This window comes from Cibotium barometz, chromosome 11 (assembly GCF_041138505.1).
Source record: "Cibotium barometz isolate CiBa-2024 chromosome 11, ASM4113850v1, whole genome shotgun sequence".
NCBI classification, from domain to species: Eukaryota; Viridiplantae; Streptophyta; class Polypodiopsida; order Cyatheales; family Cibotiaceae; genus Cibotium; species Cibotium barometz.
In genome coordinates this window covers 29,994,166-30,066,254 of record NC_141056.1, presented here as the reverse complement: position 1 = coordinate 30,066,254, position 72,089 = coordinate 29,994,166, and the positions used below count along the sequence as shown (strand labels likewise).

The 72,089-nt window shown below is 42.0% G+C and overlaps 1 protein-coding gene across 8 annotated transcripts; it reads left to right on the top strand.

Moving 5' to 3' along the window:
* The first annotated feature begins 38,044 nt into the window (after positions 1 to 38,044).
* Positions 38,045 to 63,295, top strand: LOC147634033 (uncharacterized). Of its 8 annotated transcripts, XR_015266966.1 has the most exons (4): positions 38,470 to 40,918; positions 62,574 to 62,697; positions 62,780 to 62,796; positions 62,868 to 63,295. XR_015266966.1 is itself a non-coding variant. In XM_086805135.1 (3 exons), exons 1-3 carry the CDS (start codon positions 38,366 to 38,368, stop codon positions 62,658 to 62,660), a joined length of 1,557 nt encoding a protein of 518 aa, XP_086661261.1. In that variant the 5' UTR covers positions 38,045 to 38,365; the 3' UTR covers positions 62,661 to 63,295. The 8 variants fall into 8 exon arrangements, 6 of the variants coding, with proteins under 6 accessions (XP_086661261.1, XP_086661259.1, XP_086661257.1 ...); XM_086805135.1 differs by adding an exon at positions 38,045 to 38,400 and having other exon boundaries at positions 39,484 to 40,918; positions 62,574 to 63,295; XR_015266967.1 differs by lacking the exon at positions 62,574 to 62,697 and having other exon boundaries at positions 62,728 to 62,796.
* The last annotated feature ends 8,794 nt before the right edge of the window (positions 63,296 to 72,089 follow it).

Here is a 72,089-nt window from a genome sequence, read left to right as displayed (position 1 = left end):
TTATTGTATGTTAACAAAGCTTATCTAAGGGCATATTTGCAAACCCACAGTGGGCACGCCCATCCCACCACGTATTTTATAGAGACACCATTACTTGATAGCTTGATCATTATACATCCTTTTGGTTTTGTCACGGGACCCTTTAATCTTCTTGAAGAAATAATTAAATACTCATAAAGTACATCAAAAAAATTAAAACAAAACACTTGAATTAAATTGAAATTAATTAACGTAGCATAACACAAAATCAACTTTAGGAAAGAAAATAACATCACCATCAAGACAAGATTGGGTGCAATCTCCCCCCGCCCCCCCCCCGCCCCATGCCGTGTAGCTCTACTTCCATGACATGAGTATTTAGAGAATTTTATTTCATAAAAATAGCCCAAGGAGCTAAGAATAGATGAGCGTACAAATTGGGCTTCCTTTTCCCACTTTTGGGGTATTGCTTTACACATTTTCAACCATATGAAATCTCCTAAGGTTTGTACATATAAAAACCTTTGCCCTAAATAAAATTGCTAGTGGGCCTTGTTACATAAAATGACTATGTGCACATTTACACCTATACATTAATCTTGTGCCCACTTGCATACTTCATTAAGCTGAATCCTGCATAAATTAAATTAAACATATTTTGTATAATTATTAATTCATAAAAATATAATAAATATATACCTATAACAGTCCTCTCGTTTGAGGAAGCAATTATCCTCAATTGCGTAAGAAAAATGTCAAGAGAACAAGATTGTTGATGTGTCATAACTTGTAAGGTAAACTCAGAGGTCCGAACATGGCTCACAGGTACAAAGGCATGGCTTAGAGGTTCTCATGGACATGGAATACCAATCAAGAAAAACTTGTGCGACACCAAAATTGGTGATCGTCACATTGATTATCAAATCAAGATAACATGTACAAAAAGTTTACTACAAAAGAAAAATGATCATCATCTTCACACCACCGCACAATCCACCAACCATACAACACCTCAATTGGCACCCTCGCACATCTCATGTAGTGCGACACCTCATTCAGTATCGTCGCACTTCTCGTTTTACTATACTCAGACAGTATCCACGTCGTCCAGAGATATAGACAACCCATAAAGAATCAAATAACAGCTATACACATGTTTGCCAAAGGTGTAAGTACCTAGGGAATCACCCCTCCATACAAACCAACTGAAACAAACAGTGAAGGCAGCCACACACATGTTTGCCAGGCGTAAGTACCCAGGGAATCACCCCTCCATACGAACCAACTGAAACAAACAGTGAGGGCACAAAAACATGCCATATACGGGCGTCCCCGATATATGGTAGCATAAACACATGAGTGGATGGCTTTATAATTGGTGTGGAAGACTAGATCTACACTAAATGCATATGCAGTGAACCAATCAAATGATTGGATGTAAGACGAGTCTATGTGTCCCATACCACATAGGCACATTATACATACACACATAGGATGGTAGAAAGATAGAAGACATAAATGCGTATGGAGTAAGTATATGAAACCAATTTGATGTCCCATACCACCAGATTAATTTCATACATTACTTTTTCAGAATAAAAGTTTGAGGCAGAGTGGCCAACTCCCTCTGAAACTTAAATTCCAATGTAATTTTTCTCTATCTAAAAATTTTACTTTTTTTATTGAACTTGAACTAATCTTAATGTAAGGTTTATTAATTAGATTATTAGGTTGAAAAGAGATTATAGAAAAACTTATAAAAAAGTTGTATAAAAGAAGGTGAATATGTATACATACCTCCAGATGGAGATTGATTATCCAATGGTTAAAAACAAGTCTTCTTTCAACCATTCATAAACATAAATCCATTAAAAAAAATTAAATTAAAAAAAACCAAAATCACCTTTGTTTTTATCTCTTTCACCTCAAGTTTTTGACCGCCTTCCTTCAAGAAGATTAAATTAAACCAAAGCTCTGATCCCACTGTCACACGGGACCCTTTAATCTTCTTGAAGAAATAATCAAATACTCACAAAATGGATTAAAAAAATAAAACAAAACACTTGAATTAAATTGAAATTAATTAACATAGCATAACACAAAAGCAAAGGAAAGAAAATAACATCACCATCAAGACAAGATTGGGTGCATACAAATTGAGCTTCCTTTTCCCACTTTTGGGGTATTGCTTTACACATTTTTAACCTTATGAAATCTCCTATAAGGTTTGTACATATAAAAACCTTTGCCCCCAATAAAATTGCTAGTGGGCCTTGTTACATAAAATGACTATGTGCACATTTACACCTATACATTAATCTTATGCCCACTTGTATATTCCATTAAACTGAATCCTGCACAAATTAAATTAAATATATTTTGTATAATTATTAATTCATAAAAAAATATGATAAATATATACCTATAATAGGTTTGACTTTCTTTTCCCTTTGGTGTGGAGTATTAGTGTCATCATCCTACTAGTCCTAGAAATGTGCTAACACAAGCTAGGGTTTCTCTTAGTGATAAGAGTAATTCATTATTGCTAGTTATTCTTCTCACAACATAAAGCTGAAACCTTGGTGGTGTCACTCTGCTAAAGTTGTAGGTTTGACTGTGGATAGGGGATGGGCGATCCAATTCTTTTTTAGTACTTTAATCGTGGGAATCAACAAGTTAAATTGAGTTCTTGTGCCATGGCTTTGGTAGGGACGAAGGCTATTAACCTTCGAAGTGTGCAGATAATCTTGAAGGCCAACTCTTTTGTGTGAGATTATTATGTTTGAGTATTCGGACGTGTTTCCAAAGCTGCATGGTTCACCTCTAAAGGAATTAGTGCATGGTTTACCTCCAAAGGAATTAGAGCACGGTTTACCTCCAAAGGAATTAGTGCACGGTTTACCTCCAAAGGAATTAGTGCACGGTTTACCTCCAAAGGAAGCATGGTTCACCTTCAAAGAGGGGTGTAGAACATAAGATTGAGGTTATACTTAGGGAACAAGTTCGGGTAAGCCTATAGGTTGAGTTAATCTAAGGATGATGAAGTCACTAGAAAGCTTCATGAGTACTTTAGATGGGACATGTAAGGCCTAGCAAACCACCTTAGGGAGCATCAGTTTTGTTGGTGGCAAGAAGAATAAGACAAAGAGAATGTGTGTAGATTAAAAGGGTTTTAACAAGTTAACAAGTTAACAATTAACACCTTGCCTATGATGGATGACCTTATTGATCGGCCTTATGGAGCATGATATAACGGGTTATTAGGATATTTGAGGGTGATGACTACGAAACTAGTTAGCTCTATTTTTTGCAGCATGACTAGATTCTTCCTTGGTCTTTAGAGTACCATTCTTGGCATTTGCTTGATTTTTCTTGCATTCTTTGGCTATGTTCCCTTTCTTATTATAGTAAAAGCATTTAACCTTTTTCTTTTAGTTTGCAGATTTAGAATCCTTACCCTTCTTTTTTATGTTAGTGAAGAAAGCCTGGTCCCCCACCATTGCAACTCTGTATCCTCATCTCCTCATCCCAAAGAAATGAGTTAAACTCCTCAAATGTGAGAGAAGTAAGCATGCCACCAACATTCAAAGATGTACAAAACTATCATACTTAGGAGTAGGCCTTCCACCAACATTCAAAGATATACAAAACTATCATACTTAGACAGAAATACCCTTAGACAATGATGAGCGAGATTTGGGGAGAGCACACTCATGCCAATTACAGCTATCTAAACGGTCATGGAGATCTTTGATTCTGGTGAGAATCACCTCCACCATTTAACCTTCATTCAACTTCTCTTATTGAACCTAATTTTTGAGATTCTGAATCCATGAGGGATTTTTGGTGTTGTTTTGGCTCTATAGCAAGGTCCATAATTCTGTAAATGTGGGGACATGTTGAACCATGGTCTGCACACTATCTTCCACACTTGTGACCATGGCACAGAGAGCATCTTAATCCCTTTATCTCCAAGATTAGATAAGGTTGACAATAGGTGGTATAGGGTTGCCATCTACATCCCTTCTTGATGGCGGGTGAACCTCAATGATGGTATCCCAAAGATCGTCTCAGAACAAAGAATAATCTTAAGCTTGAACTTCCAAAGAGGGGGTAATTTGGTGCCGATCAACACCGAATGGTGGTGGGCAGGGTCTTGTAGAAGATGCCATTTCTCTAAGAGAGACTGCTAGATAACACTTAGAAAAGAAGTTTTGTATGGAGTCAAAGCTCTGATATAATGTAAGAGAATACAACATGTAGTGTATACAAGAGATCTCTCACAAGAAATAGGATCTTTCACAACACAAAACTTTAAAACTCAAATTGCATAATAACAGAAATAAAGAAGAATAATGTATTACTGAAGTGATACAATAGATGGAAAATCCCCACACTTATGTGCTCCTATGAAGGGAGCTGATGTGGAACTGCTAATGTTGAAGAATACAAGCTTAAGTAGGCATAGAGAATGTGAACAAGGCTTAAAGCCTTAGGTCAATGGTTTTTTGTGAAAAGCACGTTGTAGCGTTTTGATGAAAAGAACACTTCAGTGTCATGTTTTCTTTTATAAAAGTGTATATATAGGCAAGATGCCTATGGGAAAAGCATGTTTGCTTTTGTAAAAGTGTATATATAAAAAGCGTGTTTGCTTTTACAAAAGTGTATATATAGGCAAGATACCTATATACTAACATAATCAATAAGTAAATTTCTAGGCTCAAGTATTGTTAACATTTGTATCAGAGTAGGGGCAGGACCAAAGGTGCAATAGCAAAAATAAGAGGCCGATGGTGTGCAATGTGAAGAGCACAGAGAGGGTGCACATAAGCCTAGGTATAATAGGCCTTTATAGCCTTTTTCTCGCTCCATTGACATGCAAAAGAGTGTGGGTTATCTTGGCTACGCTCGCCATCTGTTGCAAAATGCGAGTTTGAGTCTCGCTGCTCACTCGCGCCTTTGGAAGAATACACAGTAGCAAAAGTTGGACTAACACAATACAAAAGCATTGAATTGCAGAAAGAAGAGAGTAAACAATATTACTGCTTGCAAAAAACTTGATTACAAACTGATGGCGATTTAGATAGACTCTGGGGATGGATGATGTTTTGCTTACAAGAGTGCTTAAACACAATGAAATCGATGATTATGGAGTTCCACAAATCCTCCCATATATATTACCCCATATGGTAGGTCGGTGACCCTACCACGACCACATGTAGCCACTACTCCATAAGGTAGGTTGATGACCCTACTATGACCACATGCAACCACTACCCCTTATGGTAGGTCGATGACCCTACTATGACCACATGTAGCCACTACCCCTTATGGTAGGTCGATGACCCTACCATGACCACATGTAGCCATCCGAGGGGAGATATGAAGTATGAACTATAAACTCCCTGCAACCCGAGAATGGTGTGTCCTTGGTTTTTTGTCCAATGCCAATATAATGCAGTCACTTAATCCGTCCAAGCATGCATCCTACCTGGCACATAATCCATACAAGCATGCATCCTACTTGGTAGAGTGCCAAGTCTACATAAACCATTTGGTTATACTTGGCCACCACCTAGTGTCTAAATTGGGAATTGTCTAGTGCCAGGTGCTCACCCCTTAATGGCTACTCCTCATAAAGGGGGCCTTACAAAAGAGAGCACATCCATCACCCACCACAAAAATATCACAAGGGTGGAGCATTGAGAACATGCCTTTTTTTTTTCACCCCCCTCAATGTCAACTCGTAGTAGGTGAACTATCTCTTCGGTCCATAACGCCGAGTTAATGAAGATGGTGCTCTAGTAAGTCTCTCCCCAAGAGCCTTTATGAAGATATCCGCACAATTGTCTATCATTGGGTAGTAAACCAACTCCACTTCTCCATCTATCTATGATAAGCTCACACACATAATGATATTGAATCTCAATGTGCTTCATGTGAGCATGAAACACCATGTTCTTGGCGATAGCCATGCAACTATGATTATCGCACAACAACACTATTGCTCCCTTTTGAGCAACACCCATGTCTCCTAATACCCTCCTCAACTAGACTACTTCACATGAAGCAAAGTGTGATGCCTCGTACTCAGCCTTTGTAGAAGAAAGTGGGACTATAGGCTACTTCTTTGTTGATCTAGGATGTAATTCTAGATCCAATAAAAAAACAATAACCAAAAACTAATTTCCTACTACCATAATCTCCTGCCTAATCTGAGTCACAAAATCCAGTCAAGGAATTGCCCGATTTGTAAGTGATCCCATACCCAATGGTACCTTTGATGTATTTCAACACCTACATCCCTACTTTTCAGTAGTTCTCTCGCGGCTAATTTTAGAACCTCCTAAGGACACCAACTGCAAAGCTAATGTCAGGTCATGTATTACATAGGAAGATCAAACTCTCCACCAACTTCCTGTACTCCTTCATATCCACTAGCGGAGAAGCATCTTGAGAGCTTTGCATCAACCTCCATGGGTGTAACCAGTGACTTGCATTTAGCCATGCCTAATACCTTTAGGATTTCTCTTATATACTTTTATACTGAGACTAAGAAATGAAGATTCCATCTAACTCTTGCCAGAACTATATCCCCAAATAGAAATCCATTAGCCTAAGGTTGGTCATATTGAACACTAAACTCAACAACTTCTATGTCTATCGGATCTTCTCTTCATGGTTTCCTTATCATGAGGTTATCCATATATAGAACAATGTGATCATGTACCAACCTCGCTTAGAGAAAATATATAAATTTTCATCTGATGGAAATTTCCCACTAAATGTAACCAAAATGTCTTCTTCTTCACATAACAAAAGAGGTCTACCAAGAAGATAAAGTGACTAACACACATAATAGAGTATATACAAGCGGTCCATAATGTGAACACGCTAAGAGGAGTGGATAGATGTGGACTAGTCGGTGTAGTCTAGCTATAGAATCTCTGGCGTGAAGATATGTCAGTGCTAGCTACCAAACCCGCCAGTGATGTAAATGTTGAACGGTCATGTAGGTGCCTCGTGAGTGTCAGCTCATGTTGAGCTTGACATCTCAACACCCCCCCTCAATCTCAACTTTAGCTTATGAACTCCAAGCATATCTCAAAATCTACGGAGCTTCTGAGCTCCCAAGCCTTCGTGAAGATGTCAGCGAGACTTGATCTTGTGTGCTGACGTAGGCCAAGTCGATGTCACCTGCCAAGACTCTCTCCCTGATAAAGTGGTAATGTATCTCAATGTGTTTTGTCCACGCATGAAAAAATGGGTTCTTGGCCAACTGTATACTGCTAAGATTGTCACAATATATGACAACCTTTCTCTCCACATGCAACCCCAAATCAGCAGTAGCTTGCATAACCAAGCTACCTCACATGCTACCGCAGCTCCTCTGTACTTTGCCTCTATACTTGACAAGGCAACTGTGGATTGCTTCTTGCTGCTCCATGCTACAGCAGCACTCCCCAATGAAAACATAAATCCACTAGTAGATCTCATGTCTGAGATGCTACCTGCCCAATCTGCATCTGTGTACCCATATAGCTCCAATGGTACACCTTCTGCATAAAACAATGCATAATCAACAATGGCCCTCAAATACTGAAGTGTGCATCGCACAATATCAAGGTGTGGTTTGCGTGGAACTTGCATAAACTGGCTCTCTAAGCCAAAACTCAAATCTGGCTTGTTGATCGGGACATAGATCAAACTCCCCACAATCTTCCTGTACATAGTGGGATCCTCTAGCACATAACCTGCATCCACATTAAGCTTGCCATTTTGATCTAATGGCATTGAGATTGGCTTATAATCAGCTATCCCATACTTGGACAAAATGTCCAATAGATATTATCTCTATTGACAGCTAAATACCCTCAAGTGTGCGAATGACCTTAATTCCCAAAAAGTAGCGCAAATCTCCCAAATCCTTCATCTCAAACTTCCTTTTGAGAAGACTTTTCACATGCTCAATCTCATCCAAGTTGTCACCCCCAACGCTAAGATCATCTACATATATGGTGATTATCATAATACCCTTATCACTCTTGCGTACATATAAAGAGTGATTTGCATCTGCCATATGAAAACCAATAGTGACAAGATACTCAGCAATCTTGTCATGCCATGCTCGTGGAGCTTGCTTCAGCCCATACAAGGCCTTATGAATCTTACATACATACTTTGGGTGACATGTATCCTCAAAACCAGGTGGCTGATCTATATACACTTCTTCTACAAGTCACCATGCAAGAACGCATTTTTTACATCCATCTGATGTAAAAACCAGCCACCGTAAGCACAACTCTCACAGTTGCCATCTTTGCAACTAGGGCAAATGTCTCCTCATAATCAATCCCATGTGTCTACGCATATCCTTTGGCTACCAATCTAGCCTTGTACCTGCTTATGCTACCATCACTATTATGTTTCACCTTATACACCCACTTATAGCAGCCAATAGCTTTCTTATCTTCAAGCAATGGCACCAAATCCCAAGTCCCATTTCCATACAATGCATCCATCTTCTCATGCATAGCTTTCTCCCAACACACATTTCTAATAGCCTCATCAAAACATGTGGGTTCTACAACCTACACAACTTCTGCCATATAAGCATAGTGATGTGGCGCCACTCTTCCAGATCTTCATGCTTTGCATTCATGGCTTTCATAGCCTTCTTCACACCAGGTGTCCTCATTGTTGGAATCCCAAGCTCCTCATCAAGGCTCATCTCCGAGCCACTAGAATCTCCATCAACAAGAGAATGCTCTACAGAAATATCAGGCATACTAAGGGGCTTAACCACTTTCTCTTTGCCTTTATGTGATGTATCAACTACATTTTCAGGACTGGTATTATGACGTGGCCTGGCACTCTGTGGTCTATCAACATAACTGTTGGATGAGGACTTTCTTGGTCCACTCAATGACTGTGATTGCTGACTTGCATTCTGTGCAACCACATTTCCACTTACATCAGCCCCAACAATATCTTTTTCAGCAGCATACTAGCTACTCATCTCATGAAATACAACATCCTTGCTTACCCTCAACTCATGTGTAGCAAGATTATAACATCTATATCCCTTTTGCTCAAGAGAATACCCAATAAACACACATTTTTCTGCTTTTGGATCCACCTTAGTATGCAACTCATCTGGCACATGCACATATGCAATACATCTAAAAACTTTCAAGTGAGACAAATCAGGTTTCTTGCCAGTAAACTTCTCCTATGGTGTTACATCATGTATGGCTGCGGTAGGAGTCCTATTCATGATATAAACTGCTGTAGACACAACCTCAGCCCAATAGCTATATGCAACATATTCTTCTCTGCCATCAATGCTCGTGCTATCTCTGTAATGTGCCTGTTTTTCTGCTCTCAGCAACTCCATTTTGTTGTGGAGTGTATCTACATGTAAATTGTCTCTGAATGCCATTCTTTCGCAAGAATTCAGAGAACTCATTAAAGAAGTATTCTCCCCCTCCATCTAATCTTTGGCACTTCACATACTTTCCTGTCTGTTTTTTAGCCCATTAATTTGAAATTTTACAAATGAGTGAACACTTCACTCTTCTCCTTCATGAAATACACCCACACTTTCCTCGTGTGGTCATCAATGAATGTTACATAGTACCTGTAACCACCCATAGACATAGTCTTCGCAGGACCCCATGAATGCATATCTAGTACATTCCTGCTCACATTTTTATCATGTGGAAATACATGTTTTGTTTGCTTTCCAAATTGACATGCTTCACAAACTTTCTACATATATTTAACTTTAAACCTAGGCAACCCTGTCATAATTTCTTTAGTCTGCATAGACTTCATTCTTTCAGATTTACATGCCCAATTCTCTTATGCCAAATGTTTGTATCTACAACAATTCCTGAATCATTTGCAAACATTGCAGCACTCACTTCTTCAGGCATATTTACATTAAATGTAAACATTCTGTCCACTCTATTACCTTTTACAACCAAACTGCACTTTTCTTTAAAGTCTTCTACATAGTTGCCATCAGGGTTAAACCGGACTTTCAAACCCTGCTCAATCATCTGGCCAACAGAAACCAGATTCTCTGTAATATTCAAAACATGAAGTACATCTGCAAGGTACTTCACCTTACAATCCTGCATGGATAATGGCACATCCTCAACATGGAAAATTGAATGAGCAGTGTCATCCCTTGTTTCAACAAAACCTGGTTTTTCAAGACTCTTCATTTCCTTGAACAACTCACCATGACTTGTCATGTGGTTCGAAGCACCTCAATCAACATACCATACATCATTCTTGCATATCATCCTTGCATGCTACTACATCATTTCTAGACACATCATTAACTACATGTTGCATAACAAACAACCTCTCATTATCCTCATTATTTTTGCTAGAGGATGCATAGTTATTTTGCTGCACTTTTCCATTTCGCATGTCACTCTGCTTCTTATAGCAATCTGCCTGCACATGTCCAAGCTTACCCCATAGTAAAAACACCCTCGTGTATCATTATGTTGCCTTTGCTAATTACCACATTTTCTTTGACTCCCCCTACCTCTAAACTGGCCTCTTCATCCTGTGTGTTGTTGTTGTGAATCTTGGGATTGTTGCTGCTTGTGCTGACCATAATTTTGATGTCCTGTTTGGCCACCACCTTGGCCACGTCCATGACCTCTACCTTGTCCTCTACCTGCACTGTTGTAGTAGAAGGCCTGCTAATCTGAACTGTTTTTCTTTTGTGAAGACTGTTGATATTCACCCAAGTTATTCTCTTCAATGATCACCATTGACACCAAATCTGTGAAGTTGGGAATGTTCTCCTCCGAGTCTGAATAGATGTCTTGAATGCCTTGTATTGTGGCCCGAGACCACATAGACACACTTCCACCTTATCATCATCATCAACATAAACACCAATTGACCTGCACAAATTGTTGTATTCTCTGCAGAGCGGTACTATACTGCACCCAAACTATCACAACAACCAATGACCTTACTTTGCATACATATACACCTAATGGAAAATTTAAGACCTCTTTGCAGTACACACAGTGTGTGCACAACCAATCGTCCTTCCTGCAGTCTTGAAAAATAGAGTTCTACAGAGAATCGAAACTTACCTACAGTGCTCGCCCACGAACGTATGCGAACTGAAAAACGGAGGTCTAAACGCGCTTAAAACGTGTTTTGGGCCCAAAAAATATGCATCTATATGGAGAGGGACTTGAAGAGTGATTTGATATTCTTAGTGATCTTTGTAACCTCATATATTAAACTCTTTTGTAAAGTCCTCGAGCTATAAAGGAATTCTTCATTGAGTGTGAGCTTCCAAAGGGTCACGTGTTGGGTTTTTGTGGGTGATATTTTTTGTGATATTCTACTTTGTGTAAAAATAATAATTAGTCCTTTGTAACATTTGTAATGTCCTCATTCAATAAAGGACATCCCAATGTGTGTGAGCTTCCAAAGGGTCATGTGTTGGGTTTTTGTGGGTGATATTTTTGTGATATTCTACTTTGTGTAAAAATAATAATTAGTCCTTTGTAACATTTGTAATGTCCTCATTCAATAAAGGGCATCCCAATGTGTGTGGAATCGTCAAGTGTGGACATGATAACTTTCATGGAGTCCTTTTTGGACAAGTTAGACGATTTGAAGGTACCATACATGGTGCATTAAAATGAAGATCGGTCTTATTGATAGAGACCTCTAGAATATTGTGGATATGATTGACAAAAGGCCATTTGTAAGAAATCCGGATCTAGTATCCAAGTGGGATTCAATAAAGTCAAGATCATCGTCCTTTATTATTCATGGTATTAATGATAGCCAAATACATCCAAGTGGAATTCAATAGACTCAAGAGCATTGTCCTTTATTATTCATGGTATTAATGATAACCAAATACATCAATTGAGTTCTACCATGTTGAGATGTCAAGCTCAACATGAGCTGACACACATGAGGCGCCTACATGACCGTTCGACATTTACATTACTGACAGGTTTGGTAGCTGGCACTGACATATCTTTGCCAGAGACTCTACAACTGGCCTACACTGACTAGTCCACATCTACCCACTCCTCTTAGTGTGTTCACATTATGGACTGCTTGTATATACTCTATTATGTGTGTTAGCCACTTTATCTTCTTTGTAGACCTCTTTTGCTGTGTGAAGAAGAAGAAGAATTTTCAGCCTCTCACCTTGTGTGTTCTCCTCTAGGGTTTGTGTGAGTGTGTGTGTGCTTACAAGAGCTCAAGCTCTCTTCCTCCCCTGCATCTTTTCATGGTATTAGAGCCTTGTTCATGCTAAGGGCTGAGCGGCAAGCAAGAGAAGCACAGGAAGTGGTACAAGGGTAAGAGCTTCATCTACTCTTCTCCCTTTGTGTTAGCTCTACTACACCCTTGTCGGGAGCTTTTCGAGAGGCACCGGCAAACAAACTCTAATTGAGGAGATTTCTTGATGGGAGAAAAGCTACAGGGCAACTATAACTTCATTTATTCCATAGTTCGCTACATAGTTTGCCACAGACTACAATCTCTCATGACTCCCTACATCTACAAAATGGACTCGCCTCTAGTGAAAGAATACTTGGAGTCAAGATGGTGGTAGATGAAAACAGACCACTAAGAACATAAGAGGTCTAGATATCACATATGTTGCTGTCTGATCAAGACCTGACACTTCAGTTGTTCCAGACCCCCTAGTCGGCTCTTGAAGAGTAAAGACTATCTCTACTGTGCCCAATGCAATAAGTTAACACCAATAATTATGCTCACGGTCTGCCCATGCATAGGACAGTTAACTAAGATTTTGAGCACGTTAGTTTCCAAATCATTCATGACTCATGATGGTGGTTAACACAATGATGGACACATAAGTAACACAAAGTAGAACAAAAAGGATAGAATTATGGAACACAAAATAGCGACAAGAGAGATGACCAACCCTAAAGACATTCTTCTTTCCACATTAGTTCATACGCACATTCGTACATATGTATACTAGCATACACTACCCATATCTAAAAGAGTTTCCCTTTTGCTCCTTACATCCATTTGGGTACTACCTATTTCCAAGAAAACTATTTTACAAAGTTGTTATAGAACAAGAAGACCTGACTCATGATGAGTCCGTTACTCAAGGGAGGAACCTTAGCAATGGCCAGATGGGCTGATTGATCGTCAACACCTGGTGATCACAGTGGATGCTACATCAATAGTGAAGCCTACCCTTTCTTGTAAGGCATTCTGAAAATTTTCGGGATCCATACTGTGTCTCCGTCTCCGGACTGTGTTGTCTAGACGATTCATGATCGGTCCCACCCTGCTTCCTCTAGGTCAGGAGATGAGCAATGGTGCCCTCGAATACAAACTGAATGGTCCTTTGTTAACTGTACCTAGGCTCATAGGCTCTTTTTTGAAGCATGTCCTAACCCAATTCTGTCATTAGCCCTCTTGAACTACACCTCAATAGGCCATGCATTCGGGTACTTGACATTTGCTCTTACCATTGCGACCATTGCCATGTCAGTTGCAAAATCATGGGGTTCTATATGTTCCAGAAAGATCGCATCATCTAAGGTCATTAATGACCGTCTAGCTCTCATAGAGCAATGAAACATCTTAATTGACATGCTGTAATACACCTAATTAGAGGCTCGACTAGTTATCGAGATCCTATGTTAAGGAATATAGCGCTTAAGAGTCCTCATATACATAAGCCTATGAACCTTAAGATCTATCCGAAGAGGTCTATAAAGAACTATGCCTCTTAGGGTACTAGAATAAGGATCATCTCGTAAGGGTAATGTTCTTTGATCCGTTTATCTTGGTTATAGGTAGCCATGATCCACAATCATGAGTACCACTTGTACCTTTAATTAGCCAGTAGGGCGGGCGGCGGTTGAAAAATAAAGTCTCTCAAAATGTTGAGCCATAGTGACTTAATTAGCACAATGAGTTGGAGAGAGGAGATGCTCAAATGCAAAATCTATCATGTCATTCTCCTGAGATAGCTCAGAGACTCTAGATAAATAAGGTCTGGAAAATTGTTGCTCCCTATGTAAGAGAAACCTAGTAAAATACTGTAAGTTTTGGCTTCAAACATTGCATCCATACAATGAAAATGCATCTAAATGTTGTAATTTTACATCTAAACCTAGCTCGGCTCTGATACCAATTGTGAGACCCCTACCTCTCATCAATGGTAGAGCGAAATCATACTAAGGGTAGAACAACTCACTTAGGGCCTCATATTACAATGTCCTAATGTTTAGCTATCCCATCAGATCATCTTAGTTAGACTAGATAACCCTCATGCAAGATAGGTGAATAATTCTTGCAGGTGTAATCCCTTCATAATTCTCACAAGAAGTTCACATCGAGTGACTCCTTCTCAACAAGATGTCTTGACTCCTTGATATAAAGGCAATGCATCTATCCTTGCTCATGATTTGCTAACTAAACTACTCGTCCTCCCAGGGTTTTCTCACCCTAAAAGACACATATTTGTTTCATTTTTGGAAAGAACTTGCTTCTTGGGTCTACTAAGCGGCCTTTTTTTTAGTGTTTAATCCTTTTTCTACTTCAACCAAATCCATAGACTCAGCCTAGACTTGTCCAATCGTATGGGTTCAGCCTTCTACCCTCCAACTAGACCTATGGAGACGGTGTGAACTCACACACCCATAATTGAAATTGTCACTTTACTCACATACACCACTTACAAAAAACAAGAGTTCATACACACACATTATATATATATATATATATATATAAAGTCCCTCTAAAAGAAAACATATATCACGTTGCTCCATGCATATATCATATGTCCACCTCACATAACAAATATCCAAGTAACACATCAGTGTCACCTTAATCAAGATAAATCTCCTCACCCCATGACTGTAATCATTGATGCATACCATCCTTAGTCTAGGTTGGTATGCGCCAACAAGCTCGAACACTCCTGGACCACCATGATAATTGGAGGAGCTATAATATCTCACATCCACCTCAACGCAAATGCCAGTAAATCCAAGAAGTCACTTCTATAGGTCATCACCTATCCTAAAAGCATGAACAATCTAGGTCCCGAAATCAGGAGCCCTACGATGTCTAGACCAACATGCATACTCAATCACCAAGCACTACCCTGCCCATTTCACTTTGGAGTTGCTTTAAGTCCTCACACTATAATTGTGCCATGAGCACACCCACATCTGGCCCAAAGGGGTCAAGGTCTCAAATGATCGCCTTCGTGTGATGTACCTCTCAGCAGGTGACACCTAGGTAATCCATAAGCCAATGTGGTACCTTCATTAGCTACACACAACAAATGTATGCAACATGTGAAAACAATATTCCAAACAAATAAGAAGTATTGCAATAAAAAACACATTATAATCTCATTCTGAATCAGAGTAAACCATCACAAGCTTGACACAAGGCATCTTAATTTGATTTCAAATTAGAGTAAATCATCATAATCCTGACAAGACATCTTAACTCTCCAATTGATTTGTAACATATCCTAGTGAGGTCTACTCAAGAATGCACAAGTTGAATTCCTCCAATTGTAACATATCATAGCGAGGTCTACTCAAGAATACACAAGAATATTCCCATTAGGGAGGATATTTTCAAATCCAATTCAACCAGCCTTATTTAAGGTTATTCATGTACAACGATGGCCATTTCTATTTCTAGGGTTTAAGCTTCAAAATAAATATCCTAACTCTTGAACTTGCACTTTATCTCACATCAATATTTCTTCCAAGAATCCTTAAGCAATTCTTGAGGATCTTAAGGCTACCTCTCCTTGAGAGTTCCTTATCATAATTCCAAAAAATTAGGTCTTCTTGAATCTAGCACAACAATATTTGTTCATCTAGATCCTTAATTTTTTAATCAAAGTTCACTTAATTTTAACCTTTTTTAAGGCTTCCTATACTTTGCTTTATCTCACATCGAGATTTCTTCCAAGAATCCTTAGGCAATTCTTAAGGATCGTATGGCTACCTCTCCTTGATAGTTCCTTATCATACTTTCTAAAGATTAGGTCATCTTAAATCTAGCACAATAATCTTTGTTTATCTAGATCCTTAATTTTGATCAAAGTTCACTTAATCTAACCTTTTTCAAGGCTTCCTACACTTTGCTTTTAGGATTACCCTTTTTCAAGGCTTCCTACACTTTGCTTCTAGGATTACCCTTTTCTTGATTAGAGTGCTCTCAACCTTTAAGTCGGGGGGTTGTCTAAGGCTTTCTCTCTCTATAAATCTTTTTTTCCTAAGAGAAATGAACTTAATCTAAATGTCTTTGAGGTCAACTATACTTGTTTGAGCTAATCCTTATTTTTTTAATTAATCTTAGACTTAATCCTACTTGCTCAAGGAGTCTTTTGACTTTCTCTTTCAAAGTTTCTCTCCTCTCTCTAGAATTCTACTTGAGGAAAATTGTTATTGTTCTAGAATTCTGTACGTTAGTGTTCAAAAATAATTTAAGGTTTCTACCTAAATCAATTAAAATTATTTTAAATTAATTAGAGTAATTTTAATTGATTTAAGGTTTCTACCTAAAGTTGTTCTCTCTCTAAAACCCTAATCCTGATTTTGTCTCTCTAGACCTAGGGGGTTTTCCCTAAAAAATAACTCTTGTTCTAACACATTGATTCTCTCTTGATTAAAATCCTTTTAAACAAATTTCCTTTAAGGGAGGGAGGATCATTTGTACACATTATGTGCACCATGTGCACATTTATGTACATCCACAAAATACACACTTATGCACATATTTTAATGTACTTCATTAATTCAACCCTAATTAAATTTCAAAGAATTAAACCATTTACTCTACCCTGCCTAAGGTTCAACCTCATAATTTTTAAAGTATCAATTCCTCTAATTATTAAGCTTTATACTTAGACTGGGTTTTTATCTTAAGGTGAATAAATTAATCCTATGGTTCTAAGAATTAAACTCTACCCTACCTAAGGTTCAACCTCATGTATCAATTCCTCTAATTATTGAGTTTTGTCACTAGGTTTTTATCTTAAGGTCAATGAATTAATCATATGTTAGCTCCTATGGTCAAGTAAGATTTTTTTTTCTAAGGGTAAAATAAAAGAATATTCCTTTCTCAAAGGTTTAAATTAATCATTTTTTCAAGTTGTATTCCAAGCTTTAGAATTAACATGGTGCTCATCTAATTGAATTAATTGAAACTGGACACACAGTCATATGAAAACCATTGAATTAATTGAAACTGGACACACAGTCATATGAAAACCATTGATATTAATAAAATTCTAAGGTTCTTAATATTTATTTATGTAGAGAACATTTAATTTAAATTAATTCAAATTAGAACAATAAAAAATTCTAAGAAAGGTCAAATTTGAAAAATAAATATGAGTTGTACCTTTTGGGGCTTGAATTTGACTTGGTGTAGATGAAAAATTTGATGAAGATGACTTCCATATAGTAACCTGGAATGCCATGATTTTTTTTTGCTTGTAATAATCAAAATGACAAGATTTTGGTATTTTTGAAGAGGTTTAATTATTAGAAATGGGAGTATGCTAGATTAGGAAGAGTACTTAGCATAGAAAGCAATAAAATGGAGTCACCCACAAACATTAAGAACAAAATCATGGCTTTCTCTTGAGGGAAGGGGACATTTATACAAGAAACTGGTGTGGTTGGGAGCCTCCACATGCTACTAGTCCTTTAGAGTTAATGTCATGCCATACCTACCATGTAACTCATGCACACCATAGAAATTAGACTAACATGCATGCACTTTATCTAAAGTGAACTAATAGAAGGTGAACGACTCTCATTTTGCATAAACCATTTATCATCAACCCCACCCCAAGAACTACCATGGGTAGATAAACCACCACCCACCAACCCATCCTACCTTGGTTTTTCCCAAACCATAGTTTCCTAAGCCTTAGAAAAATTGCCCTTAGTCCAACTACTTAAATTAATATGCACACACATGGGTATGCATATTAATTTAATTTATCTAAGGGGGAACTCTAATATTTATATTAATCATTGGAACTTGATTCAATTATTTAGTTTCTTTTTTATTTATTTTTTATCATTTTTCTTTTTGATCTAATTTAATTTATGGGTGTGTGTACATGTGCACCATAGACCTTAAAATTCATCTGAAAAAGGCTTTAATTTATTTACACATTTTTCACAAAATAATGAACACAAATAGTTTTCCAAAAGTAGGGATCTTACAAAAATCCACAGGCTCCTTGTATTTGTCTTGATGTCTTTTTCTTCCTCACTAAGTCTCTCACCCACATTTATACACACTTATTGAGGAGATTTCACCAACCTTTAACAAAGAGAAAGATGACAATTTGCACAAAGATTCCTCACAAAGAACAAGGTCTCTCTCTAATCTCTAATTTACCACTTCAATTTGTGAGGAATATTTGCACATTGATTCCTCACAAAGAACAAGGTCTCTCTCTACTCTCCAAAGTACCACTTCTTTGCACAAAGATTCCTCACAAAGAACAAGGTTTCTCTACTCTCCAATGTAACACTTCATTGAAAGATGAGAAATGATGAATAATTTCCCTCTCTTAATCAAGGCACCTAATCATTAAGATAGAGAAACCTTAATACAAACATATAGCTTTAATACCAATTGTTGGAATTAAGAGAGGATATTAGTCAAGGGCACAAGGATTAAGCACTAAGCAAATTGTATTCACTAAGAGATAAACACACAAAGTGTTATTTAGCATTAGGCAAATGAGTTTAGCTATAATGGAAATAATAAAACATAATGATTACCACAAAGACAAGAGAGCATGATTTCCACTAAGGATAACATAAGATGATTATATTTACTATTAGCAAGGGTTACACCACTAAGCACTCTCAAATCACACAAAGTGTTATTTAGCATTAGGCAAATGAGTTTAGCCATAATGGAAATAATAAAACATAATGATTAACACAAAGACAAGAGAGCATGATTTCCACTAAGGATAACATAAGATGATCAAGGGTTACACCACTAAGCACTCTCAAATCACACAAGTGAAGGACAGATTACTCAATTTATAGGCAACAAAGTGACTACCACTTAGACCCACTTTCCTCTGCACCTTTCCTTGCTTTACTTTAGCTCTCCTACACAATAGGGAGGTGCCTTGATCACTGGAGAATTTAGCCACCTAGTGGAGCCACCCAGCCTATAATGTGTCATGGTTCTAGCCTATTACTAAGATCTTAGATTTAAACCTTAAATAAAAAAATCATCTAAGGATTAAGGTGACCATACACCATATATATGGATGTAGATCACACAAACTAACACAGATGGTACAATAAGATAAAGTGCTATGAGGAGCTAAAGAAAATAAATAGTCCCAAGAAAAAAAGCCTCAAGAAATACAAATACAAACAACAAAGAAAACATCAACAAAATAGAGGAAGGCAAGAGTTGATAACTAACACAGATGGTACAACAAGATAAAGTGATATGAGGAGCTAAAGAAAATAAATAGTCCCAAGAAAAAAAGCCTCAAGAAAGAAATACAAACAACAAAGAAAACATCAACAAAATAGAGGAAGGCAAGAGTTGATAACTAAAGAAGCTACCAACTACCAAGAAAGGGTGAGTAAAAAGATTAAATTTCAAGGGAGAATAGAAAGAAATAACACACACTGAAGATTAAAGGAAAACCCACAATCACCAAAGAGTAAAGAAGAAAAGATAAGTTTAGTGAAAACTAGTGAAAACTGACCCTAAGTCTAAGTTAGTGAGCTGAGTCAATTAAGAACACCTAAGAAAGGGTGGAGAATGAAGGAAACTAGAAGGGATGATCAAACATTTTAAAAGGAAGAAGAGAGGAAGTCAACATTGATGCAGATGCTATCGGAGGGTTTTTTAGGGAGTATAGATAACATTCAGATTCTTTCAAATTTGGTGACTAAAAAGACTATACTGAGTGAACACCTCCACCATCTCACTCATCTTTGAGAAATGCACGAGGATTGATTTCCACCTCAATCCCTTTAAGTTTCATTTCTTGGTGGTCCCCCTTGCGATTTATATTGATGGAAAGACTATCTTAAAAAGATCATGCACATCCTCAAGTTACCACCCCCAATACCTATAAGGCTATGTAAGATCCCTTAGGGCACATTGTGATCGCATAACAATGCCATTTTGTCTACATGTATGCTAGTTTAACACAAGGTGCTCTTCCATTAGGGTCCTAATTAGGAGTGCCTCTTCACCACCCTCAAAAACCTCTTGATTTATGCTCTAGTCCTCATCACCCCCCCAAGTGCTGTGTCATCTTCCATGGCCACACGAACTCTAATGTCATAGTAAATAGGTGTAGTCATTGATGAACTTGACTCCAATTTCAAGTGGATTGACCCCCTACACAAGACACTAACTCAACCAAGTTGAGTGCAACTACTCCACCACAAAGCAAGAAGTTATTACTATTATCAACCTATGTATTTCGTATGCTTATGCAGTGGGGCACCCATCACTTTGGATTGATCATCGTCCACTGGGTTCTCAAATATCTCCTCAATAAGAACTAGGTGGCTTAGTATATCCAAATGTTACTCTTTCTCTTCAAGTGTTTTACTTTGACATCATCGTGTGACCTTGCAAAGATCATGTGATGGTGTATGACTTGCTTAAGATGGTGGTAGCGAGCTAACCATGGGTGGCATATATGATGACCTCCTTGTTAGTATGGTCTTTCAAGTGGATGCCACACCAAGCTAGTATGTGGACTTGTAGCTCTGCTAAGAACATCAAAACCTCCCCCTTCCACCATAGCCCCAATTGAAAGACATAGTATAAAAAATAGGCCCTATTTCAACTAGCTATATAAATTGGTCAAGGATGAGGTGGTGCAGTGATGTGTGATGCTATGCATCACCACCCTTAGTGTATGTGCCATTTGAGCTTTTGGCAAGCACTCCATAGGCTTTTCCATAGATTGATGAATCCATCTATGTGACTTTTGGAAACTAACCACAATCGCACATCATTGAGATCATGGGCACTTCCTTCCACAAGTTGACTTGGATTAGGTACACCCTATGTCCGTTGACCAAAATGAGTTCCACCCATTCCTCATTTTGGTAATGAATGGCTCCTATGAGCACTTGGCTACCAGCATATCCATCATTTCTTAGATATTTCTCAGATGTTAATAATGCCCAAACTCTAGCCACCCCAACTACCATCAATTAGAGGGGCAACATTAAAGGAAATAAACCACATTAGCTAAAGAATCCAAGTGATTAGCTTGACTTTGCTAGCCAAACTAAGAAAACATGATGTCCACTTGATAATAACTTTACACTCTACCTTCTACATAACTCATTACCATCTTTGATTGAGAGAGAGAGTTCCTCCGAGCAAGATGACCGAACTCTGTGTAAAGTGTTAAGTCCATGTTTTTTTGTGAACCAATCATATCACTTTTTTTTCCCATTTTTTGTACCATCAAGCCCAAGGCCTCAAAAGTTTATAACCAACATCCAAGCCTCTCTAAATTTTTAAATATCACCTCCAAGTGTGAGTGTGGTATCATCTACAATTACATACCTTGTTTACACTCCACCTTCTATATCCATTCCCATCTTTGATTGAGAGAGTTCCTTCGAGCAAGATGACCGAAACTTTGAGTATGGCCTCTTGTAAAGTGTCAAGTCTGTGTTTTTTTGGTGAACCAATTAGATCACTTTTTTTTTTCCCGTTTTCTGTATCATCAAACGCAAGGCCTCATAAGTTTATAACCAACATCTAAACCTCTTTAAATTTTTGAATCTCACCTTCAAGTGTGAGTGTGGTATCTTCTACAATTACATACCTTATTTAATTTTGCGAGTGAAGGACTTAGCGCGTAATGTAGTCCAAGCTAAGGCATTCATGGCTATATCAAAAAGTAAGGGGGAAAGTGGGCACCCTTGCCATACACTCAATTGAGAGTCGAGGAATAGCAAGATTGATCTTAAATCTTATGTATTTTGTAAAAGGGCGAGCATAAACCTTTGGTCCAGGAGTGGTGGTATTTTCTTATGGTACAAAGGTGTAAGGTAGAAATGCCTAGAAGGTGAAATATATGTGATGTATGGAAAGTGATGCAAGCAAGGCCAAATAGGTATCATACTTGCTTTCTATATGTGGTGGCATCATATGGTCAAAAGGCACTTTATCTAAGGCATATATAAATGTGTATGATGCAACCTTGAATAAATTAATAAAATATATTTACCTTGGAGTGCATTTTATTATCATTAAGTTAAATCTTATTTAAGTTTGCGTAGTTTTCCACACAATGCCTACTCTCAACAATTTGCGTAGTTTTCCACAGAATGCCTACTCTCAACAATTTGATCCTTATTAGATTGCAATTTCAAACTGGTATCATAGCACGATTCATTAGTATAGTTTTAGCTTTGAGATTAATTTTAAATATGGCCAAAATTTAGTTTTTTAACTTAGATCTTAAATATGGCATTCATTAGTGTTGGATTTTGGGCTTTTGTGATTAGTGCCCTACTAAATCTCTATATTTGCTTCTTGATCTGTATCATTATAATAGTCAATGATCTATAGGATTAAAAGCACCATTGTAAGGAGAAGCATCAACATTGAAAATTGAAAGGAAGAGCTTCTCTTTGTAATAATAAATTGGGGCTACACTGAGAAAGCAAGAAGGTTACACTCTAATAGTAGCTTGGTGATCCTAAGATCAATAGCAAATTGAGAAAAGCCTTGTAAAGGATTAGATCATAGCAAAATAAAACAAGTGGATTAGAGCATAGTTTAAAAAGATCCACTTTTTGGAAAATTAGCATACCAATTATATTAGCATATAGGTTATTTGTTATCTGAAGGTTTAATTAAACCTTAAGTTTCTAAGGTTAATGTGTCCTCTCAATAATAAGCCCAACATTATGAAATGACCACGTAGAGTTTCTACCTTGTGTGGTGATTAACATCTTTTGGGCTCTCTTAGAATAAGCATTCCTATCTTTGGATCTGTCTCAACATAGAGAGAGCAATAGCAAAACCATCACAAATCTGAAGCACTAGATTTATTGAATAATTCACAACTCCCTTTTCATATTATTTTTTGATTTTAATACAACCTTACTTTATGAGGTGTAAACCCAAGACTCATTAACATTGGGCTACTCTCAAGCTAATGTGATTAAGAGGTTCACAATTTAAATGGGGTGTTCCTAAAATACAGACATTGTTGGGACCTTTTGTGAGCCATTTTACGTGTTTTGAAATAGTGAAGAGCAACTTACATACACAAGAAGTATCTAAGGCATATTTCACTTTTGTTTATAAAACTGAAGAGGTGATTTGAATAATTAGAAGAACTTCACATGCACTTCAAACTATGGGTGTCTTCACTTAGAAGGTGTTTTATATGCTTCATGTAAAAAGGTGAATTAAAGCTAAGTGACTAAAGGTGGGAGAAAGTAAGAAATGCAATTATCAATACTCTTCATATCATCACTAACATCATGGAGTCTATTGATGTAATAATCTTTTTAATGTCATCTTTCAATGTTCACATGGCCTATCTTAATCACCTTGATGCTATAAAAGGTAGTGCAAACCATTTATTGTTTAAAGACTTAAATTTTATACAACAGGTAGGCATTAGTTATTGAGTCACAAAGCCAATAATTAAGACCCCTGCATGCATGAACGTCATGATTATCACACCATTCACTTAGTCATCACGTCTTGTATGTTAGTTAATTAAGCATATTGGCCCAGCGATATGTTATTGGGGTTTTTTAGCACTAAATTACCTCATTCAAGAGGTTGCAGGTGCCATGAGAGCGACATTAGCAAGTGACATCAATAACATTGAAGAAATCTATCCAAAAGTACCAAATGTGACAAGCCTAACCATTGGGTTGAAGATGTTTAAATCAAGAGGAATCATTAACACTTTATTAACCACTTGCACTGCTCAAAATTAAGTGAATTTTCATCGCCATTGGGTTTATCTCTAGTTTGCAAATCACTTGTAAAAGGGTTAGACACTGCCTGAGCACTAAAATCAAGGCTCAAGGTAAGACCCCCTTCCAATCATGGAGCATGTAAAAGTCGTCCAAGTTTTAATGGTGATGGTTTTTTCACATGGCAAAGCAAGACCATGTACTTGCTTATGCGTAAGGGTCTTTGGCACCTTATTGAGGATGAAGAAGTGGAGGTTGAGTCACTTCAAAACAACAAAGCATTGGGCCTCATCGCTCAAAATCTTGATGATGATGTGATTAGTCACATTGCTGGCATCAAGGATGCCAAGTTGGCATGGTAGGAACTCAACAAGATTTTCAGCATCGACTCAAAGAGCTCAAAGATCAACCTTCTCATGCAATTCTATAAGCTCAACAAGAAGGAGACCGAGACCATGGTACAACAAATCAGTAAATTCAAAGGTATCAAACAACAACTTAGTGCATTAAAGAAAGTCATTGAGGAAGATGAATCTATTGCTATATTGCTAAAAAGTGTTGATAAAGAACCTTATGAATCAATTGTTGCTACACTTAAAAATGTGCCCAACACTAAACTTCAAGATGTAGAATCATCTCTACTTGAACAAGAATCCAAATTCAAAGATAAAGAATCATTCAAATCATATTCAAGTGAGCAAGCACTGTATACAAAGGGTGGGAGATTTCAAAGGACAAATCAATCAACATCTCAACTTCCAAGATGCTATCACTATGGAAAACTTGATCATACCAAGAATAAATGTCGCAATATATAAAGATAAACCAAAGCTTGTTTGTGACTATTGTGGAAAAATTGGTCACCTAGAAGAAGATTGCTATCAAAAAAAGAAGCAGGCACAAACTACATCAAGGCCAAAGCTGTCTCCTAGCTAAAGATGTGCTCTTCTAGAGAAAGAACCATTGTACTTTTCACCCCTCTTGTCTCTACAAAAAGTGTGATGTAATCAGCCTCTGAAGCCATATGATGCACTCAAGCTAAAATTCATAGCCAAAGTAGCTAAATGCCAAAGTAGCATAAAGGCTAAAGTAGCCTAGCATAAGGGAGAGAGAGAGGAAGAGTGAAAACCTAAAAATTGTACCCAATCTAGCATCAAGGGGGGTGTTAAAATGAGTGATGCTAGAGTGCCAAGTCACCTAGCCAAGTTATCCCACACGAGCTATTATAGCTTTGTTAAAATGAGTGATGCTAGAGTGCCAAGTCACCTAGCCAAGTTATCCCACACGAGTTATCATAGCTTTGTTGTACTCTCCTCATATAAAAGAGGACCACTTCAAGTAATGCAAAATGTAGTAAGCTCTTAAGTCTCTCTATGAGTACAAGTCTCAATCTTGTAACCTAATTGAGCTTAAGTCTTAAGCTAAATTAGCTTAGTTCATTCATTATGTTTGTTATTAGGTATCACCCACCCTAGCTTAACTTAGCACTAATCACATGTTAATTAGATTGGGATTACGATCTAATTAGATAGTTGATTGTCAGTAGGGAGCTTGGTCCGTGAATTTCAACATAAGGCAGCCCGAGTCTATGGAAGGATTTGAAGGATGCCTAGGAGAAGGAATGCAAGAAAGAGCCCATGGAATTAGCAAGCTCTGATGAGATTGATGAGGGCGGATTCATCGAACCATAAGGAATCACCGGCATCCCCATTGTTTAAGTCAACAAACTAGGGCAATACTTTGAAGGAGATGATTTCAATGTAGCACTACCCTTAACCTTCAATGGCTTTCAAGTCACTGCCATCCTGGATAGAGGAGTGGGAGTGAGCATTGTTATGAAACAATGCTGGGAGAAATGGGGAGCACTTGCCCCATGGATGACACCACTTTACTTGTGAAACTTATTGATGGAGCCGCCGCCTACCGCAAGGCCCTGTAGGCCTTCTGCGGGATCTAAAGATAAAGATACTCGGAATCAACTTCTGACACACCTTCGTGGTGATGAACTTTGGCCAACAACTAGTTTCCTATGATTGCATCCTAGGTTGTCCCTTCATGAGAAACCAAAATGATCCACGATTGGGACATGGATCGTATTTACATCCAAAAGAAAGATAAAACGATGAAGGTCAATGTGGGCACTTGGAAAGTCCATCGTATGGGTGGCCGAACTTTAGTAGAAGATTTAGTAACAACAACCCGATCCACTGCACTCCACTTGTGCCAAACATGCCATAAGATGCTCGATGAGGAATGGGAGAGTAAAGAATTTACGTTCCTTCCAGAGCTGGAAGACTCTGATGCATATCCTTGCTACCTTGGACACACTTCCAAGACGCATGGGTACCTGATTTGCTATGGGTGATGGGCAAGAAATCCAATCCCTCTACATGCTAAGTGCCACTTGCATGCTCGATGCCATAAGCCATAAGCCTGAGAGTGGTGGTGAGGTAGAACCATTACTGGGAGACCATTTGCACAAAACTCCGTAAACCCAATGGCTTTCCTAGAAAAGAAGCATACGTCTCCCCGATTAAGTTGAAAGAACATTGGCTGAAATATGTTGGAGCTGTCAACATGCATGCTTACTTCTGCCAAGTTTGGCAGAAATATGTTGGAGCTGTCAACATGCATGCTTACTTCTGCCAAGTTTGGCAAAAGGAGCTTGCCAATGTTCCCATTTCGGTCAAATATGGTCACCTCCACACTGAAGGAATGCTGATTCCCAACATGAATTTCAAAAGCTTTGCCGCTCTACGCGCAAAGCACAAAACAAAAAGTTAGCGCTCGTGAAAAAAGAGGTCAAAAAACTGATAGAAGAAGAAAGTGCTAAAGCCGAGGAGACTAAACAAGTCCCCACACTTTAGGGCCTTCAAGATCACTGATCATTTTATACAACTTGACACAACCCAAAGAATCCATGAAGGGGAGCCAAGAACATCCTATGATGGTTCGGATAAAGTTAGATAAATTAACCTAGCAAGCCTAAGCAAAGATCCAAGACTCATCTACATAGGGGAAGACCTCTCTGCAGAAGAAGAAAAAGACCTGGTCGCTCTCCTCTCACGGAATTTCAAGATCATAAAAGTACACAGACATGAAGGGTGTACCTCTGAAAGTAGTCAAACATACCATTCACATGGTAGAGGTAGTGAGACTAGTGAAACAAAGAGCCTACCCTATAAACCCCATAGTTAAGATGGTACGAGAGGGAATCGAACAAGTGATAGATGTCAGATTCATAGAATGGGTTTCACCCATAGTGATAGTGCCCAAAAAGAATGGTAAAGTGTGAGTGTGCGTGGACCTTAAAAAGATCAATGCCGCCACCATACGGGATCACTATCTACTGCCTTTTACAGAGCATGTGCTTGAGAGAGTCACTGGAAAGGAAGCCGTCAGCTTCCTTGACAGCTTTTCTGGTTACAATCAAGTGTTGATGGATCCAAAGGATTAACATAAGACAAATTTTGCTACCGAATGGGGCACCGAGTCATGCCATTTGGGCTGACCAATTCCCCAACCACCTTCCAACGCCTAATGTGCATAGCCTAAAAGGAATATCTTTGGAAATTCTTTGAAGTCTTTATGGATGATCTCTATGTCAACTCTACATGGAAACTCTACATGGAAAGCACATTTAGAGTGTTTACGAAAAGTGCTGGAGAGATGCTGACTTTACCGAATCTCTCTCAAACCTCTCAAGTGCCAATTTTGGGTTCGGCACGGAGTAATCTTAGGACGTATTGTCTCAAAACATGGAATCTCCACATGGACGACAGCAAAGTGCGAGTCATTCTTGAGCTGCCAAGCTAACCAATTTCAAAGGAGTCCAGTACTTCATGGGTCATGTCGAGTATTATCGATGCTTCATCTTCATGTATGCCGACATTTCTCATCCCCTCTATGGACTCCTCATAGTCTTTGAATGGACAGAGGAGTGCCAAAAGGCATACAATACCCTGAAGAAAGCGCTCCCATCTTGAGGTCTCCAAACTGGAAACTCATATTTCAAGTTCCCATTGATGCCTCTGCCTTTGAAATTGGGTGCGTACTAGCTCAGCTTGGGGAACACAATAGGGATTTCCCTATTGGCTTTGCCAGTCTCACCAACTCAAAGAGGTAGAACAAAACTATACCACCACAGAAAGGGAGGGGTTAGCCATGGTCTACACGGTTAAAAAATTTCGCCATTATCTTTATGACTAAGTTCATTTTCTTTGTGGACCATCAACAAGATCTACTTTACCTTGTAAATAAACCTTGTACCACTGGCAAAATCACCATATGGCTGCTAATTCTACTAGAGTTCAACTTCATTGGTCACGGTGCAGAAAGGCTCACAACATGTCTTGAACGACTATATGTCAAGCATCCCCAATGGTGAGCCACCACCAGTGGGTTGAAGACTTGCCAAATGTCCCCTTGTTCCAGCTATGCTTAATTCCTGAATGGGGAGAGGAAATTGCACACTTCCTCGCGAGACGAATAGCCTACCCATGCAACCACTCCTCAACAAAGACCTAGCAAGATGCCTCAATAAAACTGCCCCCTATCAGTTGATTGTTGTAGGGCAAATTTACAAGCAATGAAAAGGTAGAATCATGAGACGATGTGTCTGAGAAGACAAATATGTCTTTCTTCTAGAGCAGCCCTACTCCAAGAGCGCAGGTGGACACTGCTCGAAAAATCCTACTGGTTGGCAAGATTGTGGTGGCCCACTTTATTTGGAGACGCTCGGGAATATTCAAACGATGTGATGAATGCCAAGGATGAGTGTGGCAATTCCCTAAACTAAGGACAAAACGCCCTTGAACCCAGTCGTGTTCTTACAACCATTTGAGAAGTGGGGCATTGACTTTGTAGGACCCATTAGTCCAATGGGTTGACACACTCAGGCATGATATATCATGGGTGGCCACGGACTATTGAGCCACCCGCAAAGCTGATGGAAGATCCACTACAAAATTCCTTTAGGCATGTGTAATCACTCGTATTTTAGATGCCCGCTTGAGCTGGTGAGGAGTGATAATGGCACACACTTCATCAATGAAGTGATACAATTCTTGCTACACAAGAATTCTTAGTCACTCATAGGAAATCCTCCCCCTACAACCCCCAAGCCAATGGCCAAGCCGAAATCACGAATAAAACCCTATGTGCTATCCTGACCAAGACAGTAGGGGCCAGCCAAAACAATTTGGGAACAAAAGTTGCCAGCTGCACTCTCGGCGTATCGCACAATGTACAAAGTAGCCACAAATGCAACACCATTCAGTTTAACCTATGGCACTAACATTGTCATGCCTATGGAATTCTTAGTACCCGGCTTAAGGGTAGCGGTACGAGAAAAACTCACATGAAATCTCTTGAGTACCAACTTATGGAACTTGAAAGGCTGGATGAAACAAGCCTCATATCCATGTACGACATGATCATAGAAAAGCTAAGGCATAAACAATGGTTTAATGACCAACTTAAGGACAAGGAAATGGGTGAGGAAGAATCACAAAAAGAAACTCAAATACAGAGGATTGGGACCTGTTCTAGTCACGAAAATAACCCCGCAAGAAGGCGCAATGCGCAATGCGCATAGAAACCCTCAAAGGTGTCGAGATGGTAGGTTATTTCAATGGTAGCAAATTAAAATGCTATTATGGCCCACTCACTCACAATACATTAACAGCCAGTCACCTTAAAAAAAACAAACAAATCAGCACAAGGAAATGAAATAATCCACATAGCACGAAGCCAAAGAACGACAAGAAAAACTTAGGGGCAACACATAGTAGTAAACATGGCCCAGGTAGTGGACCTTGAAGAAGACGTGGGAAGTGAAACCCACACAGTATGGTTGGGCATGACAACCCCGACAAGCTTCACACAAAAACTAGCACTTATTTGCATAGGAGTTAATCATAATCTGATGTCTTATGACACATGGCACTCCCTTAGGAGGCCAACACTAATGAACACCCCAGCCCATGGTCACTACTGTTGCTTCACATTACGGTCCAATGTTTAGGCACAATTACAATTGTATGCCTACATTGGTAATAATCCCTTGGAAGGAGAGTTTTATGGTATGCCTACATGAACGATGCAAGAAGAGATTCTTCTAGGGCATGGATGGATGGGACACAACTGATGTCAAATTGATTGGGATGCAAGGACGGCAAACCTTGCCACCCAATCACCCACCCCCCAAGTCGACCACTCTCTTCCACTAAACCCGATCACCCTACGCCCTAATCCACACAGCCACCTAAAAAGAGGCCACTTCCCCTCCCAAATACCCAATCGCCTCACCAACCCTCATCTCCACCAAGCTTTGTAGCAACTCAAGCCCACAATAAAGAGCCTGCTACTACTAACCCCACTAACACAACTAATAAATCGTAGGTAAACAATCAGCCCTACTACACTCAACCCAACAATCCTCACTCCTAGGTGTCCAAGAAGATCCTTGTAGCCCAAGGCTATTATGAGGGCGTTACAACTCTGTGGATTCCCTGAAAATGCACTTCCCCCATTCACACCTCGGGAAAACCAACTACTCATACCTCATGCCACCCTCCCACAAGACAACCACAAGCCCATGGGAAGCAGGAGAACCTCTGGTAAAGACCTTCAATGCAATACAAACATCATCGCCCCACCAACCTCGCCCTCACACCACAACTACCTATAGGTGGATCCTTAAGCCTCTCCTACAAGCTCAACAATTCTATGAAGGCAATCGGCACATCTGGGTACCGTGTGACAACCAATGTGCACCGTTCCTACTCCCGTGATACCGACACCGCAAAAATTCCAATGGCGGCCCAAGATAGCCTCCATTGTCACCACCAATACTACCGCATGGGACAAAGGGAAAGCAAAGATTCAGGAGGAAGCCACGACCATACAACCCCCATCCACTGTCTCTGATAGTGATGTACCTTCAACTCGGCTACTCCACCGGCCCTTATCATCCGACTCCCTCGGTGCACCCCAACTCAACCCTTCGCTTCTCCAATTGCCCTTTACCAATTTTCTCCCTTCGAAGAAGCCTCCAAGCTCCCTATGGAGCTACCAACCTCGCCAAAACCTAATTGGAGCCGCCTTCTCACTCTTGCAAATTGGGCAAGGAGTCAATATCAATGGGGTGCTAGCTATATAGACTTTGGGTACAAAATCTATTTACAAGGTGCTCTACCAAAAAAAAACTCTCTCAAGCCACGATCGTTCACTCAAGAAGCCACAGTTGTTCTATTCCAAAATGTTAAGCCACAACCATTCACTCCTCATCTCCTAAGCCACGGCCATTCTCATCGAAAATGTTAAGCTAGGGCCGTTCGCTCATCTAAGCCATGGCTGTTCTCTTGTAAACTGCTTAGCCACGGTCGTTCCCTCATCTAAGCCATGGCCGTTCTCTTGTAAATTGCTTAGCCATGGTTGTTCCCTTGCAAAATGCTTAGCTGGCTGTTCACTCAAGGAAGCCACGGTCATTCACTCTACTTAGCCACGGTCATTCACTCTACTTAGCCATGACCGTTCACTCATGAAGCCATGGCCATTCACTTCTTATTGCATCTCACACACATGGAACATCCCTACGTTCAACTGGCAAATGTTATGCTCCATGTATGGGATACATACTAGGAGCCCACAATAAAGGATAGCATGGAGTGGTAGAATATATCTCGCCCAGAGCTTGTCATGCCAACTTGAGCCCTCTCTTTCCTCCTCACCACCCGTTGGATAGACAGATTCAATAGGTGCAACCTATCCACCCTAGCCCGCGTCCATCAAGGGGTCCCAGTGAATTGGGAACAAGGTCGCAACCTCCTCCCTTCTCACCAAGGTAATCTACCATGCCGTCGGCTTGCCAAAGCTACCAGAGCCCATTCGAGCACAGCTCCCATCCCCACTCTTATCCCAAAACCCCGACCCTCTCCAACCTCTCCACCCCCCAAATGCCATCACATCGAGACCCAAGAATAGGAGGCCACCTGCCACCAAGCCACTATTGTGGCTAAGGCTCAACTCAAAGAGGAACAAGAGACAGAAGCCCGGAGAAAAGTGCAAAAGAGGAGGATCTTTGGTGCACCTCTCAAATTTTCCAACGAGAACCTTATTGAAACCCCCAGCCCCTGCACTCATTATTTCCCCTCTCTGCCCCCCTACCTTTCCCAAAGAAGGCCCATCATCCCCATCCTACTCTCAACAAAACACCATGGACATGCTGCATTGGGCCCACGCGAGCAATTTCCGTTCCTAGGCCTCCTACTCCGAAGGCATCTGCTCGACACATGGCACTATACCAAATTTTGCCCATGGAGTTCTCCAACCTTGCTCGCGAGCTAGTCTCATCTATGACCGCTTACAAGCAGAGACAACAAGAACAGGTCACAACAGCCCATTAACAAATGGTCCTTGCCACACGGCCAACTAGTAGCAAACACAAGAAAACCTCCAAGAAGCTACCCTCGCCAACCAGCAGCTCCATGTGGCCTTTGGAGGACCGCAAGGCCACCCTCGTCACATCTTCTGGATGACTCCATTTCCCCCGCCACCCTTTCTTATATCCTCACCAAAATCCCCTCTAACTCCATCTCCATCCTCATCACCCTCTTTTTTCAATCCCAAATCTCCTTCTTGGAACCCGCCTCCCTCTTCACCCTCCCCGTCCACCCTCTTACGGCCGCCAACGTCCTCAACTAGGCTAACCTCATCCGATACAAGCTCCCCACCACCGATGACACCATCGACCTAGCCATTCCCCATGGTCTTTACCCCTACCCTTACCCCTCTTCCAAAACTGCCGAAGCCCTACATCTCCTTAAGCGCTAGGGGTGGGAAACGTTCTATTGGGATTACAAATCCCTACGTCGCTAGGAGCTCCCACCCTACTCCCCCTACGGGGTCCTAGTCCTCTACCACTGCTGCTACCTCCAATTACAGGTGATCCTCACCACTCGGATCATCCAATTTGATGATTCCCATGTGGCTTTACCCCTCGACATCTCCCTCAAAGAAGCTGAAGAAGTCCACACTTTCTTCTATTCCAAGCGCCCCAACCTGCGGCTCTGAGGACAATGACAATGAAGACAACAACAATGACGACGGAGATGGCCCAGAGATTTACCCGCTACCACCGCAAGAGCACGAAGAGGTGGACCCACCACTCAACCCCCTCAATTGGCGATCGCACACGGAATTCGAGTAGGCTATCAGTATCTTGCTCGGGGTATCTTCCTCAGGGCGACAACTCCAACACCACGCCACTACCAACAAGCTTACAGACTGACTGGACATACATGTCCTCCGGTCTTATTTGGACGCCAAACACGATGCCTGGAATCGCCAACATCCACATCGACAATGCGGTGGTTACCAACGGCCCCCTTCCAATGCTTGCCCCATCACCTTCGAGCTCATGGGTGGGTGAGCAGCCCATTCGGCATTGGCCTTTTCCACTAAAGCCCTACATCTGGGAGAAATACTGCAAGGCACCCCGTAACTTGGTGCGGATCAATCCTGCCTACCTGCCCATTCGTAGATGCGGGGCTTGGGACTTATTTAGGAAGGAGAAAACCCCAAATTACAATACAACTTTCCTTCGTTCGCCCCACCGACGTCCCATAGCCCATGCACAGAGGCCACAATGCTAATGAAGATGCATACATTCATTGGCCGCTATGATCAGTCCCCAACCCCGCTATTGTGGTGGTAACCATCCGCTTCTTCAACTTGATCATCATGCTCTTGGAGGCCTTTTCGAATTGGAACCACTACTACAAGGGCAGTCAAGGCCTTGCCTTCGATCTCAATAAAGGCCCGACCTTGAAGCAATTGTTTGGCTACTACGAGCGCATCCAATGGATGCCCGCTTGATGATTGTAGACTTTTGAAGACATGATGAAGACTACATTATGGACTAGCTACTACAAAGTCTTCCATCGTGCATCCCAAGTCGTGGTACGACTTCATCAGAACATACTCCATCTATTACCGCTTGAGTATCCTTGCCTGCTCCGAGGATGGATCTAAGCGCTTCATGTAAAAGATATATGGGATGACTGAGCTTATTACGACTCGTGTAATTTTGGCCACAGAAATAAGCCTAGATGTACATAGAGCTAGGAAATCAATTTTGGGCTTGCAATTGTTAAATGGGCGGCTGACCATTGTAAAAAGAGAGCTCATGTATATAAGTGACTTATGAAATATGAAAAGGGACAATCCCATTATCACAATTAAGTTTGCCTTCTCTCTCTCGCACACTCTCTTGTGGCTATGGTGGTAGGCTTGTGTATGTTTATGCTTGCTTACTTGATCGTGGTTGTGTGCATGTAGGTGATGGCTTCTTGTCTTGCTTGCTCTCCTCCCTCTTCTTGTCTTCTTCCTCATATCATTCTTGCACACATGAAGGCATAGAATAGAGGTTGAGCTCTCCATAGCTCCCTTCCTCTTTGCTCACTACTTAGCTTGTGGAAGCTCCATTTGAGTGACACAATTGGAGGTCAAGTGAGCCCCTAGCGGCCTTACATAGGGGAGTTGACCCTCATTAGGGTTGGCTAAGTGCTAGCCCCCAAACTAGCCCTTGCATGATCTTCCTTCTCTTCTTCTCTCCCTCTCTTTGTGGAAGGTAGCATGTTTGATTTGGTGAGCACCCACATTATTAGGAAGCTAAGCTCTTTTCCCTCCATACTCACGTCTTCAAGCTCTCCACTAGGTCCACTGAGATCCTCTTGTGGTTGAAATTTGTTAAGAGCTTGCCTCATGAGACAATATATTGGGAGCCCCTTGGCACAAGCATAGGGATGCCTTGGCTACCCTCCCAAACAAGATGAGGTGTTGCACAAAAGTGTACCCATGTAATAATAAAGCTTTGGAAGACTCATGCTAATAATAAGGAGGTGACCACCCTCCATCACTAAGGTTGAGGAAGACCTAGTTAATATGCAATGCTTCTTTGTGCACATGGACACTAGTTAGCACCTTGAACACTCATACAAGCAAAATGGTAGAACAACCTTGATAATACTTAAGTTCGAGTAATAAAAAATGATGAGTAAGAAAATAAGTGTCCAAGTTTAGCTATATCATCAAGTCGGCCCATATCATTAGCCTTTATATAACTTGAACTTGAAGAGAATGGATAAGAGTAGTAAGTATGCAATATCCAAGGAGATAAAAGTGACAATAAATTTGTGCAATTAAATGATGTATTAATTCACAAACGAAGAAACTACATGAAAATCATCTCAACTATTAGTGAAAATCTCTAGTGAAAGGAACATGTTGGATGTAATTTTAAGATTTTTTATGGTAGATTTTTTTACTTAGGTTATTCCATTTATGGGTGAGAGGGAAAGGTTTTGCATAAGTTGAAAACAAAGGGTTCCATTCAGTTTTCAATGCACTTAGGATGAGGATGCAAAGGCATGTCATAATAAATGAATCTCAACTCAAAGTATCTTTTAAAAAACTAGATTCCTCTAATTATTTTGTGAATAAATTTTACTTTTAGCTTTTCCTTTCCCCTTAAAAAATAAATGGGGACTCAACATATTGAATAGATTAACAAGTTACATAGAACTCTTGATCCATTGAAAAGTAAACAGAAAAAATAGACATGAATGATACCTAAAGCAAAGAACACAACTAGAAAATATCCATTATTCGAGGTCACATCACTTTGGAATGTCTATGTACGTCAAACAATGGCAAACAGGATCAACTTAAATGTCTTTTAATCTTTTTCAAAGAGATCCATTAGATATAGTATAAGTTGCAAGTGTCCTCATTTATATGTTGCTTTTGCAAGAGACATTTCACATTTAGATTAAGAAGTGTGCTCAACAATATTGATTCATGCTATATATTGTTTTTGCAAGTGCCATTTCACATTTAGATTGAGCATCAACCTTTACTTTGCTTATCAAACACTTGAAGGGTTGTCACATGGTGTCCTTGATTAAAACATTTTGAAATAAATGTATATTTTTGTTTAGAAACTTTCACACATGTACCACACCATCATGTTGAACTCTCTTTAACACATTGGCACATGAAGACTGTAAATGTCAAGCCATTGCATTTATTATCACAACACGCTAATCCATTATGCTTTAATTTTTAAGGTACTTTACATACTTCAAATATCTAATTAAGTGGTAACTCACATCAAGATGGGTTTCGTTCCATATTAAAGGTTGTTTAACTTGGAGAACTCAAATTTGATTGGTAACTAAATCTATCATGACATTATTCATATATGTAGGCACTTTGTTTACAAGTTTCATGCAACTATCATTATGTGTTCTAAAGGTAAGGAAGATGGTGTAATGTGTTTGAGTTAACACGCAAGGCTACATGATAAAATCAAATTGTGGCCAAATGAAAGATTGGTGCTGTGTGCAACCTCAACAAGAACAAATAGAAGTCTTGTAAAAATAGTCTTTACCAACACCATGTCCTCAACACAACCCTTTATGTTGCCTCTAAACCTCAAACAATGCATAAGTTACTGACTATCTAGAGCTACTTCTCTTACTTGTATTGCTGTAGCCCTCAAAGCTACCATAAGGTTTACAAGCACCTCATCCCCATGATTGAGACTTGCATGAAAATTTGAGGTAGCTCATTCATTGTTATTGGCAAAATAGTAGATTATTCAATAAAACCGCCTTTAGTCCATTGACTTTATGTCTATTTTATCTAGGCCTATAAGAATTTTTGCACCTTGATTGGTTTTGCAGTATTTGAAGGTTCCTTTGAGAAGCTATGAACTTGTCAAGTAAGATGAGCCGCCCTCTTTCTTCACATTTGTAAATGTTATTGTACCTTGATTTGACAAATATAAGAAAAATATTGTGATATGCACATCTTGTTAGACATATCAATATACATTAAGCCCTAGTTCATTAAAAAGGGCCCTTATTTTAGGGTGCTTATGATGATGTGTCATTCATTATGCTTTTAGCTTTTGGAGAGTATATTGTTGTTATATGTTTTTTTGCAACTCTAAACTTAACATTAGAAAACAAAAACTTCCACTCAAGTCCTTAAACTATAAAACAAAATATGTAAATATGCACAATACTGCTTCAAAATTCATCTTCAAAATTCATGAAGGTGTAAGCTCTTAGTAGCGAGATTTAAAAAGCAAGAAGCATAATGAGGGGGTAGAAAGAAGAGTGACGAAGAAAAGCAAGGAAAGGCCACTTGGAGAGAGAGAGAGAGAGAGAGAGAGAGAGAGAGAGAGAGAGAGAGAGAGAGAGAGATTTATAAAAAATAACATGTAAATTTAAAGTAATTGGTAATACTATACAACCATCATGTATAATGTCTATGTAATTTATTTGGTAGTGCTAACAAATATATTACAAGGGACTGACACAAATTTGTTTTCATTAATTATTTGATAACCTAACATAGATATATGATATTATACCATTTGAGCCCACAAGGCCTTGGCTTGGTGAGTCACGTTGTTTTATGATTTGCTTTGTAGAAAGAAGAGGAAAAAGGTCGCATTCAATGCTTGTTTATTGCACACAACTTACTTAACTCAATCTCGAGAAAGGCTTTGAACAATACATAAAGCTCAAACCTGCTTTGACGAATTTCATTAACCATACTAGCTTTGTGTGCAAAAGGCACCCTCACATGAATCCATTAGCTATAGAATGTAGTACTTTGGTGACACATGGATTTATCAACTATGTGATGTGATGATTTGGTGATACCATGGATTTATCAACTATGCGATGTGATGATTTGGTGACACCATGCCCCTTTATTGAGATTACCACTAGTTTTGGCCTTGTTGCCTACAAGAAGTTGGGTAGGCAAGTTTTACTTGTCCATCCTGAAGAAAGGTGGCTTGCACAGGCAAATTCTTGTGTGCATAACCAACCTTAGGCTAGGGTGGATGTGGCCAACCTTAGATGATAGTATGGTGAGGTCCTTATAGCCAATTCCCATGGCCTTGCAAACTGAGCCAAAAGCCTCCTTAGCTAAGCTGTGCCAAAACGACGAGTTACGACAGAAGAGGGCCAAGTTCAACAGGTGTGTGGGAAGAGGAGTCAAGCACATCTAGAGGTTCTATCGACTTAAGATGCTTTAGTCTCAGCACTATCTTCCACGGGGTCATAAAGACGGGATCAATGGCCCTCGTAGGCCCCCGGCGCGCATGCCTGGCCTTCCACAGCAGTTGATCCCATGCCCAAGGGGTCTATGGTGTGATCCCATGCCCAAGGGGTCTAGTCTTGAGGATGCTTTAGTGACTAGTCCCTTCTAAGGTGATGATCATACCAAGGAAAACACTGCGTGAGCGAGCTTCATCGCCATAGCCATTGGCGTCGTTACCTTCGTCAGCAATGCAAGGAGACGTACGACTGCACCGAGCTTTACAGTAGGCCCCCATCGACTCGACTCTGCTTTTTTACGCAACGGCATCTCAACAGTACTTTTATATGGAGAGAGAGAGAGAGAGAGAGAGCATTCCCCTTTTCGATTTCAGCCTAGGAACAGCCTGCGCAAAACCCTACATTGCTTCTTCTATGCGTACAGACGAAACCCTCGACCCTAACTTCCTTCCACCTGCTTAAACCTCAGCCAAAACCATAACCAACCCTAATCACCAGTTTGATCACCTCCTTGATCAAACTGCTACGCTCATTCATCTGAACTTAGACGAAAAGCTTTAAAATAATTGCATGCTTAGTAGCTCCAAATCGCGATTGATTGCTCCTCTGCTCAGCTCTTTATTTGGCCCTCGCAGTACCGATCGTCCTTCTGAATTTGATCATATAGAGATTGCATACAAGTTCACACCTACTTTCCAGCCGTGCTGCATCACAGGTTTCACTTACAAGTTGATGTTTCTTTGCTACATTCAGAGTCAGGGTTCTATTTGTCCCCACGCATCATCAATTGGCATGCCTGCACATCAGAAAGGCCACAGGTGAAGACTCATCCATGGCCACCTCCTTCAGTATCTCATTTTAATCCTCCAACTATTGCACACACATCGCCATCTGACGCACATCACCTTTTGCACTTCATTGAGGAAACCCTAGCTGCTCTACTTACAGACTTGTTTTTCTTTTGTTTAATCATCCCACATCTGCAAGCATATTGGCGTCCGGCCAATTTTTGCTTGCCTTTATCATTGTACAGTTAGGTTTAGGATTGAATCAGAGCTCCCACCTCTTGCTATGACCAGCTTGCACAGCAGAAAGGCCACAGGTGAAGGCTCAGTCATGGCCACCTCCTTAATCTTATCTTTCATGGACCTTGTGATAACTCTTCTTTTCTTGACTTGTTCTACCATCTCCTACGTCACTTCCAAGTTCATCAACATTTTTGGTCTTCATCCTCCTTGCTTTAATCAAGGTGTATCAAGGCGTTGCTCGAACATGTCCAGCCATAGTGTTTGCAATTTTAATTCTAGGAGCAGAAATTTTGATGAGGCTGGCCATTGCATCGGTTGTAGGTCATTAACTCAAGGAAAGTTGCATCACCAAAGATTAGCCAAGGGGAAGTTAGATAGCTGGTCTCTGGAAGGCCTCCCCCATTCAGGTGGTGCATCAGCTGATGATGATATCAGTGGTGCAGGGGCAGCAAGTACACTGCTTGAAAGGGATCATAGCTTCAAAGTGTTTCCGGAGGAGTTGATTGATCACCATGCCAACCATGAGCATGAGAATGTTTTGAGCCATGAGCATGATAGGAATGCCTTGAGCCATGAGGCAAGAGAAGGCATTGAAGTTTTGCAGAATCTTTGCAAGCTAGATAGTGTCTATGCAGATGAACTCAGTGTTTACCAGTCATCTAATGAGCTTCAAGATGCTGGTGTCAAATTTACGGACGGTGCTGCCCGCGTTTCTGAAATAGGTCTTGAGTTTACAAGGGAGCATATAGCAGATAAGATTGATAATCGATGGGTCGGTCAACCTCTTCCTTCTTATGGCTTGCAAGAAATGAAGGAGCAAAGTGAGTGGAAAACGGAGGCAGTTGCACAGAAACCACTGAGCTGTGGTGAGGCATTTGATGATTATGGAGCATCAAAAGGCATTTCAAAGGAAAGTGATCATGATCCTGTGAAGCTCAAGAAGACACTCTCTGTACAGCGTCAAACTCTCAATATGGCTTATGCAGAGTTGGAAAGACAAAGGACTGCATCGGTATTAGCTGCAGATGAAGCAATGGCCACGATATCTATGCTTCAGAAGGAAAAAGCAGCAATACAAATGGAAGCTGTGCAGTATCAGCGTATGGCAGAGGAGAAGGAGATGTTTGATGAAGAGGCTATTGTTGACCTGCGAGACAATCTTCTGAAACGGGAGGCAGAGCTGCTTGCCCTTGGGAAGGAGATGGAGCTTTACAGGAGGAAGATTCTTAAAGACAGATTTGAAGCTGAAGAGCAAAGGCAGGCGAAAAATGGGTTGATGAATGTTGCTAAGAGACATGGCCTTGAGGGACAAGACACGGGCATGTCAAAGAAAGCACCAATAAAAAAGCCATGCAATTATTTCAGAAGTCCATCTTCTTGTATCTCAACAGAAGCAATAGCTTTTCTTCCCGTCGAAGAAACGAAAAAAGGTGTTGATCATGCCAACAAGTGCCCGGGATATCCATTTCAAGTTCCACCTTGTGATTTCCGGACCAGGTCAATGATTGTGAGGGACAGTTCTAGAGTCTTATTAAAGGACGAGGTGTGTGAGCTTGTGTCCAGACTTCGGACTCTAGAAGCTGACAGAGACCTGATGAGACAGACAATTGAGTTGAGGAGGAAAGAGAGAGGGGGAATGCAATTGCTTCAGGAGGTGGCAGAACAATTGAAACTGTTGCAAGCAAGTAGTGAAGAAAGGAGTGCAGCAGATACCCTACAATGGCTTAACAGAGTTTCCTGTGTGCCTGTTATTGAGGTAACTGCTCGTGTTGATTAAAGTGTGCAAGACTGGCACTAAATTGCTTGTGTGTGTTTGAATTAAAAATTTGATTTGAAGTTTTTGGACATGTTCGTAAGGGGCATAAGATACATTCGAGCCTGGCAATTGCTATGGCTTTCAGGTGTACGAGGACGTGTATATGGCAGCCCCGGTTGTATGGCAGAGCAAGATATGTCATGTGTATACCTGTAAATGTGCCCAAACTAGTATAATTTGATACTTCTTTGATAGACAAAATAGAGTAGTAGGCATGAGAACAACTAGGATGAGTTGAAATTTACCTTAAGACTTGGTGTTGGCAAGTTACGTCAAGATTTTTATGGATCGAAACTGCAATTTAGAGTCACCTAAACACCTCAGTGGAATAGTGTAGGAGAAAGAAAGATCATATACTGATAGAGTGTGCTAGCAGGCTATTTTATTCCTAATGTTCTAGGACTTCAGCATCCTAAAGGTAGGCAACTCGCAAGCGAGAACCGCAATGTTGGGAAGGAAGAGTGGGGGGTGCTACATGCAATATGGTGCGAAAGTGCTAACGATCATTAGGCGTGCGCGCTAACCTTTATTGGGAAGAGATAAAGTGAAGAGCATAGTTGCATTCCGTACTCGTACTCATCAGTTCATTACTTTCAATACGTACCATGTCGGTACCATGCTTTCCGTACCTGTACTTAAAAAAAAGTTTAAAGTGACTAGTCACTAATAACTACTAGTGAATACATGGTATGCATGTTGATGTTGAGGAGCTGGAGCGTCACAAACAGCAACATGCCAAGGAGAGTGATATAGTACGTGATGAGCAGGAGGAGACATACGGACAGCTTCACAGAGAGCTCGAGCGACGAGGGCATTGATAGACGAGTCACTCGAGCTCTCACGACCACTTCCCTCACTTCTTCAGCTCAGCAAAGTCGTCCTTCCACCTAAAGGCACCAAGGTTTATAATATGTATTTTTTATTATATATACATTATTTAAAAAAAATGAACGTACTTAAAGTACTTATCCCGATGCGTACTTTACGTACTCGTACGTATATTGTACCGTACCGTAAGTATGCAAACACTATGGTGAAGAGAGGAGATAAGGAGATAGATAGAGAGAACACCAACCACCCCCTTAAGGGCCAAACTGCCCATGATCTGTCATGGTTCACACACCAAGTTTGGATGTAGCGGCGGGCCAACATTTATGCCTAGCGTGCTTTCTAGAGCTGCCAGCACCCTTGGAGGCACACACATCCACATGGGCATGTGGAGGCTCTGGCATGCTACCACTCTACCGAACCAGCCCTCTTGTCTTCCACAAAGGACAAGCTTGGGGGAGTTGAAGACAGGAGGGGTCATATATATCTTTCATCTTTGACATTGCCTTTGCATGTGGGATTACTTGGCATCCCTTTTCCCATCTTGCAATCCCCACTACCCATGCAAGATTTTCACCTCCCAACACCCCCCTTCAATCGAGCATGGAGGGAAGTGACACGGGACCATGTAAGAAGACACAACAAGGGAAGAAGGATCTTGCAAAAAGAAAAGACGAAAATGCCAATGTAGGAGACTTTCTCATGTTGGGCAGCTAGAGTGGCTGGCCGCGTTGTTGCAGGGCTGCCTAGATGGTGGTCGCTTGCTATGCTGCCCTCCATGGGCTGGCCGACTAGGCTCTATGCCCTATAAGGGCTGGCCAAACATGCTATGGGCTCTTGTAGGCCTGCACTCTATGCAGTTCTAAATCATAGTCACAAGAAACATTTCGAGGTTTCTTTTCGTTTTGAGGTTTTTGGGGTTTTGTTTCGAAAGGTTTCGTCCCTCGGCTTAGAAATCATGAGGTTTCAAAAAATCAATAATTTCATAAAGTATAACAACTTAAAGAACTTATAGTAGCCATCTAAAAACATAGTGCAATGATGAAAAAATGGTGTCTTCTCACACATCTCGATGAACTATCCTTATTTTGGTGAGGCATTATGGCAATTTTGCCTAATTAGATGCCACAAGTGGTTCAATGAAGGACTGTTAAGAAATTGAAGAAGAGAAGGTAGAAATTGGGAAAGATTTAAGACATTGAAGGATGGTGTATGAAGAAAAAGGAGAAAGAAGAGAGGAGAAGAAGAGAAAAGGAGAAGATGAGCAAGGGAGAAGAAGAGGAGAGAAGCAGAGAAAGGAAGATGAAGAAGAGAATGAAAGGGAAGGAGCAGAAGATGGAAAAGGGAAGGAGGGAGGCAAGAGAAGAAGAGGGAAGGAGGGAGGGGGGAAACAAAACCTGAAATTTGGGTGAAACCGCCGTATTGGAGAGGTTTCGAGGTTTTTAAAAACCGTTTCAACGTTTCGAGGTTTCGAAAGCTAGAAACAAGTTTTTTTGTTACTATGTTATAAATGCATCTATATGCTTCCTAGGTGCCTTGCATCTAGCTGCTCGGAACACCTATCATCATTCAAGAGGGTGACTCATAGTACAGATTGGCACTACTTCATGTGCGGGACTTGCACGCTTGACCAGTACACCTAACCTTGGATGCTTAGAATGGAACCCTGGTTGACTCATTGCGGACTGGGGGTCACAAGGGACCGATTACCACTCCAAGTCCTGCACCTGCTGTGTACAGATAAGTCCATGTGGCATCCAAGTGCGGGATGCACTTGACATCCCCTTCTGCTTAACTTGACAGAAGCTGCAAAGTCTCCCAGTAGTCCGTCAATAATGCCGGATAATCTTCGGAGAAGTTCTTGTCAAGCCACATTGCTTCATGTGTCCCTCGGTCTTGAAACTTTGTGAGGATTTGTCTTTCTTTTCAGCCGGAGCTATGCTTGAAACGATGCAAGAGGATTTGTTCCGGAACCATAACTTCAACTTTGTCCACTATGTCTGGTTCCTATTTATCGTGGACCTCGGAGAGAGGAGGTCCAATATAAGGCATCAACCAATTTACATGGTACACATCATGCATGGTCCAACTGGGAGGTAGCAGCTTCATAGAAACTTTGTTGATCTTCTTTAGAATGGGAAAGGGTCCGAAGTTTCACTCGTCCACCTGTTTCAACCTTTGCTTCATGATCTTGGGATATACCCAATCTCCTTTCGAGAAGATCACATCTCTTCTATCCTCGTTGGCCTGTCGAGTATAGGCCTCCTGCGCTTTAACCAACCTGTCGTTCATAGACTCCAAAATCTCCTGGTAAGACTTCGTCAACCTGCTAGCTTTAGGCACTAAGGACGATGTCTTAAAAAAGATTGGAATGGTCTGTGCCTCATATGGAGTTCTCCCAATAGTTGCAGAAAAAGAGTCATTCAACAGAGCTTGAACTAAAGGCAAGAATTGTTCCCACTTACCTTACTGGTCGTGAACATGACACTTCAGTACGTCGAATGCCAATTGATTGTAAATCTTCATATGGCCGTTCGTCTGTGGGTGAAATGCAATGGAAAAATTCAACTTAGTTCCAAAGTCATGAAATTGTCACATGCGCGGAAGCTCTCTGTCTTCTTTCAGCCCTAAACACCTTTCATAGGAACAATGTACCCACCAGCCATGGGTAGGCCATGGGGGAGGCTGTAGGACAGCTCCAGGGGCAGGCCAGGGGTAGCCGACTGCTTATCCAGCTCTTGGAAAGGTTTAAGGCAAGTATGGGGCAGCCCATACAGGCGGCCCAGCCTCCAAAACAGGGGGCATTCAGTGCCCAGCCTCCTAGGCAGAAGGCTTAAGTGCCCAGCCCTATTTCCCATGCGTTTGCCCAGCCAAGCAACAAAGGGATGCGCAGCATTTAATGGTATATATTGCTGTATTTTCTCAATCGTGGGACATTTATGGGCTGGCCGACTGCTCATGATTGGGTAGTATAAAAGGAGATGCCCACAATCCCATTCATTCATCTCATCATTCACCAAGTGCTCAAGCAATCCAAGGGGCCAAGACAGCCAAGGGCTTGCTAACGCAAAGGGTTGAAGGACTGCAGGTCAAGGGCAGAGATTTCTGAGCCAAGAAAAGGTCCAAGATTGCTGTATTTTCTTTCAGATTTCTCATCATTCTAATAAAGCAAATACACCATCCGTGGTGAGGGCCCTACTGAGGGTAATTGGGACCCAATACTGTGTCCTCTCCATCTCTCCCTCTCTCTCTCTATTTTCTGCACATCTCCTTTCAGTTTGTGCGTTAATTTTCGTCGCGAAAAGAGTGCTGAATTCTGAGTATTGAAGTTACCGATCCTTCTCCGAAGCTTCCGCATATTACAGTGGTATCAGAGCCTACTTCAAGTACAAAGATTCAGCAAAGAAACCAGAAATTTTTTCTCGCTCGTGTGGTTGGTTTTTAGACGCCGGTGGACTACCCCTTTCGGAGCGACTCCTGTCCCTCGAAGGACGGTTGGTTTTTAGCCTCCGGAAGCCACCGGAAGTCTCCCACACAGATAGTGGATGGTCAGATTGCATTTCGGAAAGGAATTGCATTTTCCTGCTATGGTGAGCTTCGACGACGAGAGAGACCAAGAACCATGGGACCAGAGTGCACCAGGCAGCCCAGCTAGGGCACCAGGCTTGAGTGTCACAGACATGTTCCAGCAAATGATGCGAGCAATCACAGAACAGACAGCCAAGTTGGATGAGCAGAAGGCGCAGATCTTGGCTCTGGAGGAGCGTACCTGCTCTCCAGCGTCGCATTTTCCATCTCCTCCTCCCTCTCCTTCCGTACCCCAGATACCAGATCCTCGACACAGGGACCGGTCACAGCCGCCGCAGCCAAGCTCCTTGCTTGAGTTGCAGATGCGTGCATTGGAGATCCGACAACGAGAAGACGACGCCATGCGACGCGTGGAACACGAGCATTAACTCAGAGCCTTGGACGCCAGATTGACACCGGCGGCGCCCTCGAATCATTTTCCCGAGAAAATGAACTTTAGTAAGTATAATGGTAAACTCGATCCCACAACTCTTTATTCATGGTTACATCAATTTGAAGCTTACTTTGCCGCAGTTAGGAAAACAGATACTGACAGAGTGATCTTAGCCAGTTGGTACTTGGAAGGTGAGGCCATTCCTTGGTGGACTCAGTGGGCTCATGCCAACACCAGAGCAGGTATGGCAGCTTATGTGTGGGACGAGTTCGTCCGTGACCTTAAGCAGCGGTTTCTACCGCCCCACTACCTTGAGCGACTCGAAGACGAGTTCAGGGGAGCGCGTCAGAACGCGCAACCAGTCCTTCAGTTTGCCAATAAAATTTCGACTTTATGTCTGCAATTAGGCTTATCTGATACGGACAAGAAAGGGCAGTTTTTGTATGGCTTGGACACGCAAATCCAATGGGAGGTGCGTATGTTTAGGCCAGCCACCTTTGAGGACGCACTCTCGCTTGCGCAGAGTGCAGAAATGAAACATAATGGTGGCAAGCCCAAGACTTCCCAGCGGGCTTCTCCTAGGGCTAACGCCTCAGGGGGCAAAAGCCAGAACCAGACGGGGTCTTGCCCAGGACAGAGCTCAGGAGCCTCTGGCTCCAAGAACTCGAACAATGCGTCAAAGCTTACTCCAAACCAGAAAGCGGAGACAGGCAAGACTGGTGGCAAGTTAAGTGCTGAGAAGCTTTCTCAGTACAACAAGGAGGGTAGATGTTTCTTTTGTCATACAAAAGGACACACTTCTCGGGATTGTCCGAAGAAGCCTCGAAAGCCCGCCGCCGCCGCCTCCACAGCTTCTGTGGTAAGCTCCGCTTCCACACAGACCCAAGCGGCTACCCCTAGTTCTTCAAACCCCGGTGCTTCAGTTGAAGCAATTATTAGCCGGGAGCAATAAGCAGAAGGGCGCCCATGACCAGGAGTATGAGCGCAACGAATTGCTCAAGTCCTTTGGCTACATAGGTGGCCAGAGAGTCGTTGTCTTGTTTGACAGCCGCAGCACGGAGGATGTGGTCACGGAACAGGCCGCTAGGCGTGCCCGTTTCGAGCTGACTCCAGTGGACAAACAGGTTGAGGGTTTTAGCACAGGTATGACAATGAGCGTCAAGTATGAAGCTCTAGGTGCTAAGTTAGTGATTCAGGGCATAGAGTTTGTGCGTGACTTTATGGTTGCCCCTCTCGTAGGAGCAGACATAATTTTGGGTATTCAGTGGTTTCACAAGTTTCTTCCTGATGTCAAGTGGGACAAGCACACGTTCCAGATCAATCGGAATGTGTCAAACGCCCCGGCGACCATTAAGTGTGAGCCAGGAATTCCGAACTTTCCGCTCATAAGCCACTTGCAGGCTAAGCGAGCAGTCAGGAAAGGCGCACAGTGTGCGATGATTTACATCCAGACAGCCCAGACGGTGGCCAGTGCTTCCGAGAAGTACTCCGTTCTCCATGAAAAGTTCCAGAAGATTTTTCTTCGGGACAGCTTCCCTCCCCAGCTCCCCCCATCCAGACCTGGAGGATCACAGGATTGACCTCCTCCCAAGCTCGGAACCCTTGAGCAAGTTTGCGTATCGCCTTTCCAAGGCAATGGAATCGGAGTTGGACCGCCAACTCCAAGAATTGTTGCAAGCTGGCTTCATCCGCCCTAGCGTGTCGCCATTTGCAGCACCGATCCTGTTTGTCAAGAAGAAAGATGGGTCTTCCCGTTTGTGTGTCGGTTATCGAGCACTCAACAAGCTGACTATCAAGAGCAGATTCTCGATGCCTCGAATTGACTATATTCTCAAGAGGCTGAATGGAGCAAAGGTGTTCTCAAAACTGGATTTAAAGAGTGGGTACCACCAGGTACGGATTGTGGAGGGGGACAAGACAGCCTTCCGTACAGAACGGGCCCACTATGAATTTGTGGTCATGCCATTTGGCTTGACGAATGCCCCAGCTACATTTAACCGCATGATGATGCGTGTTTTCCGGGATTTGATTGGACAGTGTGTTTATATTTTTGGACGACATACTGGTATTTTCAGCTACGGTTGAGCAGCATGACATTGATGTGGAGAAAGTCCTTAAGTTGGTGGAAAGCAACGAGCTCTACGTCAATGAAAAGAAGTTAGAATTTTATCTGTTCCAGGTGCATTACTTGGGATATATAATTAGTGCTGAAGGCATTCGACTTGATCCGGCTAAAGTGGCCGAGATTGTTAACTGGGAAGTACCTCAAAGAGTCTATGACATTAGATCATTTGTGGGTATATGCCAGGCATATTCCACCCACATCGACAAGTTTTCTGACCTCTCGGCAGATCTCACCGATCTGCTAAAGGGAGTGAAAACAAGAAGGCAAAAGATTCGAATGACTCCACGAGCGTTGGAGGCATTCCAGAACCTCAAGGTGGCTTTATCAAAAGCACCTTGTTTAGCACTTGCCTCATGGGACGAACCATTTCAGGTGATCACCGATGCGAGTAACATCGCAATTGGAGGTGTATTGCAACAGAATGGTCATCCAGTAGCTTACATGTCTCGTAAGTTACTGTCCGCCGAGAAGAACTACTCAGTCTATGATCGTGAACTCCTAGTAGTTATATAGGCCTTGAAACATTGGAAACATTTCATGTATGGCTGTGACTTCGAGGTTCGCACTGACCATCAGGCATTACTCTAGATTCAGACAATGCCAAGTGCATAGTGGAGTGATGGACAACACCGCTGGAGTCAAATATTCTAGCAATTCGGTGGAATGATTGAGTACCTTCCAAGAAAGGCCAATCCAATGGCCGATGCTTTGAGCAGGAAGGGACAAGTGTCTACAGTTGAGACCACTAGACTTGATCTTGTTGGTACAGGACTAGATAACATGAAGCACACGTACGCGGATTCCGAGTAATTCGGTACACAGTGGGAACAGGCATTGGATGCCACAGGACCATGCCATTTTCTAATACGCGATGGTTGGCTTTTCTACAAAGGCCGACTATGTGTCATGAAGTCTTAAGGGCAGCTCTTCTCCATGATGCCCATGATGCCATTACAGGTGGTCATAGGGGCATGAATTCGACTCTGGAGAAATTGGAACGGCAATACTATTGGCCAAAGATGAGGCGTGATGTGTTCACATATGTACAACGCTATGACTTTTGTCAAAAGGTGAAAGCTCCTCGTGGAAAGAAGATAGGGTTGTTACAGCCCTGGCCAATTCCTGAGGGTCCTTTCCAGGACATTTCAATGGACTTTGTCACAAATCTGCCTCCCAGTCCGAGTAAGCGTAATACGTAGTGCTTAACTATTGTTGATAGGTTTAGCAAATTTGTTATGCTTATTCCTTGCAGGGCCAATGTGACCGCCGAGGATGTTGCCCAGTTGTTCATTCGGCATTGGTACCCGATTGGCAGGATTCCTAGAACCATAGTGTCAGACCGAGATGCCAAAGTTACCAGTCATTTTTGGAGGGCATTGTTTGATAATTTTGGTACTAAGTTGAATTTTTCCAGTGCATTCCACCCACAGACAGACGGCCAGACGACAGAGATATACAACCAATTGGCCTTTGATGTGCTGAAGTGTTATGTCCACGATCAGCAAGGTAAGTGGGAATCGTATTTGCCTTTAGTTTAAGCTGTTTTGAATGACTCTTTTTCTTCAGCTATTGGCAGGACTCCATATGAGGCAGCGTTTGGAAGACCTTTCCAGTCGTTGTTAACCAGGACTTCGTCTTCAGTACCGGAGGCGAACAGAGTGACGGAGTCTTACCAGGAGATCTTAGAGTGAGTAAAAGACAGATTGGCTAAAGCGCAAGAGGCCTACACTCGACAGGCCAATAAAGACTGAAGGGATATGAAGTTTTCGGAGAAGAGGATTGGGTTTATCTTCGGATTATGAAGCAAAGATTGAAGCAGGTGGGCAAGCGATGCCCAAAGTTGTCTTTCAGGAGCTTCGGACCTTTTCCTATCCGGAAAAAGATTAATGAGGTGTCTATGGAGTTAAAGCTACCTCCGAGTTGGACTATGGACGATGTATTTCATGTTAGTTGGTTAAAGCCATATGCAGGTCCAACCCCTTTAGAGGTCAAAGACAAAGCGGAACCAAACATTTTGGATGAAGCAGAAGTTATGGTTCCAGAACAGATCCTTCTGCACCGTTTCAAGCATGGCTCACGCCGAAGACTACGACAGTTCCTCACGAAGTTTCAGGACCGAGGAACTCATGAAGCAGTATGGCTCGACAAAGAGTTTTTCGAAGACTATCCGGCGTTATTGACAGATTATTTGGAGGCTATGTAGTTTCCGTCAAGTTAAGCAGAAGGGGATGTCACGTGCATCCCGCACTTGGATGCCACGTAGACATTTCTGTACAGAAGGTGCAGGACCTGGGATGGTGAACTGGTCCCATGTGAGCCCAGTCCGAGACGAGTCAGCCAGGGATCCATCTCAGTTGTCCAAGGTCAGGTGTGCATTGTCCTGCACAGGAGTCTAAGGTCAGGTGTGCATTGTCCTGCACATGAAACAGTGCCAGTCCACGCTGTGAGTCTCCCTCTGGAATGATGTCAGTGACTCTGTGTATCTGGTATGGTACCGGATGCCAGATCACTGAGTAGTTAGTGTTTAGGACAAGGGGCCAGCCCATAGGGCTACCCAAGTCGTAGCGTGGGCATGGGGATGGTGTGAAACCACCCCCATGAGGGCCAGAAAGGCCCTGACTGTACCCACCAGCCATGGGGGGGGCTGTAGGACAGCCCCAGTGGCAGGCCAGGGGTAGCCGACTGCTTATCCAGCTCTTGGAGAGGTTTAAGGCAAGTACGGGGCAGCCCATACAGGCGGCCCAGCCTCCAAAACAAGGGGCATTTAGTGCACAGCCTCCTAGGTAGCAGGCGCCTAAGTGCCCAGCCCTATTTCCCATGCGTTTAAGTGCCCAGCCAAGCAACAAAGGGATGCGCAACATTTAATGGTATTTATTGCTATATTTTCTCAGTCGTGGGACATTTATGGGCTGGCCGACTGTTGCAGTACTGGCCGACTGCTCATGATTGGATAGTATAAAAGGAGATGCCCACAATCCCATTCATTCATCTCATCATTCACCAAGTGCTCGAGCAATCCAAGGGGCCAAGACAGCCAAGGGCTTGCTTACGCAAAGGGGTGAAGGACTGCAGGTCAAGGGCAGAGATTTCTCAGCCAAGAAAAGGTCCAAGATTGCTGTATTTTCTTTCAGATTTCTCATCATTCTAATAAAGCAAATACACCATCCGTGGTGGGGTCCCTACAGAGGGTAATTGGGACCCAATACTGTGTCCTCTCCATCTCTCCCTCTCTCTTTATTTTCTGCACATCTCCTTTCAGTTTGTGCGTTAATTTCCGTCGCGAAAAGAGTGCTGAATTCTGAGTATTGAAGTTACCGATCCTTCTCCGAAGCTTCCGCATATTACATGGATCACCACAATTCCTTCCATGCCTATGACAACTGCTGAAGGTCTTTTATCTGCTGCAAATCAGGGATTAGCATGTTCATGTGCATGCACATGACACAAATAGTGCCCTCTAGAAATGACTAGCAAACTTGGCATCTCGATCTAACACAATGGTCCTAGGTATGCCACCTATGGGGTACCAATGCTGGATAAACAACCTAGCAACATCTTTAGCAATAACGTTAGCCCTTTAAGGAATAAGCATAACAAACTTGCTAAAATGATCAACAATCATCAGACATTGCATATTACGGTTACCCGGACTGGGAGGCAGGTTCGTCACAAAATCCATCGAGATATCTTGAAAAGGTCCTTGGGGAACAAGTAAAGGTTGTAACAACCCAATCTTCTTCCCGTGAGAAGCTTTCACTTTTTGACAAACAAAATAATGCTGCACATCCTCATTTTGAGCCGATAAAACTGCTGCTCTAACTTCTCCAAAGTCGTCGAGTTCATGCTCCTATGACCGCCAATAACGGTATCATGGGCATTGTGGAGAAGAGTTGCTTGGAATTGTGGAGAAGGCAACCTTTGTAGAAAAGCCAACCATCGCGTATCAAAAAGTGGCATGGTCCTATGGTGTCCGATGCATGTTTCCACACTGAGTACCGAATTCCATGGAATCTGCGTACTTGTGCTTCATTTCATCTAGTTTTGTACCAGCAAGATCCATCTACCTGGATTGGATGTGGGACACGGTTCCTTTTTTGCTCAAGGCGTCGGCCACTGGGTTGGCCTTGCCGGGAAGTACTTGATCATTCCACCAAATTGCTAGAAAATCTGGCTCCATTGTTGAGAGGCCTTTCTCAAGATTTGGCAGCACCGTCCCTTTCTTACAGACTGTGGTGGCGAGCCTACTTGGCATTACAGACCACTTGTGTGGTTATTTCCCCCTCACCCCATTTTATGAGATAGCCTTCTCCTCCTAGAGCGGCTAGCCAGAGGAGAAGTGCATCCTCCCCTTTGTTCATTTTGATTGGCGTTTCCTCTTTGGGAATGGATTTTCAATCATTCCACCAAATTGTTGGAAAATCTGGCTCAGGCCTTCCTCGAGATTTGGTGGCACCGTCCCTTTCTTACAGACACTGGTAGCGAGCCTACTTGGCATTACAGACCACTTGTGTGGTTATTTCCTCCTCCCTCCATTTTATGAGATAGCCTTCTCCTCCTAGAGCGGCTAGCCAGAGGAGAACTGCATCCTCCCCTTTGTTCATTTTGACTGGCATTTCCTCTTTGGGAACGGATTTAAGGATCTTTTTTCTGGGGAAAAAAAAATCTAGCTCCATGAGTGTTGATGGTCACTCCAATTCGCACTTGGAAGCCAACACAAAACTTCGTGATCTGTGTGAACCTTAAAGTGGCGTGCATGAAGGAAATGCTTCCAATGCTTTAGGGCCTGCATCACCGCGAGGAGTTCTCGATTATAGACCTAGTAGTTTTTTTCTGCAAGGATCAACTTTCGGGACATGTAAGGATTGGATGCCCATTCAATTGCAAGACCGCTTTGATACTGATGTTACTCTGATACCGATGTTACTCGCATCAATGATCACCTGGAATGGGTCATCCTAAGAGGCTAATGCTAAACAAGGAGCCTCGGATAATGCAACCGTAAGGTCCTTGCAAGCATGTAAACCACAAGGAGTTATTTCAATCCGTTGCCTCCGAGTCTTGACACCTTTAAGTAGATTAGTAAGAGTTGCTGAGACGTCAGAAAACTTGTCGATGTGGGTGGGATATGCCTGGCAAATGTCCACAAACGACTGAATATCGTATCCAGTTTTCGGAATCTCCCAATTAAGGATTTTTGCTACCTTTGCAGGGTCTAATCAGATGCCTTCGGCACTGATTATATATCCGAGGTAATGAACCTTGTATAGATAAAATTCTGGTTTTTTCTCATTGACATAAAGCTCATTGCTTTCAAGCAATTTCATCACTTTTTCTATGTTAATGTCGTGGTGTCTTTTGTAGCTGAAAAAATGAGTATGTCATTCAAAAAGATGAAGACACACTACCTATCAAGTTCCTAAAAACTCGCATCATCATGCGGTTAAATGTAACTAGGGTGTTTGTTAAACCAAAGGGCATGACCGTGAACTCGTACTGGGTCCATTCAGTTCGGAATGTGGTTTTTGGGGATGTCCTTGTCCAAAGTTCGTACTTGAGGGTACCCACTTTTGAGGTCAATCTTTGAATACATCTTTGCTCCATTCTGCCTCTCTAAGATGTAATCAAATAGGGAACTTGCTCTTGATTGTCAGCTTGTTGAGCACCCAATAATCTATGCAAAGTAGGGAGGATCCATCCTTCTTTTTCACAAAGAGGATTGGGGTTGCAATTGGAGACACTAGAGTGTATGAAACCAGATTGCAACAGTTCGTGGAGTTGACGGTCCAACTATGTCTCCGTGGCCTTGCTCAGGCGATATGGAAACCAAATCATTTAAGTACAAAAATATATAGAAGAGGCAGCATAGACCTAATCTACCATGTATATTGCAAAACATGAATATGTACAATGCTGATTTGGGAGCTGGATCTGAATCCCGACTTGTATCATGCTCATGTTTGTATGTCTTGCAGGAGACCACAATTTGTTTCCACCAAGTCCGTCTGCATTTTTGTAACATGCGGAAGCTTCGGAGAAGAATCGGTAACTTCAGTACTCAGAATTCAGCACTCTTTTCGCGATGGAAATTAACGCACAAACTGAAAGGAGATGTGCAGAAAATAGAGAGAGAGAGGGAGAGATGGAGAGGACACAATATTGGGTCCCAATTACCCTCTGAAGGGCCCCCACCACGGATGGTGTATTTGCTTTATTAGAATGATGTAAATCTGAAAAGAAAATACAGAATTCTTGACCTTTCTTGGCTGGGAAATCCCTGCCCTTGACCTTCAGTACTCCACCTCCCTTGGCTTGTCTAGCCCTTGATTTGCTTGAGCTCTTGGTGAATAATGAGATGAATGAATGGGATTATGGACACTTCTATTTATACTACCCACACAGGAGCAGTCGGCCAGCATAGAACTAGGCGGCCAGCTTTTAATGTCCCACGACTGTGAAAATTCAGCAATAAATGCTGAATTAAATCCCATAAAATGCTTCGTTTTTCCCTACAGGCTGAGAAGGTGATGCGCCTGAATTCCAATGGCTGGGCAAAGCCTTTGCACACATCCCAAGGGCTGGGCAGCCTGTATGGGCTGCCCCATACTTGCCCTACAGCCATGTAAAGGCTGTAAACTCCTGGAATTTGCCTTATTCTTGCCCTAGGGCTGTCCTACAGCCCCTCCATGGCTGGTGGGTTCATCATGGGCCTTCTTGGCCCTCATGGGGGTGGTTCCACACCATTCCCATGCCCACACTAAGATCCGGGGTAGCCCTATGGGCTGGCCCCTAGTCCTAAACACTAACTACTCAGTGATCTGGCATTCGTGAGGAACTATCGTAGTCTTCGGCCTGAGCCATGCTTGAAACGGTGCAGAAGGATCTGTTCTGGAACCATAACTTTTGCTTCATCCAAAATGTCTGGTTCCGCTTCGTCTTTGACCTCTGAAGGGGTTGGACCTGCATATGGCTTTAACTAAGTGACATGAAATACATCGTGCATAGTCCAACTCGGAGGTAGCTTTAACTGCATAGACATCTCATTAATCTTTTTCCTGATGGGAAAAGGTCCGAAGCTCCTAAAAGACAACTTTGGGCATCGCTTGCCCACCTGCTTCAATCTTTGCTTCATTATCCGAAGATAAACCCAATCCCCTTCCGAAAACTTCATATCCCTTCGGTCTTTATTGGCTTGTCGAGTGTAGGCCTCTTACGCTTTAGCCAATCTGTCTTTTACTGACTCTAAGATCTCCTGGTAAGACTCCGTCACTCTGTTCGCCTCCGGTACCGAAGACGAAGTCTTGGTTAACAACGACTAGAAAGGTCTTCCAAACGCTGCCTCATATGGAGTCCTGCGAATAGCTGAAGAAAAAGAATCATTCAAAACAGCTTGAACTAAAGGCAAATATGATTCCCACTTACCTTGCTGATCGTGGACATAACACTTCAATACATCAAAGGCCAACTGGTTGTATATCTCTGTCTGGCCGTCCGTCTGTGGGTGGAATGCACTGGAAAAATTCAACTTAGTACCAAAATTATCAAACAATGCCCTCCAAAAATGTCTGGTAAACTTGGCATCTCGGTCTGACACTATGGTCCTAGGAATCCCGCCAATCGGGTACCAATGCCGAATGAACAACTGGGCAACATCCTCGGCGGTCACATTGGCCCTGCAAGGAATAAGCATAACAAATTTGCTAAACCTATCAACAATAGTTAAGCACTGCGTATTACGCTTACTCGGACTGGGAGGCAGATTCGTGACAAAGTCCATGGAAATGTCTTGGAAAGGACCCTCAGGAATTAGCAAGGGTTGTAACAACCCTATCTTCTTTCCACGCCTTTTGACAAATGTCACAGCGTTGTACATATGTAAACACATCACGCCTCATCTTTGGCCAATTGTATTGCTGTTCTAATTTCTCCAGAGTCGAATTCATGTCCCTATGACTACCTGTAATGGCGTCATGGGCATCATGGAGAAGAGCTGCCCTGAACGACTTCATGACACATAGTCGGCCTTTGTAGAAAAGCCAACCATCGCGTATCAGAAAGTGGCATGGTCCTGTGGCATCCAATGCATGTTCCCACTATGTACCGAATTCCTCGGAATCCGCGTACGTGTGCTTCATGTCCTCTAGTCCTGTACCAACAAGATCAAGTCTAGTGGTCTGAATCGTAGACACTTGTCCCTTCCTGCTCAAAGCATCGGCCACTGGATTGGCCTTTCCTGGAAGGTACTCAATCATACCACCGAATTGCTGGAATATCTGACTCCAGCGATGTTGTCGATCACTCCACTGTGCACTTGGCATCGTCTGAATCTAGCATAATGCCTGATGGTCAGTGCGAACCTCGAAGTCACGGCCATACAGAAAATGTTTCCAATGTTTCAAGGCTTGTATAACCGCTAGGAGTTCACGATCATAGACTGAGTAGTTCTTCTCGGCGGACAGTAACTTATGAGACGTGTAAGCTATTGGATGACCATTCTGTTGCAATACACCTCCAATTGCGATGTTACTCGCATCGGTGATCACCTAAAATGGGTCGTCCCACGAGGCAAGTGCTAAACAAGGTGCTTCTGATAAAGCCACCTTGAGGTTCTGGAATGCCTTCGTGGAGTCATTCGAATCTTTTGCCTTCTTGTTTTCACTTCTTTAGCAGATCGGTGAGATCTGCCGAGAGGTCAGAAAACTTGTCGATGTGGGTGGAATATGCTTGGTATATACCCACAAATGATCTAATGTCATAGGCTGTCTGAGGTACTTCCTAGTTGACAATCTCGGCCACTTTAGCCGGATCAAGTCGAATGCCTTCAGCACTAATTATATATCCCAAGTAATGCACGTGGAACAGATAAAATTCCGATTTCTTTTCATTGACGTAGAGCTCGTTGCTTTCCAGCAATGTAAGGACTTTCTCCACATCAATGTCATGCTGCTCAATCGTAGCTGAAAATATGAGTATGTCGTCCAGAAATATGAACACACACTTTCCAATCAAATCCCAGAAAACACGCATCATCATGCGGATAAATGTAGCTGGGGCGTTCGTCAAGCCAAATGGCATGACCACAAATTCATAGTGGGCCGGTTCTGTACGGAAGACTGTCTTGGGGATGCCCCCCTCCACAATCCGCACCTGGTGGTACCCACTCTTTAAATCAAGTTTCGAGACCACCTTTGCTCCATTCAGCCTCTCGAGAATATAGTCAATTCGAGGCATCGGGAATCTGCTCTTGATAGTTAGCTTGTTGAGTGCACAATAATCGACACACAAACGGGAAGACCCATCTTTCTTCTTGACAAATAAGATCGGTGCTGCAAATGGCGACACGCTGGGGCGGATGAAGCCAGATTGCAACAATTCTTGGAGTTAGCGGTCCAACTCCGATTCCATTGCCTTGGAAAGGCGATACGGAAACTTGCTCGGGGGTTCTGAGCCTGGGAAGAGGGCTATCTTGTGGTCCTCCGGTCTGGACGGGGGAAGCTAGGGAGGAAGGTTGTCCCGAATAAAAATCTTTTGGAACTTTTCATGGAGAACCGAGTACTTCTCGGAAGCACTGGCCACCGTCTGGGCTGTCTGGATGTAAATCATCGCACACTGTGCATCTTTCCTGACTGCTCGCTTAGCCTGTAAGTGGCTTATGAGCGGAAAGTTCGGAATTCTTGGCTCACACTTAATGGTCACTGGGGCGTTTGACACATTCCGATTGATTTGGAACGTGTGCTTGTCCCACTTGACATCAGGAAGAAACTTGTGAAACCACTGAATACCCAAAATTATGTCTGCTCCTACAAGAGGGGCCACCATAAAATCACGCACAAACTCTATGCCCTGAATCACTAACTTAGCACCTAGAGCTTCATACTTGACGCTCTTTGTCATGCCTGTGCTAAAACCCTCAACCTGTTTGTCCACCGAAGTCAGATCAAAACGGGCACGCCTAGCGGCCTGTTCCGTGACCACATCCTCCGTGTTGCTGCTGTCAAACAAGACGACGACTCTCTGGCCACCTATGTAGCCAAAGAACGTGAGCAATTCGTTGCGCTCATACTCTTGGTCATGGGCGCCCTTCTGCTTATCTTCGAGCTCCCGGCTAATAATTGCTCCAACTGAAGCACTAGGGGTTGAAGAACTAGGGGTAGCCGCTGGGGTCTGTGTGGGAGCTGAGCTCACCACGGAAGCTGTGGAGGCGGCGGCGGCGGGCTTTGGAGGCTTCTTCGGACAATCCCGAGAAGTATGTCCTTTTGTATGACAAAAGAAACATCTACCCTCCTTCTTGTACTAAGAAAGCTCCTCAGCACTCAACTTGCCACCTGTCTTGCTTGCCTCCGCTTTCTGGTCTGGAGTAAGCTTAGACGCACTATTCGAGTTCTTGGAGCCAGAGGCTCCCGAGCTCTGACCTGGGGAAGACCCCGTCTGGTTCTGGCTTTTGCCCCCCGAGGCGGTAGCCCTGGGAGAAGCCGGCTGGGAAGTCTTGGGCTTGCCACCATTGTGTTTCATTTCTGCACTCTGTGCAAGCGAGAGTGCGTCTTTAAAAGTGGCTGGCCTAAACATACGCACCTCCCATTGGATTTGCGTGTCAAGGCCATACAAAAACTGTCCTTTCTTGTCCGTATCAGATAAGCCTAATTGCAGACATAAAGTCGAAATTCTATTGGCAAACAGAAGGACTGGTTGCGCGTTCTGACGCGCTCCCTTGAACTCGTCTTCGAGTCGCTCAAGGTAGTGGGGCGGTAGAAACCGCTGCTTAAGGTCGCGGACGAACTCGTCCCACACATAAGTTGCCATACCTGCTCTGGTGTGGGCATGAGCCCACTGAGTCCACCAAGGAATAGCCTCACCTTCCAAGTACCAACTGGCTAAGATCACTCTGTCAGTATCTGTTTTCCTAACTGCGGCAAAGTAAGCTTCAAATTGATGTAACCATGAATAGAGAGTTGTGGGATCGAGTTTACCATTATACTTACTGAAGTTCATTTTCTCGGGAAAATGATTCGAGGGCGCCGCCGGTGTCAATCTGGCGTCCAATGCTTTGAGGTAACGCTCGTGTTCCACGCGTCGCATGGCTTCGTCTTCTCGTTGTCGGATCTCCAATGCACGCATCTGCAACTCAAGCAAAGAGCTTGGCTGCGGCTGTGACCTTGTGAGATGGTTCCTCAGTCGAGGATCTGGTATCTGGGATACGGAAGGAGAGGGAGGAGGAGATGGAAAACGCGACGCTGGAGAGCGGGTATGCTCCTCCAGAGCCAAGATCTGCGCCTTCTGCTCATCCAACTTGGCTGTCTGTTCTGCGATTGCTCGCATCATTTGTTGGAACATGTCTGTGACACTCAAGCCTGGTGCCCTAGCTGGGCTGCTTGGTGCACTCTAGTCCCATGGTTCTTGGTCTCTCTCGTCGTCGAAGCTCGCCATAGCAGGAAAATGCACTTCCTTTCCGGAACGCAATTTGACCATCCACGATATGTGTGGGAGACGTTCGGAGGCTTCCGGAGGCTAAAAACCAACCGTCCTTCGAGGGACAGGAGTCACTCTGAAAGGGGTAGTCCACTGGCGTCTAAAAACCAACCACACGAGCGAGAAAAAATTCTGGTTTCTTTGTTGAATCTTTGTACTTGAAGTAGGCTTTGATACCACTGTAACATGCGGAAGCTTCGGTAACTTCAATACTCAGAATTCAGCACTCTTTTCGCGACGTAAATTAACGCACAAACTGAAAGGAGATGTGCAGAAAATAGAGAGAGAGAGAGAGAGGGAGAGATGGAGAGGACACAAGATTGGGTCCCAATTACCCTCTATAGGGCCCCCACCACGGATGGTGTATTTGCTTTATTAGAATGATGTGAATCTGAAAAGAAAATACAGAATTCTTGACCTTTCTTGGCTGGGAAATCCCTGCCCTTGACCTTCAGTACTCCACCCCTTTGCTTAGCAACTCCCTTGGCTTGTCTAGCCCTTGATTTGCTTGAGCTCTTGGTGAATAATGAGATGAATGAATGGGATTATGGACACTTCTATTTATACTACCCACACAGGAGCAATCTGCCAGCATAGAACCAGGCGGCCAGCTTTTAATGTCCCACGACTGTGAAAATTCAGCAAAAAATGCTGAATTAAATCCCATAAAATGCTGTGTTTTTCTCTACAAGCTGAGAAGGTGATGCGCCTGAATTCCAATGGCTGGGCAAGGCCTTTGCACACATCCCAAGGGCTAGGCAGCCTATATGGGCTGCCCCATACTTGCCCTACAGCCATGTAAAGGCTGTAAACTCCTGGAATTTGCCTTATTCTTGTCCTAGGGCTGTCCTACAGTCCCTCCATGGCTGGTGGGTTCAGCCTGGGCCTTCCTGGCCCTCATGGGGGTGGTTCCACACCATTCCCATGCCCACACTAAGATCCGGGGTAGCCCTATGGGCTGGCCCCTAGTCCTAAACACTAACTACTCAGTGATCTTGCATCCGGTACCATACTCGATACACAGAATCACTGACATCATTCTAGAGGGAGACTCACAGCGCGGGCTGGCACTGTTTCATGTGCAGGACTGCACACTTGACCTTAGACTCCTGCGCAGGACAATGCACACCTGACCTCGGACATCTGAGATGGATCCCTGGCTGACTCGTCCCGGACTGGGCTCACATGGGACCAAGGTCCTGCACCTTCTATACAGAAATGTCTACGTGGCATCCAAGTGCGGGATGCACGTGACAATTTTGTCCTTGGCTGCTTGTATTGCCTTGTGGAGGTGAGAGGTCTCTTGGAGAGGCTTTTCTTGTCTTGGACCAGATTTCAGCCAACTCAAGCTTCCATGCCTCCTTGAGAGGCTTTTCTTGTCTTGGACCAGATTTCAGCCAACTCCTGGCATTTACAGCTAGGGCATCTGCATAGAGGGAAGCAATCCGAGGAGGCCAGCGCTCAGAGCGGAAAAGCCTATTGGGCTCATAGGGGGCTAGAGTAGCGCATGTGTGTGAACAGCACGCACCATTTTGTGCAGAAGCTACATCACAACATTTGAATATTGGAAGCTGTCTACATGGCCATTGCATGTACATTTGCAAATAGTGCAGTCTATAATCATGGCGTATCTGCAATTCTCTCCCTTTGTTGCCTTGGTCTTGCAGACAGATTGACCTTTTCATGTCTAAAGCCCTGGAATGCCTTCGGAAAACAAAAGGGACAGAAAAGCCCTTCGTCTGATAAAGCAAGAATTTGGTTTGCTCGCCTAAGATGCATGGTGGACTTAATATTCTCAATATCCATTATCATGTCCTCATGAGGCCCCCCCCCCCCCCCCCCCCCCCCCCAAAAAAAAAAGAAGAAAAAAACCCGCGCTTCACCCAGGTGCCCATTGTGCAGCTTAATCAACTTGTCCTCTGCCACTTGCTTCACAAAGGCGTCTAGAGCTGGTGCCCAGCCAGCCACCGCCACTTTGCTTGCACAGCTGAAGCCTTTGCGTAGGTGCCCAAGCCCCTCGCAGCCCTTTGCACACCTGCATGCTGTTCACACACTTTTTTTTTTGTTTCATTGCTTCATTAATAAAAGTAATGTACATCCATAGCTGTCCCAGAGTGGGACACCTACGAGTCAGATCAGAAACAGTGGGAAAACTCCTTGAGCTGCAGAAAAGAGAGCTCTCCAAGATCAAAAGAATGTTTGAGAGATTGGTAAAGTGATCTACGGAAGAAGGAAAAAGGGTTGACATGAACAACAAAAAAAAGTAGCTAATTCCAGACATGGTAGATAGTCCGAAGTGCTATGAATCTCATTCAATCCAGAAAGATTGCATAAGCTGGCAATGGTGGAGAGTGTCAACCAAAAAGCGAAAACTGCTTTGCCTGGAAATCGTGCCCGTAGGTGCCCTGACAATCTGTCCAAGAGGGCTCGAGAGTACCACAGAAGATGGGGCACTATCTCACGTGGGCGAGAGTATTGCCTACATGAGGCTGAAGCAATGTGTCTACGTGCCAAAAGAATCCCCACCAAAAAAACACCCATAATACATCTGCATAGAAACAATCGTTGCTTCAAGGGCAATTTGCTCTTCCATATCCGTCCCAATGCCGCTTTCCACCAAGGCAAGGATTTAGACATCCTCCATATTCGCATGCTCATGAATCCAAGGGGGGGGCAAAAGGAGCTTGTACGCCCTAGAAACTGAGCTAATGAAAACGAAGAGGTGTATATCCAGGGAGCTACTTGTCAAAAAGCTATTCTCTACGTTGGCCTTCTTCTTGAAGTGCAAGCGCTGGCTGCAATGCTTGCATCATCTCCATAATGACCCTCCAAATCGACCTATGATGCAATCCCAAATGACAATGTCTGACAGCTTAGGTAAAGCTTTCCAGTCTTAAATGAGAGCAGGAGCATAGGGAGAACCCGTGATTTTGCCATTAAAATGTCCAAAAACTATATCATCATAACTGGTGACCCAAAGTCCATATGCTTCTGTACGCATGGAGACACACATACTGCCCAACATGCCAGCCTATGGCTTTATTTGTGCCACAAAATCAGGTAGAGGTGTTTGGTTGTGCAAGCGTCACACCTTGGCGCGGCTGAGAGAGAGAGAGAGAGAGAGAGAGACTTTGGTTGAGTAATTTTGAGCTGTCTGAAGTAATTGCTGCAAGAATAGATAAAGGATTTGAAAAAAGTTTTGAGTGTTATATTTGCAGGCTGAAAAATCTCCCCACAAACGGCAACGGTGTGGCGAACCATTACAAACTGGTTACCATTTTGTTGACAGTATGAAATTACAATAATTTGTCGAGAAGGTTGAATCAAATTCATCTAATCAGAGTATGGTCTTAAAACTTCGTCAAAATGCAGCGTGGTTGAGGGATCGAAGTTCATGAGTATGAATAGGGTGTTCTTATTGCAGCTGTACAGACAAAGGCGGAGTCTGATGCACCATTATTGGCACGTCCCACAACTATGAGACCTAGAATACAGCCAATTCAAACAGAAATAGTCACTGCATAAAGCAGCAGACATGCCCATGGAATCTTGGTGTTGCTGAAGGTCTCTTAGCTATATGTATCGCATCCAAAGCAAGGGCTGTGCTTGACGTTTGAAAGGTCAAGCAAAGGTTCTTAAACATAATCTGAGCTCCTTGAAGGGATCATCAAATGCAAGTTCCAACTTTTCAAGGTTTCTAAGCACGACCGCTGCTCTCTACACTGGCGGATAGAATAATTTTCTATAATTAGATTCAAAATAGATATTTAAGGATATAGCCTATTCTACTTACATGGCTACTATGCAATTTAGATTTCCTTATGATTTGGCAAGTATTGGAGACTCGTGAAACTTGAGTATCTTTGACATAAGAAAATAATTTCTTTTTTATCTCTATTTTTCTTCTCAAACATCTAAGGTGCATGCTCAAATAGACAAAGATTTTGAGCTATCCAAGAGCTGCTTATATCACTTAGGAAATATCTTAGCTATTTTATGACAAAATTTGGATGAACACTATTAGCTATTTTGTGACAAATTTGGATAAACACTATCACAATTTAGTTGCATATCTCCTCCTCCTCCTTTTTTTGGGTAGTAATTATAGGTGTTGAAGTTGCATGCAACTATGGAAGCTATGGGGGATGGAAGATTGCCATGAAGTAGAGAGAGAGTGTGATGAAGAGATAAAACAAACTCAAGATTTTGTAAGACTTAATACTCTATTTTCATTGATGATCAACCTTGTATCAAGTACATGCTTTTATAGGCTAGAAGGCCTTACCTTTGACACATCACAAGTAAGGGGGGCAATGACACATGGATAGGCCAATGTCGTTACTGCTTGCATACACAAGTACACTAGGGGCTACAAGAGGTTGTTCACACATTAACACTCAGTCACTCACATAAGTGAGTGTTCACACATGATGTTCATACATAAACATAAAGAGGGGTATACGTAGATGATGGATACACACACAGACTCTCTGAGATACCCAACAAAGCCCCCTTCGGGGCGAAGGTGGAGTGACCTGAGAAGAACCTTTAGTATGATGATTTGGGCTCTATGGCTGCAATCACGTGATACAAAAGAATACAACGATGCCAACACCTAAACTCTCATGTTAGGCTTGATAAAGAGCTTGACCATTCATATGCTTACATCAATTCAACCAAGAAAAACACTCCCCTTTAGTATGATGATTTGGGCTCTATGGCTGCAATCACGTGATACAAAAGAATACAACGATGCCAACACCTAAACTCTCATGTTAGGCTTGATAAAGAGCTTGACCATTCATATGCTTACATCAATTCAACCAAGAAAAACACTCCCCTTACTGAAAACAAGGATCGACATGGGATTGGAGCTTTTTATAAAAAAACAAGGCTTACAAAAAGAAAACTCTTAAAAGATCGTTTATTAGATTTTTGGGGATATCTCTGACTCAGACATAAACACATGAACATGGAGGTGGGTTTAAAAAACCTAGTCGTAATCTTCCTCCGAGAGAAAAAGATTAGAAAAAGAAGTGATTTTTTTGATGTAGTAGCGGTTTTCAACTTGTCGAGGGGTGTCTTCAGTTTCTTCATTTTGATCTTCATCTTCAACCTCAGCAACTAAGTTGGTGTGGTTCCATTCTTGCTCTTTAGCCAGTTTCTCATAGAATGTGCATTTGAAAGTTCTTCCTTTGTTCTTGTCCTTTTGTTTGGTGAAGAAACTTTTCTCTAAGATAGGATTAGTGGTATTATGGTCCTAAAGTTGTCTGTCCTTATCAATGAGGATAGCCACCATGGTGTCGTATGTCAGCTCCTCTCGAGACACTCGAAGTGTAGACAACACTTCCTTGAAGCTCTCTATCTCTTCCAGACTAGAGAATTGCCTTTTGATCATCCTCATCAAATTTTGCATTCAATGGTGTGAGTAGTCGTAGAAGAGATCCTATTGTGCTAAGATGCTCTTGGAGAGTGTGAGGTTCTTTCTTTTTCAAAATATAGTACTTGTGCTTGAGAAAGACCTTAGAGTTATTTATTTTGTTTCCAAACAAATTCTCATGCTCATCCCATACCTCTTTTGTAGATTTGTCAAAGTTGAGGTGGTGTATGAGATTGTTGGGAGCGAGACTGAGACCAATATGTACCAAAGCTCCATCATTTCGATGGTTCCATGCTTTCACTTTGGGAGAAGTGGTTGTTCCCTCCGGTTTTTCCTCAATACATTTGACAATGCTCCAAATTTCATCTCTCATCAGGAGTAACCTGATCTTAGTTTGCAAAGCTGGGAAGTTTCTTCCATTGAACCTTTTCATGGCTAGGTTGCCTCTATTCGTTTTCCATGGTTCTTGCAAGGGCATTTAATTGGAAAGCCCCAATTTGATATAGCCGTAGGAGTTGGCTACGCACAAGACGACGTGTTGACATAGCTGCTCTACTGGTGGGTGGCGCAATGGAGTCTTGAGAATGTGCATTGGGCGGCAATAGAGATGAGAAGCTGATAGGCGGAGATGCACACAATGATGATGTGGTGAGATTATTACGCATGTAAGAACATCAGGCGGAAGATAGTGGAGCTTAGCGTGGTAACAGTGTAAGCTGGCCAGTGGAGATGGTGCACATGGCATGTAAGAATCCAAGTGGCACAAAAGCAGTAGGAGAGTGAGCAATTGGCAATGACGAAGCTACAGGGGCGTGAGACACAGTGGTGATAGTCAAAGTCGGCAAGGAGTCTAGCTCAACGGTGCAAAGGATATCAGGTAAAAGTGCATAGCTCCACGTGGCGCTACATACCTCGATGTGGTCAATGGAGGTAAAAGTGCATAGCTCCACGTGGCGCTACATACCTCGATGTGGTCAATCGAGGACGCTTGTGACATCATTGTACTACCTATGATACGTTGGTGATTCCACACGTGGGTGATTTTCACTTATTTCACATGGATAGTATATGCATGACTTGATATTGACTTGTTATATTATTGGGCCTAACTATTTGCATTTGTCGCATGACTCTATTTATTGAACATCTATTTTGAGTGGTTTATACCACAATTTTGATTATTTTAGACTATGGCCATGTGCCTAATATTTTGTATACATGTGCTAGCATTGTACATATGAGCTAGCCATTATTTTTGGGTTCACACATTAGTTTATTAGTTGTATTAAGGTCTATGGTTAGTCCATCTTTTTTTGTGTAAAAACAAGACCACTTCTGGAAAAGGTACATAAGAAAGGAGGAGCCACTTATATAGAGGGGGGATTAAACCCAATACTTGTTGATGGTGATGTCTACTTTGATTTCTATCTTTATGCTATGCTTGAACTTGTCAATTTGTTTTTAAGTTAAAGCTTTAGTTCTATTGATATGTTGTTGTGAGGGATTAATTCTTCCAGTTGCACAAAGATCCTAACAGTGCTATCAAAGCAATGGGTACAAGTACTTGAAGAAGCTCACAAAAATATGAAGGGTAAGGAAGGCAAGGACATGAATACCCTTGAACATCGATGTGATCCTCATGCTTTGAAACCCCTAATTCCATTTTCAAACAGCATGCCTATGTGAAAAATTTCCTTCTTCTAAAATACATACATATGGTCATAACATTCACAACATTTTCTTTGAAAAATACATCCAAATCTTTCTATTAGTAGCTGAAGGTTTCTTACTTAAGTAGACATGTAATGGAGCTAGAAGTAAACATATGTATTCAATCATCAACCAAATCTTTCTATTAGCTGAAGATTTCTAACTTGAGTAGACATGTAATAGAGTTAGAAGTAAACATATATATTCAATCATCAACCAAAGGAAAAAAGATTTTCAAGAGCAATAGTACTCATTTTTTCATAGACATCAATATGCATGAGTTAAAGAGGAGTCTTGGTCCTAAAACTAGCCTCTTGTGAAAAAGGCTAGTTAAAGAGGAGCCTTGGTCCTAAAACTAGCTTTTTTTTTAAAAAGCTTTTGGTGTTTCTTTCCCATCATCATGAAAGCTTTACATAAATATGATGTGTTAGAAAGTGGTGGAAAATGACCTTACCTTTTTGCATTTTTTCTAGAGTTCACATATGTTATGGCCTGTTTTCGACTCTTTCATGAATCTTTCTCATTCACAGGCCTTCCAGGAAAGCAAGAAGAAGCAACAACTGTGGAGAACTTACCTTACCACACCAAGCTCATTAAAGAGGAGCCTTGGTCCTTGAGACTAGCCTCTTGTGAAAAAGTATTTTGGTGTTTCTTTCCCATCATCATGCAAGCTTTATATAAATATGATGTGTTAGAAAGTGAACCTTACTTGTTTGTAAAACTTTTTCTAGAGTTCACATATGTTATGGCTTGTTTCGACTCTCTCAAGAACTCTCTCATTCACAGGCCCTCATCCACACAAAAGCAACAACAAGCAACTGTGGTGGGAACTTACCTTACCTACAAACTCGGGTCTTTTGAAGCCATCCAAGCTCGACTATACTAGCACCTCTCCTTTAAGCTCTTCTCTTTTAAGCTATCACTAAGGAAGTTGCTTTGTCTCCTACAAGGACTCACTCTCCTCTCACTATCTACTCTCACACACACAAAAAGAATAGATAGGAACATGTACTAAGAACATCCACTCTCTCACATACAAAAAGAATAGATAGGAACACAAAAAGAATAGAGAGGAACATGTACTAAGAATCAATATAGCTTAACATGTTAGAGATTGATGGTCTGGATTTGATGTTACAGAGAATGCAGAATGGTATCAACTAACTATTGATCTGGCTTGGATCCCCTCTTGCATACTAGGGAAACCTAATTTGTAGTTGGTTTGATGCAGCTTTCTTTGGAGGTGAAGCCCAAGCAAGTGAAGCTTGGTCCCAAGACTAAAAGCTAGTAGTATTGAAAGAGAAGCAGATAGACCATACTTTTGTGGCTTTCATAGAGAATCCAGTGGGGACAAGACTCACTATTAAGATTTGGTCATCAAGGAAGGGTGATGTGTTGGAAAAACAGACTCCTAGAGGGTGCACTACTGAAGCATTACTGGAGGCTTCTATTTTGTTGAATTATCGTGTGTCTTGGGAACAATCCTATTTTGTATTGGAGGAGGATAGATGGAATCTGTTATGTGAATTGCTAAACAAAAGTGATTAGAGATGTAAGGGTAGGGATATGATGTTTACTTCTGGTGTTAGTTTGATGTAAAAAGCTTTTTTTTGCTGATTTATATAATATTTATTGGTCCCGAGAAAAAAAAGAATTAATATAGCTTCTACTCTAAACTCTTTCTTTCACATACACACATACAACAAGAGAAAAGAGAAAATAGGTAAGTATAGAGCTACCGTTAGCACAAAGGGAGATCACGTCCTTTTATTATGAGAAACTTGGCCTTATTCACACTTGGGCGCTTTAAAACTCATAATCTAACTAAAAGATCTTGATCATGGATAGCTTTCTTATAGAGATTATAACTTTTAAAGTGCCTTTTCATGACACTTATTACTAGCCTCATGTGTGGCAAAAAGTGTCTCATTAACCCAAAACGGAGTTAAAATTTTCCTACCTAATGTACATTTTGTCATCACTCCAAGTTTGAATTTGTAATGATTATGATGTTCTTGGAACATTTTAAGTTCTCTAGGGTGTGGTATCTAGAAGCTTGTATCTACCACGTCTTCAAATGTTTTATGCATATATGGAGGTAGTGAAGATAATGAAAGTCATACATCATGATCGCGTCACTAGGGCCTTGATTCGTGTCGAACTAAAGAATTTAAGGTGCTCATTCTGCCACTAAAATGATGTAGGCCGCTTCTACTGACTGCCTAAACTTGATGAATCTAAGCCATGTCCACAATAAAAGCATGCCTTATATTATGAAGAACTTTTACATCGCCTATACTTTCATGCCGCCTCAACAAGTTGCCTACCACTAATACTACACAAAGCCTATCCCCACTATACCATGCATGATGATTAGTCCCGAACCACATAAATTAACCTCACACGCTAACTTCATGGTGTATCATGGACCACCCACATCTTTCCAACCCAACAACAGCTTCACCACCAACTTGGGTGACGCAAGGACGTGGTCACTATTACGAAGATATTAAGGCTCACCCTAACCCTCCTTGAAACACATCCAAAAAGAGATTACCCGGTGAAACGCAATCGTAGTAAGGATCTTTCCAATGGCCAAGCTCATAACCCTTCAGGTCTCCAAGCTCTACAACTCCTTAAGAAGCAATTCCACCACACCTCCCGCGAGCGTTGTCACACCGCCGCGTTGCACTACGGGTACGCGTCGCTCCTCTTCACTCACATACACTCATTAGCATGCATTAGGGAGAGAGATTAGCAAAAGGATTAGCAAGAGCAAGACTCAATTGCACAATGGGAGAGTATCTTGTATTATGAGAGATATTCACTTATATATATGGCCATAATTGTTCGCACTCACTTAAATTGTGGCCAGCCAGGCACTTTAGGCTTATAAGAGGCCTAATGCTATTACAATGACTACTCTTATAATATATCAATGAAGTACATCACTTAGAACTTCATCCTAACTTGCTACCATACGCTTTTGAAGCGAGAATCACCATAAATACTCTGTTACACCATTACAGGTGCCCGTCCAAGCTATAGCTTTGGTCACTATTGCTTCATATCTTGAATGTATAACCCTTTGGTGTATCTATCGTGATTTCTTGATGTAAGATAATGGTGGTAGATCTTGTTAACCCTAGAATTGGGTTAACAGAAGGGAAGTGCGTTAATCACTTCGCAGGTTAACATGGTTTCACCTGCTCGATGTACCCGTAAGACGCTTTGCTATCTCACTCGCTTGAACGAGCACTTATCTTTCGGAGAACGGCACTTGAACACCTTACCTTGAGCTTAATATCAATCAGAGAAACTCTAAGGACTTTGTGTATATACTTAAGACTAGTAATAGTGGCCAAATCATTTTAAAGTTTGGACGACCTAGTGTGAAAACTAATCCCTTGTATATAAAGTTATTTTTGATACGAAGTAATGGACATTCATTCTCTTGCAATAGAAAATTTGTGAGCTCTTCTCTTCTCTATTCTTGCTTACACGTATGCTATTGAATCTTGCTTACTTGATGGATGCATGCTAGATAGGTTGGTTTGTAGATTTTCCTTTTGCGTTAGTTGCTTTTTCTTCCCCCACTTTTTTGAGAGAGAATCAACATGAAGGCCAATCTCTACTTGCCTCGATCTAGGCGAAGAAAGCTCTTTCTTCATTCCATTAGCAAGGAGCAATCTAGTGTAACAACAGAGTGAGGACATGATGAACGAGCAAGCGCACACACATCGACGGAGTTGCATTGCGGCTTGAAGGCAAGACCAAACAATACATGATTCGACTGGAATACATGCTAAACAAAAAAAATTGTTTGTCTGGAGTCTGTTTTTTTTAAAACCGACCAAGTATGAAAACTAGCCACTTGTATGCAAGTCATTTTTGACACTAAGCAATGGACATTCATTCCCTTGCAATAGAAAGCTTGTGAGCTCTTCTCTTCTATATTCTTGCTTGCATGTGTGCTATTGAATCTTGTTTACTTGGTGGATGCATGCTAGATAGGTTTGTTTGTAGATTTCTCTCTTACATTAACTTCTTCTTTTTCCCTCCTTTTTTTTTGAGAGAGAACCAATGCGAGGGCCGATCTCTACTTGCCTCTATCTAGGCAAAGAGAGCTCTTTCTTCATCCCACTAGCAAGGAACAATCTGATGTAACAATATAGTGAGGACACGACAAACAAGCTAATGCATCCACATCGGAGAGTTGCATTGCGGCTCTAAGGCAAGACCTAACGACACATGATTTGGTAAAGGCTAAGGTAAGCTTAAACACATGCCCAAAAAAAAAAAAGGTATGTCTTGAGTCCATAGTTTTTAAAACCTTGAACTTTTCTTTTTTTTTTCTTCTTCTAATATTGTCATTGGATTTGAGTGTGGATTGCCTTAATGTTCCCCTACTGGAATTTCACTCAAAGGGAGCTCAACGTCTCCGCCATATGTGTAGATGGGGATCTGCTTTGCAAGACCCATACAGGCGAGGGTTTTTCTGAGATCCTGGGCGAAATCGCTCCGTTCGTTGATGGGGATCTGCTGTGCACAAGGAATGCAAGAAAGTTTGCACCATCTCCTCCCATCCACAGGCGCCTTCTCATCCGCCTCTCCTTTGCTCCACGGCCTTGTCCATCACCAAGCGAAGGCCATCAAACAAATAACAGATGCTCTCTGTTTTTTGGAGGATTAAAGCTGACAGTTGCTGCATAAGACACTCACTTTTTTTAAACTGGTTTTTTAAATGCATTTTGGAAGACTTTTTTAATTTAAAAAAAAACTATTTTTTTAATGCATTTTGGAAGGGCCACGTGGCACAATCACACGTGGCCAACCAAGCCAACCAGGCTTGATTTTTGACAGGCACCCTTGCCTTTCATGATTGATGGTTTTGGTTTTTTTGGTATTTTAGTATAATTTTTGATAGGCATTTTAAAATTTTGCTAGTATAAATGCTTTAAAAAAAATTTAAAATTTTGCCAATATAAATGCTAAAAAACGGGTGTGACACCCATCAAAAAAACAACTATATGGTAAGAACTAAACCTCCCCTTAGAAGTGGCATTTTTTAAAAAAAAACAGCATGTGCATTCTTCCTCTCAATTGTAGCACCCAAAACGCAATACCCAATTCATTGTAGCCAGCTGGGATCCAACAAGACACAACCTTGAAATGTCATCACACAAAGGAGTCTGTGTTATGCTGATAATTGACTTGTATAGTTCTCCTACAAATCACAAGCCTACAGCCTCTTTAAAGCACTAGACCTCCCCTTCAGATGGACACCCAAATTACAAATTCACCTACTGGAGTCCCCAACTGTGTAGCATCGTGGTTTGAATCTCTAAGTAGGTGCTAAAATTTTCACCCTACTGGCTGCAACACTATGTTGTATATTACTAAATAGGTACAATATTATCTCATGAGGGTAAAGCCCTTCACAAATAGTATACCGTGCACATTTTTGCCTAGTATCAAATGGGTGATCTTGCTTTGTAATGGACAACTCTTTCTTTTGATTTTGGCCCATGAGTGGGTTAAGTCCTATAAGCCTCTTTATCATCTAGTGCTTCTCATTCTGTTTCTTTAAACATATTTAAGCCATGTCAAATTTGCTATATTCACTTCATTTTTTGATTTAAAA

Bases quoted from the DNA above. Each gene is read 5' to 3' on its own strand.
- LOC147634033 (XM_086805131.1), top strand. From the start codon at position 39,206: ATGACCAGCTTGCACAGCAGAAAGGCCACAGGTGAAGGCTCAGTCATG. The intron at 40,919-62,573 runs GTAACTGCTCGT...TTATATTTGCAG, and splicing joins CCTGTGTGCCTGTTATTGAG to GCTGAAAAATCTCCCCACAA.